General features: G+C 39.7%; 1 protein-coding gene across 7 annotated transcripts; it reads right to left on the bottom strand.

Annotated features, from left to right (window-relative positions):
- Positions 1 to 16,148: 16,148 nt before the first annotated feature.
- On the bottom strand, positions 16,149 to 60,331 carry LRRC3B (leucine rich repeat containing 3B). Of its 7 annotated transcripts, none has more exons than XM_052692271.1 (2): positions 60,235 to 60,331; positions 16,149 to 17,393 (listed from the first exon to the last, which is right to left on the bottom strand). In XM_052692271.1, exon 2 carries the CDS (start codon positions 17,228 to 17,230, stop codon positions 16,451 to 16,453), a length of 780 nt encoding a protein of 259 aa, XP_052548231.1. In that variant the 5' UTR covers positions 17,231 to 17,393; positions 60,235 to 60,331; the 3' UTR covers positions 16,149 to 16,450. The 7 variants fall into 7 exon arrangements, with proteins under 7 accessions (XP_052548231.1, XP_052548228.1, XP_052548227.1 ...); XM_052692268.1 differs by having other exon boundaries at positions 60,145 to 60,259; XM_052692267.1 differs by lacking the exon at positions 60,235 to 60,331 and adding an exon at positions 59,635 to 59,745.
- Positions 60,332 to 72,089: the final 11,758 nt, after the last annotated feature.

Raw genomic sequence — 72,089 nt, 5'->3', positions numbered from 1 at the left:
TGTGCAATTCAACTTAACTGTTCTGAGTGACTGAAGGAGTAACTTCATTCTTGGAGACCTGAGACTGGGCTGTTTCCTTATGATGCTGTTATGTTTCAGGAAGCCAAGCTCAACATTACCCTTGCTGTTACAGAGAGGGAGATGCCCTTGTTGTTGCAAATCACTGTAGTGCAGTGAACTTTCCCAGTGCTGCACAGATTTCACCCCCCTGTGACTACGAGTCCCACTTAAGCAGTCTCGTTTGATTGCTGAGACTCCATGCCTCATGAGGATAAATGCATCCAGAAGTGGTTTTATCCCAGAGTAGCTAAATGCAAAATGCTGTAGCAGACTCAATTCCTCAGGTGCCTTTCTGGGTCATTGCATCCATTTTGCACATTCAAAGGTGAGCATCCTTCTATGAACCATTTCAGAATGGCATACTTTAACACAATGGAGGAATGATAAATGGTAGAAACTGCTCTGTTTTCTGTTACAATAATTCTGTCCAAGCTAACTTGATAGCACAAAAATCACACAGTTTAATCCAAACTTTTAATAGTTTTGAAAACGTCTACTCACAAAACAGAATTTCAGCTTTCCTGAAGACAAATGAAAGCTGTATGGGTGTATTATTTCTAAAGGATTAGCTTAGCCAGAAAGCGTTATGGAAGCATTATGGTTAACTGGCTTTAAATGGAAGCCAGCAAATTTTTAAACCAATTAAACCAACAGCTTTGATTCATTATTTGCAGTTGAATAGACTAAAGTGAAATAAAACTGACATGCATGCCTTTAGGTTATAAGATAATTTATCAAAAGAGTAGAGGAGTAACATACATACTGTTTTCTACAAGCAGAAGGAAAAAAAAAAAAAAAAAAAGCAAATTTCAGAACTGGTCAGAACTATCTGGAACATAAGCTTCTTCAGAAAAAGAAAATGCAGATATATATTTTTTTCCACATCATTTTGAATGAGCTCTCCTCAAGTGCCTGGAAATCTCTATTAAGAGCCAAGTGGAAACTTGACACTATATTGATTTTTTTGCTGCATCATAGCGAAACACCACTTAAGAGGATAATACAATAATAACGTTTCTTGTAATATTTCTCCTTTGGTTGGTCTTGTCCAGAAATGTCCTAAGGATTTTTAAAATGTTTTCTATTTTACCTGAAATACTCTACTGACCCTATCTGTAACCCAACTAATTGTCATCCACCAAATGTGTATCAGCTGTCACTGCAAATCTCACAGGATGGTGCCAAGTCAAGAGAAAAGTCTGATGTGCAGCAAAAATATATTGATGCTTTGATTATTTGTATTTAAGCGTTTTATGCATTTCTGAAACCACTAAGCTAGACACATGTTTTGTCACCACAGTTTCTTGTACTAGATCCTATTAATATAGCACTTTGTTCAACTCTTGTCTAAAATGAGAGTACGTACATGCATGAGTATAGTCTGCCTTCTTTTCACAAGAATCTTCTTGCTTCTTGACGGAAATCATAAAATAATAAAGCTTGGAAAAGACCTCTAAGATCATCTCGTTCATCACCACCATACCCCTAAATTATGTCCCTCAGTTCCACACCTAGACATTTCTTGAAGACCTTCAGGGGCAGAGACTCTACTACCTCCCTGGGCAGCCTCCCTGCCCAGGGGAACTACCTCCCTGGCAGTTCCAATGCCTCACCACTTTTCTGAGAAGAAATGTTTCATAACAGCCAATCTGAACCTCCTGTGATGCAACTTGAGGCCATTCCCTCCCATCCCATCACTGTTCCCTGGAAGAAGTGGCCAAACCCCACCTCACCACAACCTCCTATCAGGCAGTTGTAGAGAGCGATCAGGTCACCCCTGAGCCTCCTCCAGATTGAACAATCTCAGTTCACTTACTTGCTCCCTTTAAGACTTGTGCTCCAGATCCTTCACAGCTTTGTTGCAGCCAGGGGACCAAAACACAGCAGTTGAGATGTGGCCTCACTAGTGCCAAGTACAAACTGTGAATACAAAGTACAAACACTTTTAACTTTGTAAGCATATGGGGGATGGGCTGAAGATCAAATAGAGGCATAGAAATGCTAGGGAAGCCTCACAGTAGTGTGTTTGTTTCTCTCCTGGTAGAGGCAGGTGCATTTAAGACTCTGCAGTATCAAGATTGCAGAGCAAGTCTGCGGCAGTGCACCATCTATCAGCAAATCTGTGCAAACATGCTTGGTTAATAAAGGGAAAAATTTTTCTGACCATTTTGTGAAAAAAAGTCGCAATCAGATTGTTTGAAGTCCCACTTATTTCATATTTATCAGTCTGTGTGTTCTCCATTTTGACAGAAAATACTGTCTTCAATATTGACACTGGACTACAACAAGGTTACCTGGCAAAGAGTTAGTGTTGCTTTGAGATGTTTTAAAACAAGAACTTGATTAGTTAACAGTGCTCCACACTGCCGATATCATTGCTGAGATCATGATGAATACTATTATTTGCTCTCAAAAGCTGAAAACACTGCATTTTTTTAAACAACTATAGCATTGTTTCAGATGTGATGATATAAGGCCTGTGGCAAGGTACGTGGGAGGAGCTGACATATTTTTGTAGGGTAGCTGACATAATTGGGAGACAAACAAACAACAATTTCTGCTGCTTTTGCAGTTTGCAAAAGCTTGTCTGTCTGCTGTTTTTTTTTCCCTATTTTTTTTTCTTCTCAGTTATATCCCCAAGTTTAAGAAATGACAGTACCTTCCCACCTCTAGAATAGGCACGCTAACAAGGGAGAGAAAGTGTGAACCTACTTGAAGACTCAGAAAAGTGAAAGATTTTGACAACTTAATTCAAAACCAATGAACTAAATGGAAATGTTTGCATTAACTTAAGTGCATGGGAGATGATCAAGGACATATTGCATTCTCTTTTATGTAAAAGTTTGCACTTGCTTTGCTCAGATGAACACCTGTTGCCAGCAGTGGAGTACCTTCATAGATGTTCCCAATATTCATAGGTTTGATCTGAGGGAAAAGAGTTTAGATAAGGGATTACATTAGAGGACTATGTAAACATAGTTCGTCTTAAGATTCTGTTGGGGGAAAACAAAAGAAAGCCTATACTCCAATCTTTTTTTTCCATGATAACTGCAAACACAAGAGGAAGGTGAAATAGGAGAATCATACAGCGTACACCAACAAGCCTCAGAAGGTTTGTCTAAGAAAAAACAAGCCATTTTGTCATTAGCTGCTTTTGAAGAGCTTGCAGATAGACAAATTTATCTTCATGACGAATGTGATATGCAAAATGGAAGCACTTCGGTATGTGACATATTTCTAAAGCTAAATATTCCTTGCCAGCTGGTTAATTCAGACTCCATTAAGTTATGATCTGACACCAAGACCTGTGGTTGCAATGAGCGGCCAAGTATCCAAATACTCTGAACCTTTAACCCTTGTTGAGACATTCAAGCAAATGTAGAGACAGGCTGGAGACAGTCCTTGAAAATACAATCAAAAAGCAGTGTCCTCTCCTTAAAAGTGAACGTTAACAAGCTGCCTACCTTTTAGAGGGTAGGTCTTGTTAGGTCTTGTTCTCACAATGTTGCAGCTTCTTTTAATCACATGCATAGAAGATGTATTTACCACATCTCATTTAGAAAACAACATCCTCATTGTGGATTTGAATGAATAGATGAAGAAGACCATTCTGCAGAGCTTGGATTTGCACATATCTTCAGAGCACTCCCAACACCTCAGCCCCTGCTGGGTCTTGTCATTGCTCTGTACTCTACCTACAAGATCCAATCTTGCTTTCAGCAACTCAGGAAAAAACAAACTGAAGTGAAAAGGGAAGAAGTAAATGTTTGACACAAACACCCTGGCACTGGTGATCCAAGAGAATAAATACTTGAGCACTGTACCAGCCCCATGCATGATAGGGGTCCAGACAGTGAGGCAGAAGCAACATGTGCTCTTGCTGATGACCAGGTTGATGACCCACCACATTGGCTGGCAGACTGCCTTTGTGTGGCCCTGCACATTGCCTTTGCCCCACTTGCAGCTAGAAAGAGCGGCTCTTAGCTGCTCAATTCCTGTCCACTGACAGGAATATCTCCATAAAGTTCACTCAGTAACTGTGACTGCTGTAGCTCCCGGGTGCAGCGCCCATAGAAAGTACCCTGGGGTTGGCTTCACTCTTCCAGGCTATTCCGCACTTTTGAAATGAAGACTTGCTTTTATTATTTAAAAGAATGCTGCTTTGGTTTCTGTCTTTTACTTTCTTCATTAACAGACATGTCTAAATTTAGGATCATTATTACAAAGATACTAAAGCAACATTTCTCAAGACAAGTTGTTAATCCCACTGACTTCCAGAACAATCTGAATAATCCAGCTCTGAGTCTCCTCATTAAGGCCAGATTTATAAAATCTTAATCAAATTCTTGCTTGAGACTTTGTAAATCTGGTCTTAATTCAGATACTTAGAGCTGGAACACAGATCCACTCGGAACTTTGGGAAATTAAAAAAAAATTAAAGCAGCAGATGAAGCCTGTGCACCAAATATTTCTTCCACTGTAGCTGATATGAGAGAACATATGTATTATGTATGGATGGAGCTTGTCTCCCTCATCTATTTGGTGGATAAATTACGGCTGTTGTATAGAGAATGGATGAATTGTATAAAGCTAAAATCTTCCTTCTTTTATCTTACTTTTAGCTTAGACTTACCTGAAACATCTTGAGTGTAGTCTTTCAGTCTTTCCCATCCCTCATAAAGGATATTTATTTTGAGTTCTTCCATCTCCCTGAAGAAGCACAATTGTTATTAAAAACTTTAAGATCCCTTTTATCTGATGTTAATTAGTCACTGAGAAGAATTACGTGCTATCACAGTTTGAATTAAAAACCTTTTCCAGTCTCTTATATAACATCATCTCAGTTGGCTGTGGCAATTTACCACTTCACTATTTCTCCAGACACTGTAAACTTTTGCAGTTCTTCAATTTCAAGAGTGAAAAACAGGCAAGGGAGAAGGAAAATAAAACTGAGCCATCTGTTTCCTGAACACCTCTCCAGGCATCCTTCATACATCTTTTCCTTTGTGGGTGACCTTTACCAAGGTACATTTGTCTAAAAGTTGAGCAACAGTCCTGTATTTCATCTAGATATTCACAGTCCTTGTTAACATCACACACCCTAGCAGACAGCTATCACATCCACAACCCCATTTAAGAATGATAAGGTCCAGGGAGAGGCAGGCAGCTGGTGACAATGGCATATATTTACAGTCCTTGATTATATTTCATGGAATTATAGTGATAACAGCCCTGGAGAAATTCTCATTTCCTTGACAATGATAAGGATCATGGGTAGAGTTGATAACTGTAACTTAAAGAAGTTATGTATGCCTGCAAAACAAGGTCAGTTTCAAATGCAGAATGATTGCTTGTAAACTGTTCCTCTGTAAATTCCTCATAGGAGCAAAAGACATAATATAGGGGTTGTAATCGCTGGTGATAATTCACCTCTGGTTCAGAAGTACAGTTTTTAAGTTAAGCCAAAGCCTGATACTTACATTTTAAAGTTGTGTAATTCTTTTAAATCATATTAGATTAGTAAGGCACTATTAGAAGGCTAGGGAGGTATGTCCTCAGTCAACCGAAAAACATTTGCCTTTTAGCATGAAAGGCACAGTATACAAATTTTAGAAGCTTGCTAATCAGACCCTGTTTACTAACAATTAACATGAATTGTAAAACATTTTCAGGGAAGATTTAGCTGTAACATGCTAGGAATGGGTGAGAGAGTAAGAAACTGGGAGAAAAATATCAGAAAATACAGTTCAGTACAAGTCATTTTGCATTAATAAGATACCATTCACCCTGCCAAGTACAAAACTATTCACGCATATGCAAACATATATGTATATATACTCAGGTAGATTAATTATTCCACTGCCAGATTTCCAAAGGGGAAATAAATAGCAAAACTACTATGGTCATAATAGACCATACTAATAGGCATATTACTATATACATAATATAATAATACATAATACTAATAGACTTCTCACTGTGCCTCTGTCTTTGCAGTATGCAATCATGCTTTTACAAGAAGGAGTAGAGACTTGGGACTTTTATTTGTCCCTAGTACTTTCTAGTTAGATTATAACTAACTCATACTAACCTTGCTTAATTGGCCTTGCAGTGCAAATGACGGTTTTAATATTGTAATGATTCCTCTAGGGGAAAAAAAAAAAACAACTTACAAAATTCCTGTTGGCCTCCATAGCCTTTGGACTACAATGCAGGAGCACTGCTGCCTTTAAGTTGGGAAAAGACTTCATATAGGTGCTCCTTATCCTTCTAATGACTGATGAAATTCTAAGACTTTTCAGTATTCACTGGAGATCATAATTATAATGAGATTCTCTTTGTTATCTACCAAGCCTTGAAGCTCTCATCATTTGAGGGGAAGCACATGTCTCTATTCTTTTTCTATTTAGCTGATTGTTAAAGTTTATGCCGAAAGAAGCTTGTGCCAACTCAAGCTCTAGTATCAGTATCTTTTCCTCTAACAAGAATTCATAAGTACAACTGAAGTAGGAACAAAAGCTTCAAATTCCCCCCAGATTACCTCAGCCTTCTTTCCTTCATGCTTGGTGAAGATGCTAGCAATTAGAAATATGTCCTTTACGAGGACTTTCCCCATGATAAATGAGAATAGCACCTTTGATTTTAGTGGAAATACATTAAAATTCTGTACATAAGAATCTGACCCTCTACTCTTTGTACTTACATCCAAAAAAGCAGCACAGTAAGGACAGGTAGTCTCCCTTTTTAAAAGAAAAGCTAAAGAAGGGAGAAGCATGAAAGGGATGATTTGATTTGTATAGTCTGTTCCCTCCTTCACTACATCTTCTCTGTATTTCCAAAGACAGGTATAGCTGGTTTAAATGCCCTTATGTGGGAGAGCAGAGCAGGGACATTATTTACAATTTACTGCCTGGAAAGAGAAATATCTCTCTTCTTCAGAGTAGATGTGGGTCAGGCAGGAAAGAGCCAAGTCTCAGTCAAGTGGCCGCGGTGGCAATGTGGCTTTGTTTAACTGACCTAGCAGCCACCACGGAGGCTAGCACATCATCCCCACCAGTCTGCTTATTGGGATCCAGCCTTGCAGTGGCTGTAAGCAGGTCTGGCAGAGGGATATATCCTTCTGACCCAGGTTCCCATTCCAAGGAGGCCCCAGAGCCTGCCGCAGAAGAGAAAGTTCTTAGCTAGGACAGGTGAGACTGGGCAACTAATCTCTTCCATGGGGAGCATGAGCATCCTGGTATCCCTCCCTACCCAGCACAAACAGAAACAATGGCAGTGGTGTTATGGAAAGTAGAAAACAAGCCACAGCATCAGCAACGCTCTCTGAATGAAAAATTCTCACACAGAGCTTCCTTACCAGGTATTCCTTCCCTCTCTGCAGACAGCTGGACTTCTCCTGTTTGCACACTATTGGGTTACAGAGCTGTCCTGACTTTTCCAGAAATTCTCCTAACCTCTTCCATCTATTCAGATCCTTCATCCATACCAGCTGCTCCTCCCTCCCAAGCACAGGGATCACATTCCCATCACTCCTGACCCTGCCCACTGCTTGACCACTCCATTCTCATAGAAGATGAAGTCTATGCATGGAAACACAATGTCTGACAAACAAGCAGATAGGTTGCCATGCCCACTTTGCCATTAAAGTGGCAAAGTGCAACTGTCAGACATACTAAGTTGCTCAGAGGCAGGTGCCCCAGCTTTGGGCATGGAGGACATGGCTGACTCCTTGCCCAGAGGAAGTGGCCCCAAGCAAAAGCAGCTTGGCAGGCTCAGACATGACACAGAACATGCAGCAATTAAGTGTGTCTTTGCTATGAAAGTGATAAGTAATCATTTAATTACTGTGCTTTCATTTTTACAGAAAAAATTCCAGTGTTAGGCCACTAAGAAAACAGAAGACTTTTAAAATAATCAGGAACCTTTTGCATCGATACTGGAGTAGCACAGTCATGGTGAACACACTGTCCCTCTCCCCATCCACACCTACACGCTTGTGGATAGCTTCCCTGGGACACTGCTACCACCCAGGCTGCATACAACTAATTCAAATGCAAGGCATTTTGATTCCCACTCTCCTCCCAGCAGCAACCAGCTGAGTCAGATGATGCTGTGCCCATCCAAGCACACACACGTGTCAGACAGGAGGCTGGAAGAGCTGAAGTACATAGTCTTGATCCAAAGCAGTTCTGCACAATCCGGCTAAAGAGCTGGTGTTTCAAACCAACTCCATCACAAACAGCTTCACCAGGCTTGCAGTGACAGGTGCCACTGGCCCACTCTCCCATTCCTCAGCTAGATCATGCCACATCTTTCATGGGCACGTTTTCAGTTCATACTTAAAAGCTTCTTCTTTATTATGCTTCATTCAACATCTGCAGCAGAAAATGCATGCTGCCAGACACCTAGTGCTCACAGAACATGTGCTCAGTCACCACCCATATACACCTCAATCAGCTACAGCAGAATGCCACACAATGGTATGTTATAAAAAAATCTACTGGCATCAGAAGGGAAAGCACTACAGCACTGTATAAAGACTTACCTGCAGGATTTTCCAAATGTAGAGTGTATTTAATCATTGCATCTCTGTGGGTTTTCAGCATAGCTCAGCTATGAAAGACTCACTTTTCTCAGCCCAAATGATCCGTTCTCTCTGTTAAGCCTGGCCTCTATTTACTGAGGCTGTCAGAGGTCAGAAATGAAATGCATGTCCGGTCTCCTCAGGCCCACAATTATGTACTACTGTGTTTCTAATTGAGGTAATTTCCATGAAAGACCTTTCTTCCATGCCCTCAGGAGAGCCAGAAAATTCAGAGCTTGTTTCTTCCAAGATAACTTTCCGCTCACCTCCATAATGCTGTTCATGGAGAACACAATGGTGCAGAACAGCAGTAATTGAGGAAAAATACTGGAATACAAGCATTTAACCAATAATGGTAGTTATTTTCCAGAAGCGTGCTGACTCTAGCGATTTTGCTAAAAAGTAACTTTGTGACTGATGCTGACTGAACACATTACTGGAAGCCAATAACCTGCAGCCAACCTGCTTTAATACCATCAATTTTTTACAGGCTGAAAAGGACCATTACCGTATCCATTCACTTCCAGATTCCAGAGAGGCCTACATACAGCCAGGTACAAAATGGTACAGTCTGTATTTTATCACACAAGCGATACAAAGCAAAGAAAACTGACTTTGCTATTGACCACCAGCTTAAGGTGGTCCCTCATTGTCACTACAAAGTCTGAAGGTGCATCACTGCAAAATGGCGTGATACCATTATTTAGAGGTAAATCCACATTAACACCTGAAGTATAATCACTCCTTGCGCTATCAATGAACATTTATTGGAGAAATACTGATCCCACTGAAGGCAATGTCAAAACTGCTAACTTACAATCCAGAGTGTGTTCCTAGATTTGGGAAAGAAGTCTGCAGATAAAGAAAACTCTATATCAAGTTAGGCTGGGAATGTAAATTTATATGTAAAGATTTATGAAAGGTACTTTAAAACATTATACAGTAACAACAGCTGTACTAAACAACAGTGACTGCACCTGGATAAGGGTAGGAGGTTTTGTATTCTGTAACAGCAAACAAGTCTGCCTGTAGCTCCTGAAATAAGGTAGCAAAAAGATGTGTGGGTTGCCCCTCACACACCCACATTAAGGATACAAACAGTATCTACCTGACAACCTGAAATCTCTCCAGAAGAATCTTAATTCAGCAGTTCTTTTCTTTGGCCACTAAATTTAATTAACAGGGCACAGAAGTATCATCTAGAGCTTGTTACACTCACAGTTCTTCCTTCAGCCAATGTGATATGCTTCCATCTTCTCTGTTGCTGACAGCTCCATTTGTAAGAGTCTTTGCAGAAAGCAAATGTTAATCTGGCTAAGGTAGAGAAATGAAAAATTGGTAAACCATGAAATGCAGTGTTGAGAACAAAGCTAATCCCCAGAGGAAGAAACGAGAATGGGTGTTAGTTTATTTGCTTTTCTTTTTAACTTCGTTGAGCTTTGATTTATGGAGAGGATTTGAAAATTCTGGAGGGTTTTTTTTTTTTTCATTCCTAGATGTCTCTTTGCTTCTTTATATTAAAAACTTTCAGAGTCATCTAAAAAAGAGCAAAGTTTCATGGTCATACCTATGTAAGGAAAATTATAATTTTACATATTATAATGTTTCATAAATTTCTATGAACAGAAACATACAAAAATACAAATAGTGAAGACAAAATTTAACTAATGTTAAAATTCCTTTGCCTTTTTAATACTGATAGATTAGGTTTGCATTTGAAGATCTATTTTTTTGTAAATGAAGAGGGAGCCTTAAAAAAGCTAGTGATTATGATTATGAGACAAAGACTAATAATTACAAGGGATATAGATATTTAAACAGATTGTTTAACATATGGATTTTTTTTTCTACCTCAATGGCCAGTTTAATCTGCCACTAACAGACTTTGGAAATTGCTCTCTCTTTATAAATTCTGCAAGCAAACTGCCCCACAGAACCAGCAAGATAATCAAAATGGATGTTTGAAACCTAAAGCAGCACTAAGAATGATACAGATGTTTGAATTCACAAATAACTGTCTCTTTCTCAAGTTTCCCTCCAGTAGTGAAAGCTTAAAACGATCCATTTCTCATTCCCGAGATTATGCTGGCTTTAGCAGCTGTATTCAACTTCACAGCCATCTAAAGAAAACTCCTTCAAGGGGCGTAGATATCTCCTAGGAGAAAAACATGGCCAAACACACTGCAGTGCCAAAAACCTACTCATTAATAAGTGCAGAAGGGAGAACAGATCCAGGGATATTAGTCATGTTTCCACTCTCCAGCCTTTACGAACAGGACTGAGCTAAAAGTCATTACATCATTCACCTATCCATTTTTATTTCTAGAAAATTGTATCACTTTCTGTGAGCCAGAAAGAAAAAAAGATTGTTCACAAAGGTTGGTAGTAGCTCTATATGATAACAGATGGGTTCAACTAAGGATTTAGAAAGAGAGGAGGATGATGAGCCATGCCACTCATCCCGTTTTCTTTCTTGTACTCTGCAGCTGGTGTTGGGACTACAGGAGGCTCAGAAGCAGTACCAATCACATCTCCAATCAACAAAGCAACCTGCTTCGTGGAAATAGGGCAATGAAAACATCCAAAAGACTTCATATTTTATCTACATGTGTAAACAAGGAAACATGAAAGAATTTGAGAGGCATATGGATGAACTGCACGCATGCATACTCACATTATATTTCACATTCACAGAACACATACTTCGTATGTTAACATGGAATGGCATCTGCGGTCTAAATTTGATGCTTATTAGTTGTTTTCACTCTTCAAATTAACTGACTTGTGCATTAATCAATACTAAAGATGCCCAGGTATTTCTCCATCACTTTGAAGAAATCACGCTTTCCACAATCCCCTCTTTGAATATTTGTTTCTTTTCACTGCAGTGTCCTGTGTTTTGTCACTTAAATGCACATGCTGTAACAAAATACGTGTTTTTTAAAAAACACCTTAATCTTTAACTGCTGTAATTTCTGTTGCAAGAAACAGAGATAAATCCTTCTGAAATTATTTTTTGTGTTCTATTCCAGGTTGATGGTTGGACTAGATAGATTTATTGCTCTTTCCAACCTTAATAATTCTGTGATTCTACCATCCCATCCTCTCTCATCTGACTCCATGTTGTAGAGACTCTGACTGTTTTTGACCTCTCCTCCTGTGGAAACCACCTCATATTCTTGATGATCTTACTGCCTTTTTCTTCTGTAGTTCTAGATGACAGATTTATGGAAATGAGAAGAACTTGAAATGAAAGCAGTGCTCCAAATGTGGATTTCTCACAGATTTTATGCAGTGGTTTGTAGCGCTTTTCGACTATGCTGCTGGGTGGTCTATTTCTCTTGTAGCAATTTCTGGTGTTTATCGTTGAAAATCTCCTTCCATAACATTTGTCCAAGCTACCCAAACTGCTCCTTCAATAACCAGATCAGTTCTTGGCCCTTACTAAGACATGATTCCTATTTCTGGTGTGCTTGGAAAAAAAAAGTAGTTTATTGTTTTGTTTGTTACCTTGCCTTTATATCTAACTGTACCACAATTTACACTTCACTTCTACCTTCCTCCTACAGATTTCACTCCTACAATTTAATGACTATGTTTTTAATTCCCAAGAGTCTCATTTACTCCTGTTCAGCAGTGCTAGCTTCTTTTTCCAAGTGTAGAAGTAGAATGACACTCTTTAATTGATTTAGATTTATGTTGTTACTAAGCATCACACAGAAACATGCTGCGAGATTCCATGATACCATTAAGCATTTTAGTCTACAACTAATCCTTTTACTTAACCTTTCAAATTGAGAAACACTGTAGTGGATATTCTGCATGGCATCTCTTTATTAGAACAGAACTCTTGCATATCCTCACTGGTCTTCCCATCACTGTATGCTGCATGTGTACTTGCAGTGCCTCAGTAGCACTATAATACTACGTAATTAGTTTGCCCTTTCAGAGAGGATCACGAGGACCAACACTGAATGTATAATAAAACTGTATAAGTATCAGAGCTGCATACTCACAACAATGTACGTAGAAAAGAGATGCTGCAACTGAAAATCACTCCCTCCTCAGCAATGCGTATTAAAAGATCTTCTGCCTGTCAGGAAACTGTTTCTCCTCAAAAGAACTGGTCAATATGTCCACCCACTACTAATGCTGTCTGTTTCCTCCTTCCTGCTTTGGACTCATCCAGACATACTTGGAATAAAATCTATCCCTTGATGAGATTTCCATGGCAGCACTGAACTCAGTGGAAACTGCTGCAGGGATGGCAGCCCCTGAAAGTTATGAGAATGCTGATGCAAAATGTTGCTACTGAAGAATCATAAAGGTTGGAAAAGACCTCAAAGATCATCTAGTCCAACCATCAGCTTGGCACTGAACATAAGAAATAACTTTGGAAGTTATAACCACCATGCCACTAAACCATGTCCCTCAGTGCTGCATCTACACATTTTTTGAACATTTCCAGGAACTCTGCCATTTCCCTGAGCAGACTGTTCCAACACTCCATCACTCTTTCTGAGAATAAATTTTTCTTAATATCCAACCTGAACCTCCCCTTGTGTGACTAAAGGTCATCTCTCGTCCTTTTGCTGTTACCTCACAGAAGCCACTTAAAACATAATGTATTTTAATGGTGAAGGTATTTTTATCTAATTCCACATAAAACTGAGAACAGAATTAAGACAAAGATTGAGTAAATATATACAACATATAGAATAAAATATGAGTCTAAATAATGCAGCCAAAATGCACCATTGTTCTTCACCCACAGAACATAGTACAAAATTAGCAGAGAAAAATCAGAATTCATTTTAAGGAGAAAAAGCAAGCTGAGAGACATACCTTTAACCATTTAGAAACAAAAAACAGGACTTTTTTTTTTTTTTATTTTAAGTCAACTGAAGTCAGTCACATTTAAGCTGTTGAGCTCTAGCCCTGCTTTTTCTATCAGTCACTGTGTTATGCATTTCCCTCTTTATCTTCTGTCATATACAATCTCCTGTGACTATGGAAACATCCAGTTCCTATCATCTGTATTTATGTGCTAAGATATCACAGCTAGAAACATACTGACTTACTCAATTTTGAGTGAAACTATTTTGGAAAATAACCCCTTAAAATGTCACACCAAAAAAAGCTTAAAAAGTTTTTGCCATTGACTTCAAAGAGCACACAGAAATTATGGGCAGAAAGTGTGCCATAAGCATGATAAAAATAAATTTCTTAGTCTAAAAATTTCTACTCTTTTGCTGCTTCTTTTCATTGAAATAAACAAATGTAACTCAAATACTTGCGTTGTCATGAATACCAGCACTACTGAGTCCACATACCTGAGGCACAGTGATTTAATTCTTTTCCATCATCAGCTAAATTTAGCTTGAGGAGTTTGCATCTACTGGCTGTCAAAGCACTACGTCGATTCTTAGATTTTTAACAGAGATTTCACTACTGGCTTTAAAAGAAAAGAGAAAAATATGTGAAGAGATGTTTGATGGGGAATCTACTACAGAAAAATCAATACACCCAGAGAACTAATATGAAACCAGCCTTTATGAGCCATTCTACAGAGTACAGCTGAACTGGGTTTAAATTGGTTTCAGTCAGGATTTATAACTCCTGGAGTCATTAGCTCAACTGGTGTAAAACAGTGCTGTCCAGAACTGTCATCATGGAACATGTAAAAGGGTGGAAAAAATTGGAAAAACTAAAATATTTTGCTGTCTCAGGCAGTCTGGGGGAAGAGTCCTGTATGTTGACATTTTAAATAAACCCTGCTTGAAAACAAATTTCAAAATCTACAAGTGGCAGACTCTCAAGAATTTTGTAAATATTGCTATCGAAGTCACTTCGTCCAAATTTTCTGGAGGAATTCCTGTACTTAGTTGTGAGCAAAGAGCACTGAGTTTCAGAGTATGTTAGCACCTCCTGTGTATTCTCTTCCTTTAGCTAGTTCCCCTGCCTTTTCCAGAATGAGTACACCCAAAATAACACTTGAGCAGCCCAAACATAGAAACGACACAAATTTTACCCTGAAGGCGATCTTACAGAAAATAAGAGAATTATATCAAGGAATGAACTTGGCTCCACCTATACAGAGGGCTCACAGGTGTGTGTGTGTCCTTGCATAGAGATGTCCTATTGGGCAAGGTTTAGTATACTGCCTGTACAACATCTTATCTGACCCTTTCAGATTCACATTTGTATTTACCCCAACTGCTTTTGGCTCCTGCAAGAGGTCACGCAGAGCTGGATGCACTTCTGCAACAGTGGAAAATTTGCTAAGATAGAACCTGAAAAATGGATCATATAAAATGCAAACTTAACAAGATACATAACCAGCAGCTTGCTTTCTCAGGAAAAAAAAAAAAAAAAATTAAAAAGGAGAAAAAAAAAGTCCCTATTGTCTCAATGCTTTGTAACAAATTTTAAAAGTGCTATTTTTTTAATACTGCTCCTAGAAGAAAAAAGATAAACAAGAATGTGGCCTCTAAAATCTAAAAGATTATGGTTTTAACAGAAACAATCTACATATAGGTAATCTAATGGGAGATACTACGTTGGATTTTAAAAAATAAATAAATTTAAGGCTGTCCTTTAAAACTTGTTTTTCCAAAGCAATATTTTTTACATTTTTTAATCCACACTGCTACAGTCCATATTTCAGTGTAACTTGGGCTGGATCTAAAGGGACTGTGAAATAAACATCATTTCATTATGCTGATAAAGAACAATAGAAATGTTGCGAATTTGCTCCTTTCATTTGCGAAAAAAAGAAAACTATCATATTCCTGAAGACAGCAGGGCTACAAAATAACCATTTTATACTCAAGGCTGAGTTAACATCATTAGTTTGCTACTTTGCTAAGCATTAATCCATAGGATAATATAAAAATATTTTTCTAACATGCAACAGAACATGCTCAGCCTACATCTTCATTTCCTTTGTTCAGTCTCTTAAAAAGATGATGCCACTTAGAATTGTGAGGCCATATACAGATTTTAAAAAATAATTTTATTTATTTTTTTCCCATCACTGTCAGTTGTTCAGTTTGAACAGTATGACTAAATTTGCTTTTGCCATCCTGCTGTCTTCTCCAGTCCTCAGGACACCCACTTGAAGCTCGTGGGTGTATGATGAAAACTGTCCACATTTCCCCACTTACCTCTTATTGGTATCCTCAAATGTTGCTCCTTCATCTCGGTTTCTCCCCAGCACTTCCAAAACACCCTCCAGGTTCCTACACAATTTTCCATGCCTTTCTCCTGAACTCAGAGCACTTTGCTATCCCCATATTGTGTTCCTCTCCTATCCAAAAAATAAGCTGCCATTCACCAGCTCTTCATGGGGGGAGAAGTGCCTTTTGGGAACTCTCTACTGTTGTACCTCTCATAGCACATTTTATCATGGCTCTCATTCTCCACCTCACAAGCACTGATCATTTCCCAAAGTGCCCTGGCACCAGACAGGCTTCTGATCAATAAATAACTCTGTTTTACATGGTTCAAATTTACGCTTTTATTTATCTTTTTTAAATTAAAAAAATAAATTTCATTATTAAATAGTGGAATGGGTCTAAACTAAGGTTTACATATTAATTCACTTGCTTTAGAATACCAGAGAAACAATTAGAGTATACCGCCCAGACAAAACTCTCTGTTAGAAAGCTCAACATGGCGTAATTCAGTTAAACGGGGAAAAAAAAAAAGTCTTAATGTTTACAATGAATGTTAGAAGTAAACCTCTGGTGTTGGTGTCATCCGAATCCGTTTTCCATCGCAAAGGCAGTCATTGTATTCGGAATACTATACCACAGTGCTAATGTCATCGGCTTCATCTGGTTTCTTTTGCCTGCTTGGCAGGGATTTCAAGTATTCAAGGTGCCTCCTTGCATCCTCCTGATTTTGCCGGACGTAATAAACCACGTATGAGATCACCATGGTGAACCAGCCAAACATAGTGACCAGCATGGCGTAATCGGTAGTCTTTTTGGGAAGGTTACAGAGGTCAGCATCATTGGCAGCATTGAGGAATGGCCTCCCAGCATGTTCATCCAGCACAGAGGTCTTGCAGATGACATTGTTGGCCGTCTCATGGTTGACGGCCATACTCCTCAATACCTGCTGCAGTGTGCAGTCGCAGTGCCATGGGTTGTTTGCAATCCTGGCTCTGGCCTTTAAGTTGTTGAAAGCGTTTTTGTGCACACTTTGAATCCTGTTGTCGGACAAATCCAGAGTCTGCAAAGTTTCTGCCACCCCTTTAAAGGCATGTTCATCTATAAATTCAATCCCGTTTTTTGATAAATTGAGGACTCTCAGTTGGTGCAAATCCTTAAAAATTTCATTGGGGATAGATGTTATCTGATTGGAGTCCAAATAAAGTAAGACTGTTTCTGGTGGAAGATCTCTGGGTATCTCCTTGAGGTTTGCATTGCTACAGCTGACATTTAAACCTCCAGAGTGAGAACAGAGGCAGCCTTTTGGGCACATACTGGCAGAATGAAAGCACAGTATCATGAGGACAAAACTTTGTAAGAGTAGACACATGGAGAGGGAACGAGTTAACCACAGGTCTACCAAATGCATGCTGGGGTGTCAGCATAATCACACGACCATTTCTCATTCAGCCAAAAGTGGTGGGAAAAGGATCGGTGAAGCTGAAGTGTGGCTTCATTTTCTTCAGTGGGATTAGTAAAAATTCACTAACATGTGGACTTCCTCATGGTCATTACTCTTCTTAAAAACACACCTGCAAAGAGGAAAAAAAGTTCCTTATACCATAAACTCCAACTCCAACTTTTTTTTTTTTTAAAGAAATAAAATTAAGTGAAAGTGAAAGACAATACCACACCACAAAATAAATGATCTATTGTCCTACCACTGCAACAGAGTATTTATTCAAGTACCTCCTATTAGCATTAAAATGAGTTTAGTACATAAATCCCTGGGACGTTTTTAGGACGATAGACTAAACTCAGTCCAAATTGCACCAGCTTAGGCTTTAATACTTATTAAAGAAGGCACTGTTTTTGTTTGTTGTTGTTGTTGTTGTTGTTGTTGTTTTTAAAGCAGACTTTTCTAAAATATCCATAAAAGTAAATCACATTTTCCCTCGCTAATGTAGAAGGTGCATTAGCAGAAGTTAGGATTTGGATCTCCAGAAATAGTGACAGGCAAGTGAGGCAATAGTGGTGGTTAATGTGAACTTATCTCAAAACAATTTATGTTATTTTTGGTCCAAATCAAAGTATCACAGCAGGGAAATATTTAAACTATATCCGTAACAATATCATCGATAAATTAGTAAACTAAATAATATTGGAAGTCACCACAAACATTTATCATCTCCCTGCTGTCTGCCCATTTCTTTCTTGCTGCATTCTCATTTCCTGTACCTCTCAGTATTTTGTGAGCTACTGTTGAGACTCACAGAAATCACTTACACCACTAGTTTCTTGAAAATTTTCTTTACATTTAAGATAGAGAGAAAGAAATAAATGTAGCAGTTGCCAAAGCCTTGCCAAGCCTCCCTTGCCAAGCCTCCCCACATTAAATAAACCTCACACAAAACTATGTGCAAGCCAAACAAAAAAAGTTATTCATGGCATGTAATTTGCTAATAGAACACATGAAAAATATTGTTTCTTCTCCCCTTGCAAGCTGGCTTAAAAATAGTAAATATCCAGAAGCTTTTCCATTTTCTTCTTTAATTGGAACACAAATACAGAAGTCTGAAATGCTGACCTATAAGGTTGGAAAGACAACCTCATTTATTTTTTCCCCTATTATGGCAAACTACAAATTTCTAACCACAACAGGTCCATTTGTTTTCACGCACATGCCCCCTCTGTCTTTGTAGCAGCTTGGATATTTGCAGCCTTCAGGTTGTATTTACATATAAATGAATTTTTTTTTTCCAGCACACAGTGTAGTCTGCTGAACAACAAAATCCCTGCAGGAAGGATGTGTGCAATTCTATGGGAAAAAGAAGAAATTGTATTGCACTCATAGCAGAATTCACATACTAACTGCAGTTCTGGCACATCACATACGGATTAAATGTGTCACAGAGTACTTCAAACCTACAGTTCAATTTTTATTTATCCCTTCTTGATGACTGTCAGAATGTCAGTAACCCTACAGGAAAAAACATCTTATAAGTATGTATGTTATGCGTGGCTGCTTCATTTCTACGGCTTGGAAATGGAAAAAGAACATGTTTCATTGCAACTTCCTGTATCACTACTTGTCAGCTTATTTACTGATCAAGAGAGAGATTGCCCAAGAAGATAAACAGAAAGCTTATGCTTGGGCTCTGTAGCATGAAGGGCCCCTACCCTGAAATTTCTTTCTTTTCTTAAATAGAAAGGGAATTAGCAATTTCTATTGCAGAGTTAACCCTATCAATGTAAAAGCATTACAAAACCAAGTAAGCTGAACATGAAGCAGAAAGGGAGGTGATGCAGCATCTCCACAGACAGCAGAGAGGAGCCCTTAGGAAAGAGGTGTCACGAGAAAGACGACCATTGCACTAGGTGCCATTTCTCCCTGTGGCTCTTTGGTCACAAATTCAGATCAGACGGAAATCTGCTACTGAAGGAGACAAGCTACAGAAGTTGTTTCTTCCCAGCCTGCCCAAAAGTGCTAAGTACTTGCCAAAATGTGCAGCCCATTTAGAGGCCAAGCTGGAGGCGGTGGCAGCTCGCTCTGGCAACTCAGTGCTGGCAATCTGCTTCACCCTCCCACAGCCTGGGCTGCTGCAGTAAAAAGGGCTGTCCCAGGGAACACAGCCACCTATTTTCTTTTTCTTCCGTGTTTATGGGTCTCACTACCATGCTGCACCAAGAGAGTAAAAGACTGGTTCAACTCACCATCACAAAAGTAGTAGGCATCATCTCATTACCTACTACTTGTACACAATGGCTTTCCACCAGTGATATTGGAGTCCTACTGCCAGTATAGACTGAGGTAAAAGAGCAAAGAGACGCAGTTATCTTAGACATTTAATTCTGCAAAGGCATAAAAATCCTGCTGTTTTCACCAAACTGTGAGGATTACTACTTTTCTGAAAGAGTGGTCAGGCACTGGAATGGGCTGCCCAGGGAGGTGGTGGAGTCACCAACCCTGGAAGTGTTCAAGGAACGTTTGGATTTTCTGTTGAGGGATATAGTTAAGTGAGAACTTTTGGTGATAGGTGGATGGTTGGACTGGATGATCTTGTAGGTCTTTTCCAACCTTGGTGATTCTGTGATTCTGTGATTATGCATCATATTTGCTTTCTTACAGGCTAAAATGAAGACTACCAGAACCCCAATGAAAAAAAAAATCACCCAAAAGATGGTGTTTTAGCACTTTGCATCTCTCTATATCTACACCAGCACCAGCATAAGACAGTATCAATGACGTAGTAATAAATATATCAGAATTAGCTTTATGAACTCTGAAGACTTTGATTACTATTAGTCCCTGGATAGCCACTCATGAGAAATGTGACACTAACATCTCTGCTAATGCCACCAGATTTCAGCTTTTCTCCATAAGAGTATTCATTAATATTATACAAGTGTGGGAAAACATTCATGAACCAACCTAAATTACACCACAGATCCTGAGACCTCCACAGCAATTGTAATGTGTCAAAGATCCCTTACCCACCAAAGAAAACGTATGATGTCTTCAGCCCAATGAAGACAAGTGAAGCTCTTTTTCTTTAACATATTAATGTGTTCAGAGTGGAAGGAGTAGGATCATTACAGATTGAGCAGGAAAATGTTTAATGAAGCAATGCCTCTTCATAAGAGAGTACTGACTAAATGGATAAAGAGGGAGAAAAACTCCCACTGTTCTAAGTTGTTAAAAGAGCAAATACAAGTTTAAACCCGTAATTAACAATCTAGTCAACAAAAACTTCGCTGAGCAAGAATAAAGCTCAGAGAATTCACAGTAAATTAACTGGAAACAATCCAATGTGACTGAGCATCAGTCAAGGAAAGCAGAGCTTTCAAAACTTCCATAATCAGAATATCTTATGCCATATCTGAGGTTTGAGATCCACTAACAAATCCATATCAAACACATCCTTTATTTTCAGGCATCCTACCAACTGCAACAAGAGAAAAGAGAACTAGGATCTGAACTTTAGCAGTGCCAAAAGGAAGATTTTTGACTTCTGGAGCATCTATCAGATTTTCTCAGCCTAGAATGCATTAAATAAAGAAGAAGGTAATGGAGATTTGAATAAAGACAGAGACACGCAGCAGACAGGAAAATTAAAGACTACAGAAAAAGAGATGGAAGGCATAGAATTACGACAACCATATAAGTTAGTTGGAAATCTGTAAATAAAAAAAAAACCACTGAAAAATAAATTATCAAGTAAATAAAGGCATAGGAAAAATGATAGCAATGCTCAAGGACAGATAACAGCATGGCACAGAAAGATATTTTGTGTACACTTCTAAAATACAAGCAGACACGCAGAAAACCTAACATATAAGTCAAATACTGCAGGGCAATAAAACTTTAGAGTGCAGACAACACAAATGAACTTTTTACAGCCTGCCATTTTAACTGTGTTTTTTTTTTTTTTTTGTGCTCCCCCATGACCATTCTGTACAAGCACCCAGCAACGTGAGAAAATGTGCTTTCCTTGAGGATTTCAAGATGTGTACATTTGATTTTAATACACAGTGAGTGTTCAACCAAAGCTCCAGGTGTCAGGCTCTTGCAGATGTCTGCCTTTCAGACAAGCGAAGTGTATAAACATATCTTGGCATCTGAGTGCTTAGCATCTACAATATTACTAATTCAAGTATTTAATTAATAACTTCTCCCTACATAAAATTCAGCAAGGTAAAGAAGCATTAGTGCTGCTAGCTATCCATCTGGAAATAAGGGCCTGAAAACTTAGCCAAATCATACAGAAAGACCATGACAAGATTACTTTAAATATAATTTATGCCACTGTGTCTTCAGAGCAAGATTTAGGAAATCCTATAAACATCACAGAGAACAGCATAAAAGTGACACTGAAACAGACTAAGAGTTTTTTGTTTACGACAGTAATAAGACAACAAAAGGCACAATAAGACATCATTTATATTGCTTAAAGATGGCTCATCACATCTATTTGACTGATAACTGACTGGGACAGTTAGCTGCCCCTTGAAGTCATAACCCAAGAACAAAAGTGCAGCCCTGCCAATGGGCAAATACCATACAACAGGTTTTTATCCTCTGGGTGCAATCTCTCCAGAGACTGCACATGATTACAAAGGTATGACAGGACAAGGGTATGACACAAAATGAGTTACAAAAGAAGAACAAAAGGCAGAAGCACGTAAAGTGCCTCGTGTGAGAAAAGGGACTGCAATGCTGTCCCAAAAACATGAGTGATGCTAAGGTCAGCTACCACAGCACTGGGTTCTGTGGGAAGATGGGGAGGCCAAAGGAGCAAGGAAAACTTGTGGAGTCAACTCTGGGAGCATAGTATGAAAAGTAGAGCATAGTTTTTTATGCTCGCATTTTTTTTATGTGGCTTCTGGGATCAAAAAGTCTGGCTACAAATGCTTTTCACTGCTGATCTCTTACGCCAAGAGAGAGCTCCATCTCAGGCATGATTATCTGTGTGTATTCCATAAACTAAATTATGCCTTCTTTGGCATTTGAGCAATTTGCACCATCTTAGTTGTGTGCCAAGAAGGTTAAATGGCACACGTCTGAAGGAAATTCAGTGAAAGCATTTTCTTTATTAGTAATATGCTAGACTAATCTCTCCTCTTGTCTTCAAAACTGGATTCCCTGATGAAAAATATTGCATCTCTCATCTCAGCAATGTCACTCTCAGGTCAGTGCTAACGAGATATGCTCAGCATCTGGGGCTAGCTTGTAGTTGTTACTACTGAAGGTGACATGATTATAGAGGAATTTCTTGCAGGTGGTGTTTACATGCTTAAACCAGCAAGTAAGAATGGGAAGAGGAAAAAGACAGAAGCCAGCTGACCAACCCTAGGGGGTGGCCTGTCAGCTGCATAATGATTGCATTCAATCTGTTTGATCAGTCACTTCTGAGCTCCAGAAAGAACTGATTGGAAGAATTATGAACTAGACAAGACTTTTCTACAGACCTCTTTTCTTAGTTATCCATTAAAGTAAACTAGAACTTTGAATAAATATTAAAATTTTACAACTAAAAATCCATTAAAAGGGAACACTGTAACAAGATCACTGTTTTATCTGACTTCCAATCCATTACTGAGATATTTTATAGGTTTGAAATATCTGACACTATTATTACAATTTTCTTGAAGACACTGTCTTGGTATTCAGAAAAGACATGCTCATTGATAAATCTAGTCTCTTACTTCTCTATTAAAATGGGACTTTGCCATATCAACTACCTTTGCTTTAAATCAGTTCATCAAACTACCTTTTGACGAAACAAATTCTCTTTTTAATGAATTATTTTCCTTCAATTCATCTTCCTGTGACACCAGTGTATTTGTTACAGCACATGCACAAGCCAGCCTTACTGTCCACAGCTAAAGATAGCTATATTTCATGTCTTTTTATTCCTTTTTTGCCAATTAATATAGACATACGCTAGCTTGTATCTAAAAATATTATCTTGCAATTAGTATTAACAAGACAGCCATAAGCTGGAGGCTGCAGGTTAATATTCAGAAGTAATTCCCCCATTCAAGCAGTCTAGTTTGCAGAAGAACTTAGGACCCAATTTACCTGGTTTTACTGAAACCAAAGATATTTACCACCAGGGTTTGTGCACATTGAGGGACAATCCTGCCCGGCTACTCTAAGTACAGAGCTGGAAAGCAAGGATAACTGTATACTGGAGCTGAGCAGAAGCCACAGGACATCAGCAAACCAGAGAGGTGCCAAGAGCTGCCTGTAAGGTGCCAGGCGACCTAAATTCCCCAAAGAACGTCTCTGGCAGGGGAAGACTTTCAGGATCTCAGAGGATGCCACAATGAAATCCTAAAGCAGTAATAAAAAAATGAACAGAAGCCAACAGCAAATGAGGTGGGGAAAGGGGGTGCAAAAGATCATCGATTCAGTGAATAATTGAAATGTCACGATTAATCAGTGTGAGCCTGAACTTCAATTACATAATGGATTCATTATCTAATGAAACACCAAATGTACTCAAACTATAATATTCTCCCTCAAGACATTGCTTGGAATGCACATCAATATTTTGTTCCCCAAAATCTTCCATAACAGACATCTTTCTAACAGCTGCTCATGGCAAGATGTTTCTAGTGGCAGGAGCAAATAGCATAGGTGCAAGTTTATAGATCTTACAGCTCTGAATACTTTCTCTTAACAATTACAGAATGATAAAATGGTTAAGGTAAGCCAAAAGAACATTTTAAGCTATAATTACTTTCTGATTGTGAGATCACCAAATCTATTACTCTTTATTATAGATTAACAGCTTACTTAATTATACTGTGTGGGCAAATGAATCAGCACTTTAAGATTGATGGGTTGTGTTCATGGTAAAAATATATTTGACTTTTCTCCCTTTTCATCTCAAGTCAAAAATTATTTTATAACTCTCTGACGATAAATAATGATGTGAAGCTTAACAGATATAAGAACAGATCAGTGGCAGAAGAAAAATATTAGCAATTATCTTCTATGTTCCCTATGATGCTTTTCTTCTGAAAGTTTTCTGAGGCAACATATTCCTGGAATTGAATTTGATATGCTTGACGGAAATTAAAGGAACAGCTATCAGGGATGTTCTTAGCCTAACAAAGACTGAACACAGTTTTACACTTCCGCTGTCACCATCACCATCCCTTGCTTTAATGCTTAATGCTGCCCACTTTCTTCAGTTTTCACCTGCATCGTCATCAGACGATTTTGACTACAAAAACTCTCATCCTTTCCCTGAGCAATACACTGCTAGGATGTGTGAACAACATTCTGACTGCATATCTGTGCCATTTGAAAAAGGAACCAAAACATCACATACGCTCCCAGTGCATATGAGTGCAACACGAAGTGAGAGAAAAATAAAAAGTAGAAAACATAAACTGAATATCATCAACTGTTGAACATCATTCATCTTTGTATTTGCAAGAAATCAGCTTGATAACAAAAAGAGTGAACAGCAGATACAAAAGAGTGAACAGAGGCTAAAGATAGGCCACTCACTCTTCAGTAAACACTTCTGCAGAATGGATTTGTTTTACCACTACATCAGTACATGAGGAACAGTATTACAGATGATTAACAGAAATGCTCCAACACAGACAAATAATTGTCTGATATGTTCTCCAAAGCCATATAAGTTGTTTCTAGATTAATTATTCTTGTGCATTATATTCAAAACCACTGTTTAGCATTTAAGATCATATTCTATCCACTTTTAGTCACATTTTCTGTGACATCATTAAAACTATTATATTCTAGCAAAACAATATGTTCCAAAAGTAAGCCAGCCAAAACTCCAGATGATTTAAACTATGAAAAAATATTTGGAAGGGTTAAAATAACATGAAATATAAATGTTTTATCTTCTTCAGGTAAGAAGACTCAGAATAAAGGCTGTTCTAAAGCATGGGTATGAACTAAATGGACAGGTGCTTTTCATAGACAGGCAGTGAAGGAGGCTTTCAACAAAACTGATAGAATCCAATGGAAAATGTTTTCAAAACAGACGGTCAGTTTCACAGTATTTGCTGATCTATTTTATTCCATCTTATAAAAGAACATGATCCAAAAGGAAAAGAAAAGTGCCATGTTCTGACCTTACCCAGTAGCTCATGATGGATGCTTCTTCAACTCAATTCCACAGTACCATATCAGAGAAAATGTCTTGATCTCATGATAATTACACTGATCACCTCAATGATTATCAGCATAATCAGTGACAACTCTTGCAATTTAATCTTGATAACTGCATCTGGTGACTGCAGATGGTGTCCTTGTCCAAATGAAAATCTCATTCTTATTTTGCACAGCATAACAAAGAAGTGTTATCAGAAACTTACAGGCCTTCAAGGTATCATCTTGCAAAGATGAGCAAGATTTAGACTGTCTAGAGACTCTTCTTTTACTTTGAAGTGTGCTTATTTGTTTTCTGTAAACTGTTATCCTCAGGTTCATTTAGAGGTTCATCCAAACATTCGTGTAGCTTACCAGACAATGAGAAGAGAGGAGCTGTAATTAGGCTGGGGAAACTGGGCTGATAATAAAGTCAGCAAGGCAGAAATAAGCCTGCAAACCTGAAGGGACCATTCAGCAAGGAACACGCTAGCAGCTCTGTAAAGTTGACAACGGTTGCACGAAGCAGCCAGCAAGACAGCTGCTGGCTTGCTGATACCCAAGCACTGGGGAGCTCTAGAAGAAATAAGATGTTACAGACTTCAAAATAAGACTGCGAAGGGAGGAGGAGAACGAAGCACACCATGACTAAAAGTTGCTTCTCTTTGCCATAGAACAGGCTTCTGGGAACTGCTAAGGGTCACTGCAGATGGAACCACATTTAGGGTAAGGCAGCTCAAAAAGAAATAGAGATGTGAGCAGAGACAGTGCCACAGAGATAGATCAGCATCCACTTTCACGTATTTTTATTGCTAGCATCTATGTTACCTTAATGTGTTAAATCACAGGAAACGAAAGCTATTTCTTTCCATGCACAACTGCCCTGTGTCAAAAATACAGAGCAACAATCCATGGCACTAGGAATTTGGAAGGAAAGAAACCAGGACAGTAGAAGCTACTACTAAAATGAAGCAATATGATTAACATCCCTGAGATGAGGCTACAAATAAAAGAAATAAAAGAAACATACTTCCAGAGCAATTATTCTGGAAGAAAATAATCTGGAAGCAGGGGTAAGAAACCACAAACTAAAATTACTGTAGGGGACAGCAGCTTTTTATTCAGCTCCTTGTGGTTTGAAATAGGCTGGGTGTATAATAACAGGACCTCTATGAGGCATTCAAAAGTAGATAATCTCATAAAAAAAAAAAAAAAAAATAGAAGTGTAGCAGTTTTTATATTGAGAAATCCTATAGTTTGAAATTCCCAATTGTAAATTCTACAAGTGAAGCTTAAATAGTGCAATACCACAACGTCTTACCATCAAAAGTAAAGTAGTTAAGTTCAATGAATTTCAGAAAATTGTGAAAGAGAGTGTAAGTATGAAATAATTATTATCAATAAACAATTAGGCAGCTTTCAGATGGCATTGAAATGACCTTCTGGAATCAAATGACATGCTGAGTTAACTACAAGCCATTTGGGCTTGCTGAAGAAACAGTTTGATCAGTGATGCTGGTTTTGCTGGGTCAGTGATTATTCAGCTGGCACACTACTGACTTGCAAAGATGGGAGAGCAATGAGCACATCTGCAGCAATGCACAAATATACACTTCATGTTTCTGCACTGAAGATATCAAGCAAAGTATCATAAACCTCTGCCATATCAAACCACCCACCACCAAAACCACATCCTCACTTTTAGTAGTTTAATCCACTAACAGCTTCAAATAACTATCATTTCTTTTTCATCAGCTTGCCAGAGAAGCATATCTATTTTCTTTCAACGTATGCAATAGTACCAGGCTAATAATAGATTCCTATATTTAGCTATCATTACAGTTGTACAAGCTGAACATGCAACAGTCTGAAAGAATTAGAAATGGAGCTTTTGCATTTCTGTGAAAGCAAGGTTAGCAGCTTCTCATCAGGACCCAGAGCTTTTAGCTCTGCTGCTCAGCATTAGAGCCCTAGGAAAAGGCCAGCTCACGCACAACCTCCACGGCTGCATTTCAGCTAAGGATCTCCCAGGCAAGTAAAATCTAGCAGTGAAAAGCTTCAACGCCATTTGTGCTGGCAGCATTTCCCTAATTAAGAGTTTAAGGCCAGATGGAGCCATTAGATCATCTAATCTGACCCCCTGCCTATCTTATGACGTGCTGTTTTACCAGTAAACTCCATATTGAGCCCAGTAATTTAGGTCAGACCTGAGCATGATCAAACTGAGGAGACTGCCATGTGCACGAGGCAGTACCTCTTGCACCAAGTGTACTTGTACCATCCCACACTAGGTGGTAACAGCATGCCTTCAAAGAGACCTCACCCAGAAAACTCACTTCCACCAGCACTCACTGTAATAGCTAAATACACTTTTCCATCAAGAAATTCATCTAGCTGATATGTCTGCTCCACTAAGACCTAGGTGATAAGCAAGAATTAGAAAGATTAAAAAAACAAACAAACTATGATTCTGTTATGCTGCTCATCAGAAACACATGATTGCTAACACTTGTCTCCAGATGAGAATAAGAACACTGGTTATTTTTGTAACGTGCTGCTGAGTTACCTTAGAGACTCAGCTGCCACTAAAGGACTCCACAGATTACATGTGTTCACCTAAGCAACAATCAGAATGTCTTCCATCCAAAATGACTGCCCCAAGGGTTCCCAAGAAGTCAGGTAGAATTCTTTTATTTTTTAAAACCATGTAATATTTTTTTGAAGTCATAAAAAATTTGCAGTCTATGTTTCTCGTCTGAGGATGTACGATGATAAGAAGTTGATATTACAGCTTGACACAGGAGGCTGAAATTCTCTAAGGGTTCTCTGACCCTTACTTGGCAAAGTATTGAGCCTGGCTGCAACCCAGCAGCTTGGTGAGAGGCGAGCCTTCAGTGTTCAGGGGGCTGAAATAAAAGTTGTTTATCAACAATTGCTAAATAATAGGAACAGCTCTAAAGAGAAAATGGATTGGCATTTCTCAGTGGAAATAAACACCAGCCTTTATCAGATTTTATCTAACTGCTAAGAAACAAAACCAAGACACAGCTGCTCAATAGTGAGTGAGCAGAGATTTGCCACTCAGTCATTCTTCCCAAGGAAAAAAGAAAAGAAAGGAAGAGTGAGAAGAAAGCATTGCAATGGCTGCCTCCAAGATGAGAACAAGGCACAGAAGTCACTTATTTTCTAAGGGAGGAAAGGTCTTTATTAGCAGTTACTAGAGCACGACAGGAAGAGAGTCAAACTCAGTTCAATAAAACTCTTATTTTAAAGACAAGAATTTATCAACTTTCTGTGCGTCCCCACAGAGTTTATACAGCCAAGCTGACTTTGGCAAAGCTAGCTGATACAAAAAGCAAGGGTTGTGAAGAAAAAAAATCCTGATTAGCTGGGCAATGATCCAGTGAGCAAGACACTGGGGGCTGCAAGTTCACAGGTGAAGAAACTCAGGGAGAAATAATTTATAGTAAATTAAGTTAGGTCGTGATAATGAAATTTAAAGACATACAGGGCACGATTTATTTTCCTAAGGCTTTTTAAAAAGTGAAAAACAAGTAGAGGCAATGGTAGGGAAAATTTAACTCTAGTTACAGTTGGTACTGGCACTGAGATAAAAATGATGTATTTAGAGTAGGAAAAAGAATTCAGGAATTGGGTGTCATAAAAACAAACATGGCCCCTCTCCAGCAAGCTCAAAGCCCTACCACAACACAAATGAGGAAGAACTACCTCAGCACAGGTACTGCATATCTACATCTGCACTGCCAAGCCTTTTCCTACCAGCACAGACCAAGGATGGAAAACCCAAATGGGAGAAGCCCATATAATAGCAGCAGTCCTATCACAGGTCACGCTGTGTCTTGGTGTCTCATCCCTGAGGGCTCTGCATGGTTCCCCAGCAGGTGATAGCTGGCAGCAGCATGGGATTCCAGGTGGGAAGGGCTGCAATGCTGTTATGTCTTCAACTGTACCTCCTGCCACCCACTTGCCTTTCCCTCCTCATGCTGTGAGAAATGGCAGGAGAGGAGAAAAAAATGTGAGCCACTTTATAATGGATGAATGCAGCAGTTTCCAGGAGGGAAAAAGAGAGAGTAATGAAAAAGCGTTAATATTAAAGTAATAAAGCTTATGGCCATTTTTCAGCCTGAAATGTGTAACACCATAAAACAATGCTTAAAGGCACTCACTTCTGTTCCAAACCACCTGCACGATAAGGCACCCTGCTATTAGCACAGAAGTTGTTTATTACCATTCTCATTTCAGTCTGATTCCAGGAGAGTCATAAAACTGCATTTTTTCACTCACTACAAGAATCCAGGTGGCCCCAGGTTTTCTTTGCTATGCCAACTCTTGCCGTGTCACCTGCAATCCCTGCCCAGTTGCTAATCCATTCATTTCTAACAAGACATATAAAAATCACATTGGATGAAATGAATCTGTCCCCAGCACTTGGCACATGTATTCCATTCTTCTCTCATTCCTAAAACAGCAGCAACTCTTGGTGAGGTGTGTTTAGCATAATTAGAAGAACGGCTTTGTCTGCCAGTACATGTCCCATGCATCCACACTCCCTCAAAATATTCTGGCTCGTGATAAGTAAAACAAGATCACTTGTTTCTCTCCCAGAACAACTTCTAATATATATATATTTATTGGAGAAACAAATGTAATGGCAGAGCAGATAAATAATGGACATTCTTTTGAAGTTGAGAATTATTTTTACCTTTTTCCCCCAGATGAAATAATACAAATTCAAAGCCACTCTCCAGCTTTTTCTGTCAGAAACACGTATCGGGACTTAGGGGCACAACTGAGCAACAAAGAGGACTTTGTTTTGCTGATAGAACTACAAGGACAAAAAGATGGGGGACAGAAGAGCAGGGATATGCAGAGGAGTTCAAGGCTGACAGAAACACCTGTGCAATTGCAGGAATAGCAAAAAAGGAAAAAACTGCTGTCATAGCTGTGCTCACACTGTGGAGTGAGGAAGTTCCACACTTCACAGTCACTGCCCGAGAGGCCATCACAGCTCATGAGACTGCAGGAGACCCTCTTACAACCTGAAGTCCAGGGAAATTTGTGACTATAATGTGTACTACAAAAAACACCAATTTTCTGGGAGCTAGCAAAAAAGACATGAATCAATTCACCATTAGCAGCAGCATCTTCCCCTTGACTAATTTGGCAGAGATTGTCTCTATAGCCTTATTTAAAATTTACTTATGTTTGGCAAGAGAGGGGTATTGCTAACTGATCTACTTTCCTTTTGGTTAATAATCAATGAACTGCAAAGGCACCTTTACTTCTTTTATGCATTCAACCAGACATCTGAACACAAATCAACAGCTGAGGACCCTCAAACAAGTACAAATTGGCAATGCAACCACATTATAAAATCCACATCTGCATACTATGAAAAGTGGTAAAACAAACTGAAGAATGGCACATCTAAATTCTTCTTTATGCTCTCCATCACAGGAAGCACTACACTGCTCATTCCCCTACCTTTGAGTCATCATTGATGTAGTACCACAATGTTCCACCAATGTTGGTCCTTTCTCCAGAGTCTGGCTCCTATCTGAGCACCTCCTGCACTTCTGACTCCCTCCCTTCTTGCTTTCAGTTCCACACTGCCTCTCCTTACTGATGGTGAGGATAATAGACCAGTTCATATACAATAAAACAATTTCACAATGCTGTGGTGCTACGCATGCTTCCAGTGCTAGTCAGGATGTGGTTCAGGAAGAGTTTGTCTGTGTTCCACAAGAATGCTTACAGAAGATGTTAGATTTTACATCTCTCACAGCTGCACAGAGAAGCCTGTCCTTGCAAACCATAATTTCAAACCTTGCAACCTTTGCTAGCCTGAGGAACAGTCCACTATTAAGCTTCAGTTAACACAGTGTTGACAACCAATTTTAAAGCTGATTCATGATAGATGCACTGAATTTGAAGACAGCCAGTGTCTAACAGACAACAGCTATGTTACAGCACCCCTGGGGCTCTCATGGTACTCTGAGCTCCAAAGTACCTTCCTGGAGCACAGAAGGGAGACGTGTAGCCACTGTACAGGTAATTCACTGCGCAGTCTAAATGTTTGGATGCACACTCTCATCAACAGTATTCCTTCAGACCTCAGTTCATTCATGTGCTGTACTCCTCAATCTTTGGCTTCTTGGTATCAGCTACCCTGCCCCCTCCAAAACAGTCAAACACCTCTCCCAAACGTATTGTCTCTAGATAAAGGAAAAATAAACTATGTTTGCAAAAAATAAAACAGCAGTTGTAGTTCTTGTAAAGAACAAGCAAAAGGATATGTCTCTTCAGCATGAAAGCTGCACAGACCCAGCTCGGGTGGGAGTATTCCTCTGTACGGAAATCTCTGGAGTTAAAACAATTTATCCCTGTGATCAACACAGCACTTGAAAAAAAGAAAGCTAGGATGAATGACATGTGGTACACTGAATAGGAAGAAACAAATTGAGGTGGTTTCCTGATGTTCACAGCCATCAGGAGGTGAAGGATGAAGAGGCCACGCTAGCAGCCATGGCACAACTGTCAGAAAACTGCATGCTGGCAAGCAAGTGGTTCCTTAGGGTATGAGCCTTGACAAGTCCTACAAGCAAATATGTTTGCTCACTTCATCTGCTTCCCTTCTCATTGAGACACACAAATTCCCTCTGCACCAAAAAAAAAAAAGTATTCATGCAAGCAACCCTTCTAAAATTCTTCAAAGTGCAACACTGAAATGGTCTTTTGCAGATGTAAACGCCTCACATGAAACTGGGAAAAATAGGTAAGTCAACAATCAGCCCCAAAGGTGTTTTGCACCTTCAACTAAAACATTAACCCGCAAGATCACTACTTCATACTACCGAGTTACTGTTATGGTAGCACAAACAACTTAATGAGTGATTAGTTCTCCATCAATTATTTTAACAGCTGTCTTAATAGTGCAATCATTTATTTATATATAAAAAAAAGAAATACTAGCCTTCTCTTAGAACCAATGTTAGTGGTAAAATGAGAGAAAAAATGTTCTATTTAAAACCTCTTGGTAATTATTTTATTTAAGGTTAGTAAAATACTCCCCAGGCAAAATTATACACTCCACATTTACTCATTAACATGTGCAACTGGCTCAAAACTTGAGCTGGATGAAGCGAAAAAAAGAATTTCACAGCCTTCCCTTTACAGTGACACATTTTCACCTAAGTCATTTCTTAGTTCTGCTGCATTTTTCATAATGTTTGTATCAAAGGTGTTACTGATATCGTAATGGATTTTTCAGTGTTACTGATATCGCAATGGATTTTTCAGTGTTACTGGAATACATTTTCTCATAAAACTGAATTACATGTAAGTTACATGTAATTACATTACATTCTTATTGAGACAACTTCAAAAAAAAAAAAAAAGCTTTAAAAAAGTTCAGAACATGAGAGATAAACCAATCTCTCTAAAATGCCATAAAAATGCAAAATTTCAACCAAAATGCAAAATTTCAGTCTCATCCACATTTTTCTCACTCTCTACAAAGACTACTTTTTCAAAAGTCTTTCCATTTGCAGCTTTCAGCCAGCCCTCTCCAAAACAAAAGGAAATTGCTTCTTCTGTGCACTGGAGGTCACAACCCCTCATGTAGGAGGGGAACAAAGTGGCCCTGTTGACTGCTGCTTGCCTGGACTTGGGCTCAGGATCTTAGCGTGATCAGAAGCTGAACTTTGGATGGGTGGTGAGGAGGAGACAGGATACGTCTGTAAGATGAGATGTTCAATACAGGTTATATTCTGAATATCCTAACATGAAACAAACACACATTGCAACCTTGACTCAACAAGTTGCCTTAACAAGATATGCTGAGGAAAGTAAATGAACTTCTCCACATAGCACTGCCAGCAGAAAGCAGCCCAGAAGTTAGCAGAGCTTCTCTTGGTTCTGATTACCACAACACCCATGATCTCCCACTAGTTTTGAGGCAGAGCCATGGCTCCCACTCAGAGCCATCCCTCTGCATGCAGGAACAGGAGCAGAACTGGTAGGCCATGCCAGGCTAAGTTCTCATTCTTGTTCAACCCACTGAGAGCTGTCAGCTTTTTAAGGAACCCTGAGAAACTGAAGAGATTTTAAAAGTTATTATTAATCTAAAGCTGATGGAGCCATGCTGGAAGAGTAGAGGAAATTTCCCAAAGATGGGCAGCCTCTCAGCTCTGACTCCACTCAGTTGGGATGTTCAGTTTCTTCTGGAGGACAGGGCTGACTAACCAAACCTAACCTAATGCTTCCTGCTGGCAGCACATGCTCAGCAGGAGAGGGATGATCTGTGCCATCCGCCCCCATAAACAGCAGGACTGACAAGTTGCTGGAACTTGTCAGAAGTGGGGAGCCCAAAATCTGCAGAAACAGGTCAGGGTCCTGCTGAGCTGGAAACAGCATCTTCACGTGTTTTTTTGTTTGTTTGTTTTGTTCTTTTTTTGCTTTTTTGCTTTTTTTTTTTTTTTTCCGTTTGACACTGAAATACATGCAGACTGGAACTCTAATAGCTGTGCTAGCTTAAATAACCCTGCTCAGGTACAGATGACAGCTCTCAACTGCAACAGGAACATGACTACAGACTAATCCACCTCGCTGTTCTGACACATTCAAACTAGCTCTGAAATCCCTGTGCTGCCTGTACTTGCTACATTACATGCCTCTATGCAGCCTAGCTTGCACATAGCCAGGCCAAGTGCAGAAGAGGGCAGAAGTACACACAAAAATTCATGCAGTGAAGACTCCTTTATCCCTATCTGAGGAGGAAAAAGCTCAGGAATATTTAGTCACATTGGACATGCACAAACCCACAGGCCCTGATGGGATGCCTGGCCCATCTCATGGAGTCAAGAGAGAAGTGAATGTTATTTATGCTGACTTGATGGAACTGAGGACTTGCAAAGGTTGCAGTAAGCAGCACAAAGTCCAGCTGGAATCCAGCCACAAGTGAGTACGCCAGGGGTCAGTAATAGGGATAGCACCATTTAGTGTTCTTGTGAATGATTTAGACAACGGGACAGAGCTCTTTTGCAAGTTTGCTGGTGATACAGTACTGGAAGAAGCAGTTGATAGACCAGGTGGATTCTAAAAGACAACGTGCATAAACTGAAATACAGGGAATACTACCTGAATAGAAGAAAATAATGTTTTTCTTTTACCGTGAATGATTAAACTTGGAACAGATTTTGCAGAGATGATGTAGAATCTCCATCTCTTGACTTATTCAAAACCCTGCTTGTCCTGAGCAACCTGCTGCACATGCCACTTCTTTGATCAGATAGGTTGAGCAGAGCAATAATCAGAGGTGCCTTCCAATCTGAGACACACTGTGATTACTTTCCCTTACATCTGTAAGAACAAAATTGCAAGGAAAAAAATCTGAAGCAGTATAACTTTCCACCGAGATAATTCCAGGTTATGCAGCACAACATTTAAATCCTAACGAAATGTTTTTATATCCTGTTTATGTTATACATAGTCGTACAGTCTGCATCTTTACAGAAGAGATGCACTTCACAGGGTGCCTTTGCTTGAAAGAGGGAATTATAAGTGCAAACCCTAAAAATAGAAATTGGATGTATGTGTTTTATATTACTTGTCTGGGCTTACAAAATATCTAACCATTGAGCACAGTTTTCACTTTGACTTGTGTGGGTAAAAAAGACCAATTAAAGCTGTTCTGCTTTTAAAATATTAATTGTAAGGCACGTGGTGGAAAACATTAATTAAAATTGTGCTGGTTTCCACAACAGTGCTCCTTAAGAAATGGATATATTACCAAACAAATGGTGAAGGTACAGAATTATTGCTTGGTGACATTATACTGTAGAGCAAATTAGTGGTCCTCTTTTTAGCTTACACCAGCATCTAAAAGCTAAGGACCAAATCTGTAAATATTTATTCATTTATGTCACAAAAATTGTAATCAGCAAATTGAGTAAGAACTAATGAGTTGACAATATGGTAATAGCCCTTAGTAAGTGAGAATACACACACAAAAAAGAAAAAACTGATCTGCAATGCCTTAAAAAGAGATTTTAGAAATGACAGCAAGTCACACATGGCCAAACTTTTGGTAAACAAATTCTTAAGAACCTAATGAACCAATTAACTGACTTCCATGCATTAAAAACACTAATTTGAATGCCTACTTTCATACAATCTGTTTGAATAATGTTGCCAAAGGAAGAAAGAAAGGAGAGAGAAAGAAGAGAGAAAGGAGAGAGAAAGGAGAGAGAAAGAAGAGAGAAAGAAGAGAGAAAGAAGAAGAGAGGGGAAGAGAAAGAGAGAGAGAAAGGAGGAAGGAAGAAAAGGAATGGAAAAGAAAGTATAAGCCTTTTTTACAAAGCTTTTTGGCAACAAAATGACACTTAAACTGACCAGAAAGTAAGCAGATTTTAATTCCATTTTCTGCACCCAATTTACAGAACAAAATTTCATCCAGTTTAATTAATTGTTATTAACTTTAAAAAGTCAGCCAAATGAATTGTAACAGGAAATGCATTTTTCTATTCCTTCATTTATAATCCTGTCATGGAAAATTTAAGGCCAACTTGTGTTCTTCTACAGAAATAGATGCAATATGTGTCAAGGGAAAAGAAGAACTCCACAGGAACAAGCCATTGAGGTTTTCCCTGAATTCTCCTGGTGGGTTTTGTAGCCTTAAAAGGAATAAAAAAAAAAAGGCTTTATATCCTGCTGGTCTTTAGCTTGCCAAACTGAAAATCACTGGGTCTGACTTGTTATCTTGTTACTATGTTCACTGAAGGATTCTCTGTGGTTTTCTCTTGCTATCTTCCAGTGAAGCCAATGTAATTAGTCTCATCTCCTGGTATCAGTTACATTTTCCACCAGGACATTTGCTTAAACTAGCAATCCTAGTGGCTCCCAGAACACCAGATTCTGAAGGTGTTCAGGTGCTCCAAGCCATTGGAGAAGTAAGTGCTCCATACCTCCGCTCTGTACTTCTGCAGGTCTAGATGACCTGCAGCTGGGAAGGGGAGTGCCACTACTGAACAAACCAGGGAGAAACTCATGCAAGGGAATAACCTCTGCACGAAGGCAAAGGAGCTACATGATGGTACCATGTAGTTCATGTCTTGGAAAAAAGCATCATCTTAATTTTCAAGTTTGCAGTAACAAAAATACATTTAAAATTAACCAAAGACTGACAGCAGAGAAATTCCTTTTAAATACTTTAAACAATTTTGGTTTACATTCCAAGGCAACAGGTTTAATTTCCACTTTTTGTGGATGCTGAGTAGGTGCTCCCTTAGGCACAAAGCCTAAAAAAGGCATCTTTGCCTGCAGTCATTACCTTGAATTGCTAGCAACCACTGCCTGCTGCTGCTCGTGGTGGGAAAGAGGTGATAGCAAGGAAGCAATTAAATACACAATTCCAGGCAATCATCATGTGGCAAGATGAGGCTGCCCCTTACCTATCACACAGTAGTTTGAAAGCAGTTCAACAGAGCTGACGCAGATTGGTACAAGAGCACCAGTGAGGTTTTATTTCTGTTTTATTTGAGAGAGTTCTTTCTAATCATAAGGCTAGAATGTTTAAAAGTAGCTATTTGTAAATTTTTCCCTAGGGCTTCATATTTTTTTCTTAATATTTCTTTCCCCACAAAAATGCTCATTCTCTTCTGTTTAGCCTCATTACTTTCACCAACTGGATTATGTCCACTTGAAAGCCTATTTCCTGGACAAACGTTCTACGTTTCTGAATGCTAACCTGCTCATCTATTTATTTCACTTTACAGTATCGTCATTTCATTTGATAGATGAAAAAAAATAATTGCACATGGAACAAATAATGCAGAAAATAACCCCGTAGGAAACAATTCTAGCAAGATACAAAAGCAGAGGGAACATATGTATTTATGTAAAGGAAAAATTAAATTGAATTATCTATGAGAAGAAGCAAATAACGAGTTGCTCTGATCTTTCAATTTAATTTCATCTGAATTTATTTTTTCAAGCAGTCTTTTTTAATTCATAGGTCAGTTCATAAGAAATTCAGATAACTCATAAAAATACTACTTAGTATAGCACATTCATGCATGACTACAAAAGGTAAGCAAGATTCAATACTACAGTACGGAGAAAAAACGAAATGTAAAAATATTTTCCCTTACAACACCAAATGGGTCACATTAATTTAAGTAAATATTTTGCTGTCTTCAAAGAAGTGCAATTCACGCTTTTTCAAAGGCATGCTTTAGGTTCTGCTTGCAAGCTACCCTGCTTTTTTTATTATTTGTCTTTATAAAAAAATTACACAAAAAGTTTGTGTTCATAGAACACTATCAGTGAAATGTCGTTTGCTTTTCATGGGTTGTTTGCAACTGACATTTTTTCTCTCTCAAAAAAGTGAAAAAATACCATCAGCCAACATCTTTGTCCATGCCCTGTTGGGATGATTGTTCTTGGGAGAAACAAATTTCACTAATTGTAGTAAGCAAGCAGTAGTGCCATGTGGTAAAGCTATGATACACACCAAAATCTTACAGACCTCTTCTAGTGACCTTACTGTCACTAGTAAGATACAACAGAATTTGCTCCCTGAAAACTACTGATTTCCCAAGAAGCATTTGGATGGCTTCTCTTTTTGAACTTGATGCTTCACATTCAATCCATGCTCACCATTTTCTCTAATTTTTCCTAAATTCTAAACATTTTTCCTACAGTTACTTCTTCTGCAATTCAGTAGTGACAGTTTCTTCCTTACACTCCTACATAAATTTTGCACAAGCTGTTAAACAGAACTAGTCCATGTTCTTCTTCCATGCCAGTCTCAGTTGGCCAAAAATTTCTCAGCAGAATATCACTCAACTGACTTCACTGCTGGAAAAGCTCAATGTCAGTCAGACTATGAAACACAACGGAGAAGGAAAGTGATTTTAAGTGATACTCCAGCTGAGAGTTGGAGGGAAGGCTGTCTTCCCCATGCCCTGAAGGAAACTAGTAACTACACTTTGAGAAACTCCAGCTCTGAATCTTGTCACTCTACTGCTAACTTCTGCAAATACAGCTCTGCAGCCAGGATGAAGAAAGATTTTGCAAACTGTGGTGATACATGCCCTCCAAATGGCCACAAGAAGTGTTTACGAGGTGAAGACTGATCGCATGTGGTTATCAGAGAAGTGGTATGAATGCACCATTTGGAAAGCAAGCTGAGAGCCCTCAGTGTTAACTCTATGTTACTTTTAAAGGCACCATAAAGGCACCACTTACAAGCAGATAAGAACAAAACTATTGCCTCGTATAGCTTGCTTGCAGTCCACACAATACAGTGATCCAGGTCAGCTCAAAATGACCCTGTCAGCTAGGTCACTGTCTGAGACCTTTATATAAATAAAAAGAGATTCCTTATTTACCCTGAGCATAAAGGCACTCTTCAAATTCCATGATAGCTCCTCTCTGCAAATTCCTCCTTACAATTTGAAGCTAGAAGATGAATATCTGAAAAGTGAACAAGCTAGAATTGCCTAGATAAATTAAAGCCTGTGGTCTACACAGACCTAGCAAAGCAAAAAACATTAATATAGGCAAATAATCCCATTTTAAAAAAAAAAAATCTACAAAAAGGCAGAATTATCATAGAATCATAGAATGGCCTGGGTTGAAAAGGACCACAACGATCATCTAGTTTCAATCCCTCTGCTATGTGCAGGGTTGGCAACCACCAGACCACGCTTTCTGGAGGCCTTGAATGCCTCCAGGGATGGGACATCCACAACCTACTTGGGCAACCTGTTCCAGTGTGTCACCACCCTCTATGTGAAAAACTTCCTCCTAATATCTAACTTCCCCTGTCTCAGTTTAAAAACATTGCCCCTTGTCCTATCCTAACAGTCCTTTCATCTGTAGTCCTCCATGACATTTTTAATAGTGAACAGTATCAATCAGTTTTAAGACAACAATCTGAACCCTAAATGCTGCTTTTAAAAGTTAAATAAAAATACTAGAAGCAATACCAAGAAGAAAAAAGTGACATTAGAAAACTGACAGATTCTGAGAGATGAAATAATTTAGGTCTGAATGTCCTTCCTCCACCATGTGGTAGGACCACATGGGAAGTGAAGAAAATCAACACGTGCAGACTCTGAAAACCAAATCAAAGAACAGAAAAAACTTCTGGATAATAAAGAAATAGTCCATTATGCGAGTGATGATTTATATCTAATTCTGGAGGCACAATATTCCTTACTGTAGAGTTCTCTCTTACAGGATTCATGCGAAGAATATCTTAATTTCCAGTAAAGATGGAGTGAGAGGAACCTATCTGGGACATACTTAATGCTGTCCTCCACACTGAGGGTGCAATTCCAGGAACAAAGAGTTGGTCACCATGTCTCCCTCCACCACTGATTTATTTATTCATCTCTCACTTCTCTTCTTTATCTTACTTTTTGGAGACGTTCACACCAGCAGGATTCTGCTAAGTCACCTGGGGACATTCCATGTAGAAAACTGTCCTTCTACAAGAAACTCTGCAAATACACCAGACATTCCACTAGGATTACTTTCTTTACATGGATTTCCATAGACTATGAGATGTCTCCTGTGGTTTCACTATATCCTGCTCTTGAATATAACCACTTCTGTACTGTACAAGCTGACTTTTCTCATGCCTACTAGAAATGAACAGAGAACATCTTCTTACCTCCACTGTACGAAGCCCAAAAGAGGCATAATTAAATAATCTATAAACAACTTTTTAGCCACAACCAACCTTTTTGTCTTTTTCAGTAAAAAAACAATATATATCAGTCAAATTAGTGAATGCTGTAAGCACTTCTTGCTAGCTTTCCACAAAAACTAATCTAAGAATGGGATAAGATCAAGTGCAACTACTCAGTGAAGGAAGGGAATGAGTCATCATTCTGCAACCTGAACAACAGACCGAACTGTAGATTCAGAGCAAGGCAAGCATAATAATGAATGAAGTACCAGCTTCTAAATTACACCTCTGGAGAAAGCAGTCTAGGACAGCAACTCATAAACACACCTACTTGGCCTCGCATTAAAAAACATAGAGGGAAGCCAGTGGACCACTGAGAGCAAACCTCCATGGCATTCAAAGGAGAAAACATCTCCCTGCAAAACATTCAAATCAGCTGAAGAAATCCGATTACAGCAATATACACCTCCGTAACTAACTTGGCAAAGTACTGTGTCCTATGTTTTTACAGGTGTCATAAGTATTAAAGATTAGGAAAATGGCATTCTCTAATAAACAAATTATTTTTAATTAATGTATCGAAAACTCTATTAGTTTTACTTCTACAAGGATTAGCACATTAGTTCTTTCTCCATGAAAGAAAAAAAGACAACAGCGCAAATTGTCTCATTTTATATTCAAGTAGTATCTTCTTTGATTAAACAAAGACAGCAGGCTCTCACAAAATGAGAGTACTTCTCTCCACACTGATAAAATTGTTCACATTCTCTTTGCAGTATTGCTGGTCTATATGCAAATAATCTAATCTAGTTAATAATTGTAGATTTCCAACGAAACAACTGAAAGCAAAACACATCCCAAGAGATGTATATCCTGATTACCAAAGATAAATTGAGATAGCACAGCCCCAGCTGCTCAAAATCACACAGAGAAGGAGGTGAGCAGGTTCACAAAAAGCTGCACTTGTTGGTTTCTCTTCTATTCACAATTTACACCTGTTGTTTCACTCAGCAACTGTCTCCTCACCAAGGTACGAAATGCCAGTTGTTTAGAAATAAGTTTTCAATATTCAGCTACAGCCATCACAAATTAGTAAGTAGATTAACAAAATGCCACCACTCCACACAATAACTTCCAAACATAACCCAAGCCAAAAGTACCTTCAGATGCTTCACTGTTCCCTCCAACTCCTCTGCCCTGCTGCTACTGAATCAACCACAGCACCTGCACCAAGCAGCAACCACAGCTCTCGCTCCTTCCCCAAGGCAGCATGCTCCTCCCTGAGGATCCTGTACTTGTACTGCTTTTAGCACTGCATCAAAATTCATTGCATGAATTACCCCTTCAGTTACTGCATGCTACACAGGCCATGCTTATCACTCTCCATGAACCTTATTTGTAGCCAGCAGAATGTTGCCTGATTAGCTTAGTCCTCAGAGACACATGGAAAGAGAATGGGGAGAAGGAAAGTGTGCGAATAGGGTCCTTAGCTCTGTTTTTTTTTTGTGAAACTTCCCCATCCAGTGAGTGCTGCCCCAAATACAAGACTGATAAGCTTAATTTTGGTGGCTCTCTCCCTGTTAACACTCTTTGAGCCCAAACATGCCGCAACACATTGAGCACTGACTACATAAGCTTGAGTAAGGGCTGGGAGTAAACAGCTGGGAAAGGTGAGGACGTCACTAAATAAAGAGAAAATAGATGGTGATCAAAATGGAGAAGTAGAGGACAATATGCCATTTAGGGACTTTCATACACCAGCAGGTCCCAAAAAGGGACATTGAACTAGTTGACCTTTAAAAGTTTCTTCCAACTCAAACAATTTTGTGATTTCTGTATCAATTCCTCCAAAACTATACTTCAATAACTTAATAAGAAGATAATTTTGAAGGACATAAACATTATTTCTATCCAATCTGAATCTGCTTCTTCACCTACTGTTTTCTAAGTTAGCTCAGCTTCCATCCCTGTTTCACTGTTTCTAATTAACTTGTTCCTCATTCTACGTATTTGCAGCCTGGAAGCGGAAAAAAAAAAAAAACAACAAAGGGAAGGTGATGAACTGAAGGAACAAAAAGTGTCTGTGCAGGAGGCCGGCTACAGGACCACCTCACCAGAAGGCAGGATAGAAAACAGCTGGGTAACTTTTCCCTCCTGTTCACAAAAAGAAAAGGGGCTGTGAAAGGTCGTTTTCCCACCAGATTGCGGCTTCATCACACCCACATGCAGTGAGCCAGAGCACCCCTGCCACACACACAATTAAATTCTGTCAAGCCACTACTGACCACCCCTTGTGCACAGCACATGGCACACTTTAATTTAGCATTTGCAAGATACCAGTGGCCCCTGGAGTGACTTGGATTTAATTCCATTCCAAAAAATATGTTCACTACTCTAGAAACAAAGCAGCAGCAGTGAAAGATAATTCTTAATTGTCAACTCTTTGAACATTTTCATAACTATACTGACTGCCTTGGAACAGATAGGGAACTCCTCTTCCCCAGAAGGATTACAGAAGCAATGTTCTGAAAAGCAAGACCATTTCAGAATGCCAATGGTAGCTCTATGTTTCCTTTCTAAACTATTCAGATTCTGGAAGCAGAAGAAATAAAATGTTGGTAGGTAAAAATGCAGCTCAAATATTTTCCATAGTGCAGCAAAATCCCCTTGCATACATTCTTGTAAGTTAAAAAACAGATCTGCTGTGAGGCACAGTGTGTACCTCATGGCAACAGAGCAGATTTATGCTTATGTTCTCTGGGAAGTCACCGCTATGGAAAAGGATATGACTGTCTGCACAGGTCAAGGTAAAATCTATTGTCGAAAATGGAAAACAGATCTAGCAGTCTGAACACACAGAGATACCGGAAGGGTCTGAGAGATAGGGCACATCACTGTTGATTTATACAGTTTAAATGGCACAGTCAATTCCTTTCTCTGCATGCTGCTCCAATTGACAACTTCTCTTTTAGCTTTATATTTTCCTTGCTTTTCATCCTTTTGGAAACTCACACACAATGGGAGAAGATGTCACATTTTCCCTGGAACAAAATAGGCCTATGACATACTGTATAATTCCAAAAATACAAAATTTATTAATTTGACACACTCCTGTCATCAAGACTAATTTCTAAAATATTCTTTTCCAGATACAATTAATCTCATTCTCTACCTTAGCCATCTAATTTGTGTCACTCACAGAGCAAGAATTTCTTCCTTCTTGTCCCCAAATCCTTCACATTTGAGGTTCTCCACCCAAAGGGGAAAGTTACCTAAAATTTTACAGAGGATGACAGCAGTGATTCTGTGCAGCGTTCTCTTCCAGGAGTCTGTTTTGGCAATGGCTCAGGATGCTTAAAACCTAAACAGGGTACTTTCTGTAAAACAGATGCTCTTCTGCTACATAAACTTTATGCCCTCATACCTTCTCTAGATTTACAGCAGTTATGCTGTTGATGTAAAAAGACAGGAAAGAGGGAGATGGGCTATCTAGATATACTGAAATGCTGTATAAAGTCTTCTGAGGAAAAACTAACTATAGCCTGTGAATCAGTGAGCTGTAAGAGATCCACCTGCTAACAGGTTCATGAGTTATACACTATCTCAGACAAGCTGCCATTTCATTCTTACAACAGACTTCAATTGGTTAAGTATTACATGTCTTTAGCAGAAAGCAGAATTACTGCCAGAAGCACCATTAAAATGCAACAGACATTTTTTTTTTTTTTTTTTTTTTGCTTCCCATGACACTGAGCTACCCCTGCAGTGACCCAAGATGAGGTGACAGCTGAGTAGGAGGGGACAGACTTGGCACTCTTAACTGTACCACAGGCAGCATTGTCACAATGTGACAGCCCCTCTGTCTTTGCCTTCATGAGATTCCCTCATCACACATCTTTTGCTCACTCTGCATGCCCTAATTATATGTACATACACAAATCAAATAACCTGTTGCTTTTTATTTTTTTTTCTTCAGTGGAACATCCAAAAGTCAAATTCCCCAGTTTGAGAGCATGTTGATGCAAAGAATAATGCAAGATCCTCAAAAAAACAGAAACCCACCCCAAAATATAGCCTGACATTGCTGGCATTAATCTCACCTCTCTAAACCAGCTCTAAATTAAAATATCAAAAGGAAAGGATGCTTCCCAGAGACACAAATACTAATCATTGTTTTTCATAGCCTTCTACACAGCCATTTGCCCTTGTGAAAGATGATTATAAAATATTATTCTCTCTGTATGCCTCATCAAATCAAAATAGTGAATGTAATTCCAAGCTTACTCCCTTTGCACTGCTTCCTATAATCATTTGGAGATACTGGGAAAAACACAAATCAATATTAATAATTTTAAAAATTCTCTTTCCATGTCCTCTTCCATTGGTTTTTGCTTAATCCCATCACAATCTGAAAATCAAAGCACCATTCACTGTCATGAAGCTGCATACTGTACATAGAAAGGAAATTTGGGATCAAATCCTTTATATGGAGAACATCCCCTTGGTGAAAGTAAGATGGTTGCACCATGTAAGAAACTCATAGGATCACAGAATGGCTTGGGTTGGAACGGATCTTAAAGACCAGTGAGCTCCTACCACCCTGCTTTAAGCAGGACTGCCACCCATTAGATCAGGCAGCCCAGAATCGCATCCAATCTGGCTGTGAACATCTCCAGGGATGAGGCATCCACAACTTCTCTGGGCACCAGTGTCAGTGCATCACCACTCTCTGAGTAAAAACTTTTTTTTTTTAAACAAGTAGCCTAAATTTCCCCTCTTCTAGTTTAAATCCATTGCACCTTGTCCTATCACTACCATACTGTGTAAAAAGTCAGTTCCTCTCCTGCTAATAATCTCTCCTCAAGTACTGAAAGCCGGCAATTACATCTTCCCTCAGTCTTCTCCAGATAAATAAGCCCAGCTCCCTCAATCTTTCTTCATAGGAGAGGTGCTCTAGCCATCTGCTCATGTTTTGGCCTTGCTCCAACAGCTCCACATCACTCTTGTGCGGGGGGCTCCAGGCCTAGCCACAGTACTCAAGAGGGGAATTACAAGGGCAAAGCAGAGGAGGAGACTGGGAGGCAGAGCATCATGGAATCACAGAATGAATCATAGAATGGCCTGGGTTGAAAAGGACCATAATCATCAACTAGTTTCTACCCCTCTGCTATGTGCAGGGTTGCCAACCAGTAGGCCAGGTTGCCCAGAGCCTGGAGGCTTTGAATGCCTCCAGGGATGGGGCATCACAACCTCTTTGGGCAACTTGTTCCAATGTGTCACCACCCTCTGTGTGAAAAAATCATATAGCAATCTTATGATTTTTGGGTGCAAGGAGAAGATGAAAGCAAAGGTAGCAGCTGGTAGCTGCTGAGGATGTCTGTGGAGTTACTATGGCACTGCACATATGAGCTGAGGTTGATCCTATATTTCCTTCCCATGTGCCTGGGCAAGCAGCCCAGTTAAATGCACACAGCACTGGCATAGAGCCTTGGTGCTCAATGGGCTGCCCAGGCAGGTGGTGGAATCACCATCCTTGGAGGTGCTCAAGAAATGTTTAGATGCTGTTCTAAGGGACATGGTTTAGTGGGGAAATATTAGTGGTAGGTGGACAGCTGAACTGGATGATCTTGGAGGTCTTTTCCAGCTTTGGTGATTCTATGATTCATTCCAAACGTATCAAACAGTTTTACCAAAAACTCTTTGCTCTGCCCAGTGCTGAAAGAATACATGAAGGACAGCTACTTTGCAAACAGGTCTGAATGGAACAGGAAGGGCTGGAAGATGTGTCTTGAGAGTCAAACACACTCTTGGTTATGTCTTTGCTAACATTTTTCTGCTACCTTTGCATAATCCATTGAACAGCAAATTATGTTTGACATATGAATTTTTTTCAAAAAAGACTGAAAAAAAAAAACCAAAAACATTTTGTGGCTTTGACTAGTAAAGATGCAAAGCCTAAAAGCTTCAGATTATAGATTATACTTTGGTCTACTTCATTACATACCTCATGTGGAAATTCATTACGGTAAAATGTTACCTAATTTAATTTATTATGCTTTGATTTTTTAAAAAACTTATTTAATTAAAAACTTCCCAAATTATGTAATTTATTATGGCATGACCATTGTTAATGAAGCTCACAAAAGGTTCTGTTGGATAAATTCATGCAAAGGAGATGAAGCGGAGCAGAATGAAGGATTATGTTTTCAGAATTCTGAGGCAAAAAAAAGCCTGAAATAAATGCAAGTTGTGAGCGTTTGGAGCAGAGGGTGTTTTCATTGTAATTATTTCAGACTGCACACTGATTACAGAAGATTAACATAAATAGGAATATTTATTGCAGAGGTTTCCATTCTTGTTAGGAAATCCCTTGAATACAGGAAACTCATGAACACGCTGTACCATACCATCATAAATTTTTGTTCTCTTTTTTTTTCTATTCTAGATATACAAAAAAACCCCACCATAACTAAAACAACATTAGGCCTTGAAGGAAAAACACCACTGGTTCTCCAGTAACACGACAAAACAAAGATGCAACCTTGCTGCTCAAGAGTGAGTGTTTTGGCAGATACTTGTTCCTTCCTCCCAGAATTGCCCTTGTAGTACAAGACACAAGGTTATCCTCCAGAGCCTATGGTTCTAGCCACAGACCATGTAGTCAGTGCAGTAAAAATCATTGCAACTAACAGCTTTTAATACCCTTCCCCTCCATTCACAACAGCTAACTGGATACATAAACAATTCACATCTAATTTCGATTCTATCTTACTCCAATTCCACATTAAGCAACGGTGAAGAGTACTACAATCCATTCAGCCTAGGAGAAAAAAAAACATTTCTTTCTGAAAATTTTTCAAAAAAAAATAAGTAGATAAATACATCTGGTGATGGTACTGGAGGTGTGCATAATATATCTCACTGTATCTTCTGCTTCACTCCTTCACTTTCATAATTTGTCTTGTTGTGTCAGTCGGATCACAAGTCAGATACAAACAAACAAGAAGTAAATGGCTCAAGGCAGGGTTTTCTGAATGTATCTTTAATTTGATTAAGCATATTGCTGTAATAACTTTCTAGCTGTTTGGTTCAGTTTTAAGGAGAATGAGAGACAGCTTTTCAAGCTATCTGGCTATTTGTGCACCAGCTGTGTGAAGAACAGTATCACAGAATCACAGAATTGTAGGGGTTGGAAGGCCCCTCTGGAGATCATCCAGTCCAACTCCACTAAATCAGGTTCCTTACAGTAGGTTTCACAGGAAAGCATCCAGATGGGTCTTTACTATCTCAGAGGAGGAGACTCCACACAGAAGGAAATGCATACATTCTATGAGTGCAAGAGGCAAAGATGCTACCTGTTCGAAGGAGTGTGACTACAGTTGTCAGTTTCATATCCCTCTACACGATGAACATTTTTTCCTATTGTTCTGCATTGACCTTTGACACAAAAAGGTCACATGGATCTTTCCATACATCTCCAGGTATGCCACACACTATAGTTGCAAATAGAACAGTGGTCAGCCACACCACCACTGGCCAGATCCTAGCCCTTCACCCAGCTGCCTAGAGACCCAAGGGGCTATGAGTAGCTTTCCTTTACATTCTTCAGTCCTGTGTTTGCCAGGTGGATGGTGCCAGGAGCATGGGTCATAGAATCACAGATTCATTAAGGTTGGAAAGACCACTAAGATCATCTAATCCAACTATCAGCCCATCACTACCATGCCCACTAACCATGACCCTCAGGGCCACTTCTACAAGTTTCTCAAACCCCTCCAGGGACGGTGACTCCACCACTTCCCTGGGCAGCCTGTGCCACTACCTCACCAGGGTGAGACCTAAGCCCTATGTTCCTGGCCCAGGGAGGACCTGGGCTGCCTCAGACCTGCTATGCCACAGAGTCACCACAGATTGGAAGATGGGGTGGGAACCCTGGGTACCGCCACTGCCATCTGTAGCCAGTAGAAGGGTCTGGCCCCTTCCCAAAGGCAACAGAAGGGATCTCACATTGTGACCAGTGGTTTGAACATGGCTGGGAGCCAGAAGTCCATGGAACATGTCCATCTCACACCACAGATGCACACTGCTGTTGTGCCTCGCTAAGGCAGTTTTAGTAGCAAGATCCACTGTCAACAGCACACCTCATACTCCAAATTTGTCTCTCTATTTCAATGCTGTGAAACAGTACCTTTGACTGCAGTTCAGGTATGGCTTTAAAATAAAAAGTACTAGTGAAAAAAACAGCAGCCTTGTCTAACATTTACAGAACAACTCTCCATGAGATTTTTTTAAGTCTTTCCAAGCCAATTGTATAATGCCACAGGTTTTCACAAGCATAGCTAAGGGCAGAGTTCAGGTCATTTCTTCTATTCACTGTCACCTGCAAGGGGTCAAATGCTGACAGCACAGAAGCAATTCCACATAAAAACATTACAGAAAAGGGGAAGATCTGCTGAAGTGGCAGAGGGATTCACCACAAGCAGGATGAAATCACTGGGGTTTCAAAAAGAGGCAATAAGCAAAAAATGAGAGAATTGTTTCTTCCTCAGTTCAGAACAGAAGGGCCGCAACAGAAATTGTACCATACTTGCAGGGGGGAGGGAGAATTTATGGGCACAATTACAAATTCTGCAAATCCTTTCCGAAGGACTGTCCTTGAACGAGTGAAGCAAGATCCCAATCTCCCCAAACTAACTACATAACAGGGCTCGGCAGGAATAAAACACATTGTACAACTGTCACTTTTATCATTTTGAGCAGAATCTTGTTTCAGCAGGCTGTCAGATGACAAGGGTAGATATGAATTCAGTAGATTATACTGAAGTACCAAAAATAGCTGTTTCAAGTATTTTTGTATTGCAAATTAGAAACAATGCTTCACTTTCCATTTGGGTATATAGTATGTCCAAATCAGTAAGATTAATATTCATTCTTAAGGTGTATTCATTATGATTTTTCATACAAGTAATAAAACTGAGACTGCATGCACATTACGGTCTTAAATCTGTTATGTTTTACACCGACTGTAATCAAAGCAACCTCAGTGAGCTCAGATTTATGCAGGAATACTTCTAATCACTAAATGCAATTGATTCTCAAGGAAGAAAAGCAATACTGAGGTTTCCAAAACAAATAGCTATCGAATCACAAATGAGAACACCTCTGAACAACTCCTAGTCTTGTATCTGAACCTACAAACTTTCCCATGGCTCCTCTCCCCATAAGAAATTTCAGAAGAGGATACCTTTAGTATGGCTTTCGAAAAACAGCAGCAATAAAAACACAGTAAGATAAAAATAAAATAGTAAAAAGGTCATGGACTGTAAACATTCTCATCAGTACACAAATATTTGCGAGGAAAATTGCACAAAGTTTACTTTTGATTAACCAAGTACATTGATATGCTATAATAGAACATTTCTGCAGCACCGACTGGGAAATGCAGAGGTGCTGCACTTGGTTAAGACTATTCTAAACTATCACTTTAGAATTTATTTTCTTGTCCAGAATGACCATTTTCCCTTAAGAAATGGAAGACATACGTTTGTAATCTCCAAAGGTGACCTGCATCTTCTAGAAACATTTCTCTTGGTTGTGTCAATATCTCTAATGGACTTTGTTCTTTAAACATGACTTAGATTCAGAGATAAATTAAAGCAAAGATTCACAAGTTGGAGGAGGGGGAGAACTACAAAAAAAAAAAAAAAAAAGTAATACCAGGAACGCTAGAGATTATAGACCCACGCTGCACAGCAGTCACATGGGACTCCCCCGCTCCCAGAAACATTGAAAGCTCACCAACCCACACTCCCACAGCCACGCTACTAAGAGAAAAGAACTGAGCACTTCTTTTCACTGAGGTTTTGGAGGAGCACTGAATCAGAACCTTGAAGGCCTTGTGTAAACCACACAGTTTAAAACATCTTTGACTCACACTGCTGATTCTGGTCAATAACTCAAATGCAGGCATGTTAGAGCGCAGTACACATAGCCAAGCTTCGCACCAGCAGGTACTGAAAAGTGGTCATAGTTCCTTTTATACTTAGGACTGGTTCCATAACAAAACTCACTGTTTATAGAAAAGACCAGGCTTGAACTTGAACAGACTTTTAAGATGCCAGCTTCTCAGGGAAGCCCACTGCTGTTCATGGCCCTCAGCCCTTCGTGCAGACACAGAGCTCTTCATCAAGAAGCTTTCCCGGGATTACAGATTCCACAAGCTGTTTCTTGTAGCAGGGTCCTTGTCTCAGCCCTGACAAATACCCACACCCCATGCACATCCATAATGCCAGCTTTCCCTGGGCAAGGAATACACCTCCAACTAGCCCACCAAGAGAGCATCTGTGAGCTTAGCAAGGAAATGCATTAGCAGGATGTTTTATCATTTATGTCTTGCCAAAGAATTGCAAACTTAATAGAAAATGCTTCAGCATGCTTTGATATTTCTGCCCTCCTTTTCTTCAGCAAGGTCTTCTTAGACAGATGTTTGGCCTGATACATCCCTCTCAGCTCTTCGTAGACAGCACTGTCCTCTCATATCACACCAAGCCTGAAAAATTCAAGACCAAACTGAAGAACAACAACCCCTTCACATGTGGTAAGTTATAGCTGTCAGAGGCTGGCTTTTATGTTTTGCTGGCTGTGAGTTTGTTGGTGATTGTGTTGTAGTTTTTATTCTGGACAGGCAAAGAAAACAAGTTCCCTATTCAAATGCATCCATATCTCTTTAGAGATCAAACACTCAACTAACAGCAAAAGCTTTCACCAGCAAGAGGAACTACAGCACAGCCTCAAAGACCCAAGGTGAATTTTCCAAAATCAAAAAGATCCCCTAAAGCAAAGAGGTGTCCTTCCAAGTAGTGTTCTGGCATATTCATAGGTGCATCATTACTCTTGTGACAACAGGGCTCATTCCCCTTTGCAACACTGAAATCAAGGCTCCAAAACCACTCCTGCCGCAGAGCAGTAGGTTATTTGACTTTCAGTCCCATGTTTCACTGGTTATCACAGCGGTTGAATAGTAATTTTCTTCTGATCACATTTGAGGAATACATGTTTCTCTATAATTGGAAAAAGCAAAGGCTATGGCACAAGAAAACAGATTTCAAAAGGCTTATGCATAGGAGTTTTTCTTTTCTTTCCATTCAGGTGTGAAAATGATTAGAAAAGAATATAATTAGCACATTTTCCCATCAATTTTGTTTTGGAAGTAAAGACAAGGAGTACTTAATTTCCTTTTTTTTTTTTTTTTTTTTTTTTTCCCAGATTCATTCTTTATTTACTAAGAACTATAAAAATCCTTTGAGAAAGTAATACATTCAATTCTAATAAAATCTAAGCAAAATATTTTCAAAGGCAGCTTAGGTACAATTATTAAGCTGTCAAATAAAAGCAGCTGGCCTAAGTTATATTGGAGAAGGGATAAAGTTTAGAGCCTATTTCTCAGGATGAAACAGAACTATTTCCAGGAGCAAGCCTTCTATCCAAAAGTGCCAGGAGGGAACTCTGTGAACAGCAAAGGGTGTGGGTGACAACACTACAGATAACTGCTGGTAGCAAGAAGTCCCCCCTTCCCCAGTCTCTGATTTCCACTACCGCAAACCTTTCACCTCAGTAGTCAGCCAAAATTGATTCATACCAACCGACCACATCATGCTCATTATCTGCAATTAAAAACAAACATTTTTTTTTTTTTCCCTAGGCTGAAATATTGAATTGTGCTTCGCTAATAGCTGATCCTTAGCAATTAAATCTCTGTCAGCTGTGGTATTTAAGTCACTGAGAAGTTATGCTGTCAGTGTCCTTTACCTGCAACTGAGTGCTCCAAAATGAAGAAAGGTACTACTAATACATATACATAAGTGAGGAAACTGCAGATACATAGGAAATTGAGAGGGCCTTGGTACAGGAGCCAAGTGAATGGAAGGGCAAATGCTCACAGAATCAGCCTCGTTTCCCCCTCGCTAGTACTGGAGTGACTGATGCTGCATGGAGCAAGTGGAAAGTATTGTTCTACAAGCCTGAGTATTTGTATTCATTTGCATGAGCCCAAGTGATCAGGTAGGATTCAAAGCTGCAATGCACAGCTTTTAGAAGCAGAATTAAAAACAAGACACTTTAGTAAATGTGATTAAATCTGCTCTATTAAAACATCAAACATCCAAGACACAATAACCACAGTCAGCAAGACTGTTTTTGGGAACCTATGCAAACCACTGATTACCTGCTCTGCATCTATATGGCAGGAGGAAAATAAAGGAGCTGAGCAACCTGCAGCCTCCTCATTCACCTCATGGTTTTCTAATGATTGCTCAACCTAACTCAAACAGCCATAAACTTTTTAAAGCAATTTACTTATCTCCAAAGCATTGCTTGGCAAGTCATGCATGTCACAGTAAAAACACGGAGTAGAAAATACACAGAGATGACACTGCATGGAGAGAATTTCTCTACATTCTTTGAAGAAAGTGCAGAGTCAGTAGAAGTACGTTTGTATGCAGTGACACAGCTACACAAACATTCTAAATGTGAACAGTGTTTTCACACAAACTCACACACACATATTTTGCAAATTTATGCAAAAAAAAAAAAAAAAATCTTTGATTGTATCCAATATGCAGTCTCATTCCATAACAAGAAAGGCACCAAGCAGAGGAGCTTTTTGTCTGGAAAAAAAATAAATACGCATCTGTGAGCTGAAGTCAGCAGTGAAGGTGTAACAGCAAATATCCCTATTACTTACAAGAAAGAAGCATTCTTGGGCAGCACAGGCAGAAGGCAAAGAAGTGTATCAGTTACTGCTATGCAAACCGGATCAAAAGAGCAGTGCATAGCTGATACATCCACAGTTCTTCATGCAGCATGACAATGAGAGGGGCTGAGATGATAGTAAATGATGCAACAGCATGGATTCAATCTTTAACAGATTCATGTAAGTGTTTTTGTTTTTTTTTGCTCACCACCAAGGGAAGCTGCAATGATACTGACACTGCACAGTTGACGGTTGTTGTTCAATGTGTTAAAAAAGAAAAACAAAAAAAACAAAAAAACACTACACAACTGCTATAATTAAGGGAATTGCTTGGCCTCTGTCCATTTTGTTCCACACTGCTGCCTCACACTTGTTTAAAGAACTGAGAAAATTTGTTGAGAATGTGGCAGATAGTGGGAAAAAAAATGTTAAGCTTGACTGGTTCAAATTAGGCAGTATTTGTACAGATGGAGCACCTGCCGTGACTGGCAAGAAGAACAGTCGTGTCGCTTTGCAAGAAAAGTTTTTGGATAGAAAGTTATTGATATACCATTTGTATCCATCACAATTTTTTTTTTTTCCGAGCCAAAGACCATTTTCTTACACACTTAAATCCTGTTGTCTCCTACTCTAGCAAAATAAGTATTTATGCATGAGAGCTACCAATAAACATAACGTGTAATTGATGAAAATGATGAGCATAATACATATACAGTGATGTCTGTCAAAGAGCAAAAACTGCAAAAGATTCTGGAAACAGTAAGTAACCGATAGAATCTCTTAACAGAAATCATTAACTCTTCAATGACAACGCTTAAAACAAGAATGGGAGAAGGAATCTAGTCTGCACAGACAAAGCAACTCCGCTCAGCTGCCTCAATCTGCACCCACAGGGGAAAGATTGCTCACTGAGTGCATGCTTTCATCCTTGCACTGCTTTTAAATCAAAGGTGAGATGTTCTTACTCAATTTGAACTGGTGTGCTTTAGTCATCTGTGGTGTTTGAGAGGTGACAAGTGAAGTTCTAAGGTATGCTGTGTTCTAAGGCACTCCCCTGTGTGTGGGGAGTTGTTCCACTCTTAATTTGAAGATTCTAGAAAAGAATAATTTTCCTCTCACATTCCTCTTTACAAAGTCACGTAGACCATTTTCTTTGAAACAGATTGGAATTTCTCAGCTTTAACAAGGAGGAGATATTCTTGCAGAACAGACCGAAGATCTATATACCATTATCTTCTGAACAACACCAGACATATCCAGGGTACAGCAAAATCCAAAAATGAGTACTTGAAAGCAGATATCCTCTGATACACGCCTTCCCTTCTAGTGCATCTGCAGCTTGGCAATGATGAGTATTCAAGACCAGTAATATTCTATTACAAACTTTGTTAAAAAGAGACTGTTTAAAAGCAACCCATTTTCATCACAAGGACTCGGTGTCAACAACATTGGAAAGGCAAAACGGATGGTTAGAAACTCTGTCAGACTACATGAAGGTTGCAGTGGCAATTGCACTCTGTTCACTTCAGGAAAAAGGAACTAAGGGTCATTCTCTCTTTTGACACTAATAAGGATAAATTATGTTTAATAATCACAATAAATTTTAAAGACCATTTGCAGCATCTCTAGGAAAAAAAACCAACAAACAACAACAGCAGCAAACCCTGGGCCACTCATGCTGATAAGACAGAGAGAGCCCTAGATTTATTGACCCCTGGCCCTCTGAGTAGCCTTTGCCTGTGAGTTTTTTCTTTCTTCTGGACCTCTTAAATTTGCACAGATTTATTCATTTTTTTTCTTCTTGGCAAACACCATTTTTGCCTGGACAGAGATAAATAGAAGATATTAATTAAAAAAAACAAAACAAAACAAAACAAAAAACAAACAAAACAAACAAACAAACAAACAAACAAAAAAAACAGAACAACTTCAGACTCTTTTCAGGAGCACATGAAAAGTCTGGGGTTTCATAAGGCTAACATGGTACTTAAATACTGCTGTATGAAGAATTTAAAAAAAACACAATGCAAATGGAAGTCTGAATGGATCCATTGTCATTATCCAACACGAACTACAAATGGGCTATAAGTTCAGTAATTTGAACATCTGTATCTTAAACTTTTGTTTGTTCTTTTTAATATCCATAAGCTGGAGTATCATCAACCAGACATACAACCACCACTGCCCACTAAATAGCACGCAGTGTAGTGAGAAACTTCACGGAAGATTTTGTTGCAGTTATTTTGCTCAGTATTGTTACAAATTCTGTTCTTTAGGAAGGAAGATCACTGGCAAGAATCAAAGGTTGCACACCCAGCAACCTTTTGTTTATTTTTAATTAAGATGTCTTCTGCAACAGTAAACAGCATCAATTCATCTGAATGTCCAGAAGTTTCATCCTTTTGCTGCCTATTTTTCACGTGCACATAGAAGTTAATACTTTTTAACTACTGCAAAAGTATTTCTCACAAAGTATACCAACTTCCAACCCAAGGAATACACATTTTCAATCCAGATGAAAGAAAATAAGAAACACTTGCTTTCATTGCGTCCTATTAACTCCCAGCACAAACCCTAGAAGTAGTCCTTCAAGTAGCCTATCGAAACAGCGAATACCCCCAGTATTTACATACAAAACAACTTTAGTAAGTATAGTTGCAGAAGTAAGCAGCCTAATTTTGGTAAGCTGCAAAACAAACAAGCAAACAAACAAAAACTTGTCTTTAAAATCAATTTTGTTACTTGCTGGAGAAAGGAGGAGAGGTAACTTCCAGAGCAACACTGACAGAAGAGAAAATGATGACACCATTAAAAGAGCATCTACATAGTATACCTCTTAGGATGGTCTATCACCAAGACGTGCACCTTAAAGCATGTGCCCTATTAGTTGCAGTTGAGCATCCAAAGGAAAAACAGTAACATGAGGCGACCCCCAAGAGAAGAACATGCTGCATGAGACTCTCACCATTTGAGGAGAAGTCAAGCTGCTATGGAAGCACTGCAATACACTGATCGATACAGATTACATTTTCCCAGTGAAAACCTGCCCCTGTCCACTTGATCCCTGCTCATCCATCTTCTACTTTTCTTATGCCTTATTTCCTTCTCTCAAATTTCTACTTACTGTTTGTCTCCCCTTTTACTGCATAACCAGACTTTTTGTTTATTGTTACTTAAATAATTAAATAGTCTCCATTTGCTTTCCTACTTCCAAGGTAGAGCAGCAACCCATCTCTGTGCTATCACTCACTCCTGTCACCTCTCCCTTTCTCTTGTTACTGTACTTTTACAGCACTATTCAGCAGGCAGAGTTCAACTTTCTGCTTCTTTTCAAAGGACAAGTTAGCAAAATTACAAAATTGCTATTAAGGTAGACAAATGTATTTTAAAGACACACAAAGTAGTAGGAGTGATCCAGAAAAGCAAAGGTAAACCACAGTCAAGTGCATCAAGATCTGTAGTGCTAATTTTCATCTCCGTTTAAGTAAAAATTCCAATTACTCAGTTGAATGTCTCTCTGAAAAGGCCCTTTTCCAGCACCATTTACTCAAGAGGCACTTTTATCTCATCTGTCTGTGGAGCTGAAGCACAGAAAGCTCAGCCCATTCCCTCAGCAAGTCTCCTACTCAATGAAAACAAGTAAATCTGCCCAACCACAGTGTCTTCCCCAAAGTCTCTGGGCGAGCCCCAGCACAGCAGCAAGCCAAACCAAAGGGCTGTGCTACAGCCACACCAAATGCTTCATCCTTCAGAAAGGCTCAACTCCTCCATTCACCCAGAGCTTTTTTCCTTGCTGTCTCTTCCTTTTGCTTTTCTCCTATTTCTAAGGCATCTGGCCTACTTTGTCTGTTCCCATTTTTCTCTTTCTCTTTCTTTTCATCCTTAAGATGTTCACCAGAGAGAACAAAAACCAAACAAACAAAGAAAACAAACATCCTCAAGCACATTAATTCAGCTACCATCACCATTTCCTTGCTGATGAGAAGCAGGAATCGGGGGCTCCAGCAAACCACATGGCAACAGGCTTTCCCCACACACAGTGCTGAAGTCAGCACAGAAAGAAACTATCTTAAAAACAAACCTGCTTGCTGAAGGAACTTGATAGAGCATTTAAATATCTGGGGGACAGGAATAAAAATTATTTCTCGGTTGGCAGCAGTAAGCATTGTGTTGTTCCAAGTTCAGCCTAGGTCCCTGCATAACACATGGCAGCACAGGCTACAAACACAGCCTCATCAATAGAGTTCATACCAGTGCTGAAGTATCCAACCCAGTCTGCCCTTTCAGGAGATGACTTTTAGTAAATAAGCTAATATTTAAAAAGAGTTGGTCAAACAGGCCAAGGTAAATGCTATGCATTCCATGAACTCCAATAATTTATTCTTGGCTCAAACACTATTTTTTTAAATAAGGTTCTCTTTGCATTATAAGTGTCTGGTTTTCAGAGCTTTGTAAGAGATTTCCTCATATGTACTAAAAAAATTCACTGGATGAAGCAAAACCACAAAACTGATTTTGCTGGGCACAGAACACTGATTTAATTCACATTCTCAAGTCAGGACTGATCCAAAGAACTTGCATGCAAATGACAAGGATGGTAGCTACATGTAAATCCTGCAAGTGATCAAAACTGCAATATTCTACACGGAGAAAAGCTCCTTCCTTCATCCATCTCATCAACTGAAACAATAACAACAAATATTTCTATACATTTTTCCGCTTCTTAAATTTTTCATTTCATCAAAAATTTTGAACCCTTCCTGACTGAGATAATCCCTTGTATGATGCATATAAATATTGGGAATGACATAACATGAAACCCCTTAAAAGCGAGATTTAGAAGTGCCTTATTATTGAAAGTGAGCATCTACAGGTGAGTTTGTAGTAGAGCAACACATTTTCTCAGGGGTTTGACACCCAAGTCTGCACTGTAAGAGAAAACAGGTCCATAAACTCCAGTTCTACTGCTAGGAGATTATTTCCTGAGCTGTCCTATGATGTGGTTGTTCTGAAGGTAGCCAGGTTCTAACGTAGCTTCAGCACAAGAAGGAAAAGATTCCTCTCTTCCAAAAGACTTTAAATAGAACCCTGTGAAGCACATGGCAGAGGCAAACCACAACACCTTGCTATTCTTTTCATGTTGTAGCAAACCTCCCAAGGACTTCACCAGGACAGGAATGGATCCAGAGCACAAGCCTCTATAGCTATTAAAAAGATGTTTCGTTTTTACTAATTAATTTGATTAATTTGAGTCAAAACACGCTGATTCTTGACAGCTGCAGATCTGATCCTCCTCCTCGATCACTCTGGTCCTGTTCTCCGAGATGCTGAGCAGCTTCAGCTCGCCCCAAGTCAATGGAAAGCCACCATGAGCTACAGGAGCTCACCCTGCTCACATCAAAAGCAGTGCTCCTCTACAGCAGACCTCAAGGTGGTAACCCCAGCAGCAACAGCTGAATAAATGCAAGAGACTCCGACTCAAACCCAAGCTGCTCCCCACCACAGCCACAGACCTCCCATAGGGCCAAGAGGCACATTCCCTCAGCACGCTGTGTGCGGGACCGTATGACAATGGGGCCAATTCTGCTGCCTTGAGTCATCGGAGTATTACCTGTAGGAGTGATCCCATAGAAACCCATAGCAACTCACACAAGTGAGGGCTGCAGAATCAGCTCAGCAATCACACCGCTAGCATTAATTCCAAGCAAGATACAGAAACTCAACTAGAAAACTAGACTCTGAACATAGTAAAGGTTTTGCCAATTAGTTTACTTTACAGCTTAATCGCTTTCTTCTTTCCTTCTAAATCAAACGGGAAGCCCATTGTGTGTCTGTCCTTTCTAATTAAATTGCTAAGAAAAATACCAACACGTAAGCCAATGGAACACAGTAGTTCCCTGTATCAAAGCCTTCCAGTTACTGCTTTGTATGACACACACACCTTGCAATTTAAATGCACAAATTGTTAGATAGATTACCACGAGAAGAAATTATTCCCTGCTACTGTTCGGCACTCAGAAGAGGCCATCCTAGGAAGAGTTTGAGGCTCTAAAAACACTTATTTTTCTTTCCTTGCCAAATTTATAACATTTTGTCAGGATTATTATTTTTAAACAATTACAATCTTCTCAAGTTGCTTATTTTGTCATTTCCATATGTATGGAAATACCTCTGGGCTCATTTCTTTAAGACAAATGCTATACATTGGTTGCTTGATTTTCATTCTGACTCTGTGAGGAGTTGGCTCCTCTGTGCTTCTCAAGTTATCCGACTGCTCTTGCTCCATAATCACACCATTTCTGCTCTCTAGGGACACTCAGCAAGATCGGGTGATAACCATCAGCCTGAAGGGCTCAGCGATTTTCTGACCGATTCTCTAAAATCTTCTCATTTTTAAGGGAAAGAGCCAAGAAGGAAAAGAAAAATTCCCGCTGGCATATCCAAGACTATGTCCTAAATTTTTAGGGAGGGGAAATTCTGGATGCACAGATTCCCAGAAAGGCGAGGGCACAGCTTGCTGCTACCCGCACAGCACCAGGCACACACGCTCTGCCGGCCGCCTGACATTTCCGTGCCGCCCTAAGGTCGCGGCCGTGCCCCGCCGGGTTCTCCACCGCCCACAGCCCCACGCCGCGCACACGGAGCACCCGGGGGCTGAGGCTGCGCCCGGAGACCGCAGCGCCCCCCGCGCCGCTGCCCTACGGGGCTGCGGGCGGTGCAGCTCACCTGGCCGCGGCCAGCTCCGCCGCCGCCCCCGCTGCCATTTGTTGCTCGCGTTCGAAGGGAGCTGCTCTCCTCCCCATCGCCGCCGCCTGCTCCGTAGCAACTGGTCCAGGTAGGTCTCAAAGTGGAAAAACCCCACGGCGACACCAACGGCGTCTTCCCCCCGCTCCGCGCCCCGGCCGCCGCCCGCATGCGGATCGGCGCGACCTCGGCGGCGAACGGGCGCCTTGGAAACCCGGGCACGGCGGCGGGCGCTATTCCCTTTGCTTTTCGGGATCGGGGAGGGGAACCTCCCCTCCTCGTTTCCCCCGGGCTGCGGGTGGCAGCCCCCCTCCCGGCAGCCTCCGCCCCTTAATTCCACCTTCCCCCGCTGCCTCGGCTGATCCCCAGCCCCGGCACAGTACGGCAGCACCCGGGCAGCGGCAGCAGCGCCGTTCGCCTCCCTCCGTCCCCGTCCACTTTTCTCGTGGTGCCGCCTCCCCCAAACCGTGCCCGCAGGACCCCGCAACTCACATCGCAGAGCGGCGGTGCCTCCCGCAAAACTTCGCGGCGCGACTCAGCTCGGCGCGATTCGGCTCGGCGCAACAGGCAGCGCAGCCTCACCTGGCGCGGAGCCGCCGCGCCATGGGAGCGCCGGGCGGAGCCTGCCGGCGGCACGGCCGGGGCCGGGGCGGCGGGGCCGGGGAGCAGCCACCGCCCGCCCTCCTGCCTCCGCCGGGCCGGGCGGCTCTGCCTGCCGCCGCCGCTCCCTCCTGCCCTGCGCTGCGGCTGCAGGCAGCGGGAGGGAGGAGAGAGCAGAGGGGGAGGCAGGGAGGGAAGGAGGAGACTCCCCTCGCGCTCCCGCAAGCACGGCGGGAGATGTTCCCCCGGAGCGCTGATGCCGGCGGGATGCCGCTCCCCTCCAGGCCGGGATGCTCGGGGCTCTCCTCGCAGGTTCCGGGGCAGGTGTGCGGGGGGTTCCCGGGGTGCCCCAGCTCTCGCCCCGATGCCCTCACGGCTCCTCTGCAGATCCTGAATAAGGGTTGTTGCGTATCCAATGTGAATGAAAGAATAAAAAATTAAACTCTTACTGCCAGCTGATAATACTCGATTTGGCCAACTTGCTGCCTCACCGTTTTGGCTGCAATAGATGAGCCTGCTCTGCACCCAACCCAACCAACCCTTTGCCATGGTCATGTGTAAAATGCTTTGATTTTACCAGGGTGGGCTTCTCCTCTAACCTACAAGGGTGCTTCTGTGAAATAGACCTTCAGATTAGGCTTGAAGGAACATCACCAGTGGTTTTCTCTCACTCAAACAGACTTCATTTGGCACCTCTCTACACAAGCTATGCAAAGTGAACTTCCTATTTACCTTGGGGAGGAAGGGTCCCTGTGGTCTGCCTCCCACTGACAGTGCCTGTGGAAAGAGGATTTGGGAAAGATTCACCTTCTATGCGTATCTTATTTATTTCCTTTAGGTGAAAGTCTTCTTCAATGCACTACAGAGCAGAAAAGGAATCGGCTTGAATTTCCTCAGTAATGTTTTTGCCTCTAACTAAACAAACCTGTGCTATCTTCGTGTAGGCCATTTTAAAGAGAAACTGCTGGGTCAGAAGGACAATACTTATGGCCATGGATAGATGGCCTATTTCAGGAGTAAGAAGGAAAAATACACTATAAATAAGCTGCTAAATGCCATTCTCCATCATTAAGACTCAATCCTGAGAACCTCTAACCAAGTAAACACTCCCCTGAATAATTTGTCTGAATCATATTGACAAGATAAAGTAGGACCAGACCTTTGCACTGTACCAAACTCTGCCTTCTTTGCTCTTAGGAATATTTGCAAATTGGCTCATAAACATTCTTATACATGACCGTCATTTTACAATCTTACTGGTATAAGAGAAAATAGAAAATATGACAGAAGTTGATAAAAATCACTTCTGTCAGTTTATTACGTGTTCCTCTCATTCTCTGACTGACTCAACTCAGCTTTGAGGACACAATCACACAAAAAACAAAAACTCAGTACATGAGCCCACATTCCTGCTGACAGTGGGTTGGGTGGTGCCCCAAAGCAGCACTATAAGGAACCATGACCAGGCTGCCAGCCCTGTATTATTTACAAAGGGACATGCAGTAAGATTCTCAGTGGGACACAATGAGATTGTCAGGCTCCGAGGTTTTTGTTCCTTTGACTGAAGCTGACTTAGATTCATTTTAAGACATTCATATGGACAATTGCTGAGAAACCCAAATCTATAATGCAGGAGCCTTTTTTTTTTTTTCTTCCAAATTCAACTGTGTTTATATTATTACTGTTGAGAATATAGGTGTCAGACAACAGGGTACGGCATCCACGGTGGATGCACTTGATAGTCCATACCCACAGTACAGCATTCATATCAGAGACACTAAAAATCTCCTTGGAGTGACTTGCTGCAGAAGTATTTTTTAAATGAGAAAGATTGGCTGATCTTTTCATTTGGGTAAACAGCAAAAAGTAATTCTTTGATTAGATAAAAATCCCATCTCTCCGTTGTGGTAAATTCCCTTTAAAATTGAATCTCAAGAAGCATTTTGCGGACTGAATCATTTATATAATTATTGTAACAGTATAAGGGAAGATGGATCCCAGCTTGCATGACTTTACTTGCCACATTACCCATGGTGTTATTCATCCTGTAGACTTGTGCATGATTCCTTATACTAAGAAAAAAGAACATCCCGAAGTACAGAAATATTTATTCTTGTTGATGAAATCTCAGTTCTGCAGTTCTTAAAACAAGTTTTCTGACCAGCTGCATGCAAGTAACTGGTTTGCAGGTTTGTATTCAAAGACTCTCTCCTTAGAGCAGCTAAGCATCTGTAACTTCAGCTGGAATTAATGGCCGTTTAGTGTATCTTTGCAAAGGAAAAGAAAGTAATTTTTTTTTTCTGGGAAAGATTACTGTAAAGTGATGCATTGGCTGTTAAAAATGTCAGAGATTTGTAAGAACTGAAATACAGCTGATGTCATGCTACCCCGCAGTTGGCTGTGTGTGTAGTAGGAAGAATGTGCTATTATTCTTGGTGGAAGAAACTTCACTCTCAAGAACACGCCTCATGAGCAGCCCCACTAGTGGATTTCTCATAGGCTTATTGTCTCACACATTCATTTCATATGATAAATAAAAGTCAAAGGAGTAATCCTCTCTTAGGAAGGAATATAAGTCTAACGGAGAAGGTCATTTGGCTGCCCTCAGATAAGAAAGGAATTGCTAATACTTGCTGACTTCTACGCATAGCTATTGAAATTAAGCAGCATGAAATGATAGGCGATGCCAGATGGTTGTTAAGTTTACCTCATAAAACAATTTTGATCAGAGTTCATAAATATTAGAGGACCCAGTACTACCATCCTGATTATTTTTTTCTGATGCAAATGAACCACTGTAATTCACTGACACTGTTTGTGAATAAGGCTTATTCATGCAAATATGATTTCACAGAATCAGATCCTTAAAAAAATTATGAACATTAACAAAATATTTAAATGGCTAAATCAAAGGATGATCTGGTATTATCAGTCCTTAAAGCTTTCCAGATATTCACAGCCTTGTGCAAAACCAACTCTTCTTCCAGTGCTTAAATAAACTGAGTGACCTCCTTCTTATCCATTAACTAATATTCCTTTTTACTAGAGGGTTCATTCTTTTCATAGCCAACAGCATATGAAATCCACATGCTAAAAGTAGATACATCCAAGAACTAAATCATCTAATTGCCTTATCTTAAGGCTTAAGTATGTGTATGAGAGTTTAGAGGGAATATTTTTTTTGTTCATGGGTCATTGTAAATTTTTGTAGAGGACAATGCAAATACATACGTTAGGGGGACGTTCTCCTTGACATGACTGTGCTCAATAGGAAGACACAGACAGGGCCCAGAGCAATAATCTGCACCGAGCCATAACAGCAGCAAAAAGCGTGAAATGATGCATCGTGGGAATTCTAAAAGCAACACCAACTCCAGTGTTCACACTATAGCCATGTTCCTAAATTGGGTATCTGCTTCTACTGTCTCTGTAGGTCAGTGATGTCAACAAACTTCATGCTCCTCTCAGCCCACGGGCACCACCACTGCATTTATAGATGCCAAGGTTTTGTCCCAAGAAGAATAATGGAGAGAAGTGATCTTTGCAGAGAGCCACCACAAATCCTTTGCATACTGCAATTTCTATTGGTACCTCTGGTAAAATATGCATTGTTCTGGAGTCCATCTTGCTTCCTGATGCTGCGCTTACAAGGATTGGAGGACTGGACCTGAAATAATTTCTTCAAGATGTACCAATAGTTCCTGATTTTGTGTATTTGACAAGTTCTGTCATATCGAATGATCTTGCCAGCTTCGCACATACTCCCCTTTCTATGTAGTGAGGAGCTGCTCTGTATTAAAGAATAGAGCTTCTGGTTTATATAACAGAAAATCCTAGATTGTCAATATTCATTAGCTCTGAAAGAGAAACAGCAGCTGTAAATAAGCTCAACTTGTACAGCTCATACTCCACCTAGCTCTGATTTAGAGAAAAATATAAGTGGTGAAGAACCGTGTTCTGCCATGCACCATCCAAAGCCTGAAATTGGTACTTGAGCTGCTCACAAGATAGTATGCATTTCTGGGATGCTTAAATATTAAAGAAAGAACTGGAAAATAGATATATTTCATGCTAATCAAACTGAGTTAGTAGGGGGTTAGATCTTGTCAGACATTCCAGTGGAGTTTTTGGTTATTTAGGAGATTTATATAAAAGTAGTCGTATGGTTAGGACAGACTTGGATTTCTGCAAGGCACTTGGCTTAATACTACATGACATTTTGATTTCCAGTCTTGCATTACACAGAATTAGCAACTCACACATTATGGGGATTAAGAAGTGTCTCACTGACAAATTTTAAAATGTAGCCTTTTAATGGGGAGGTTTCATTCAATGTGGGGAGCTTTCCCAGCAGAGCCAGAAACAGCCTTTATCTAATACAATTTTATATTGTTTTCAGCAGCACAGACCAAGATAAAATCTGTGCTTTTAAGACTTGTATATGACACAGTGTATTTTAGCACAGTAAATAAAGAAGATATATTACTTCTGCAGTGATCTGATTTGGCTAAATGATCACTGTCCAGCAGGCTGCACACTAAATTCATTTTAATGCATTCAAATGCAAATTAATACCTCTGGGGATCAAAAGCTTGTAGGAATGGGTACTGTCTCAAAAAGCAGAGACTTGAGGAATGACAAAAAAGTGATTACCCTGGATAATCACTCCTAACACAAGATCTCAGTGCAAAGCTATGGCAAGGACTCAGCACAGTCCTTGCATGTTCCTAAAATAACAAGCACAGTTCTGGTGCTTGCACTTTAAAGAAGGTGAGAAAATATTGGAGAAAATCCAAGTAGTTTGCATGTCAAGCACATGTCTTGTGATGGGAGGCTTAAAAAGCTGGGCATATTCCACTTACCCAAGAAAAAGTTGAGAGGATACGTGGAAAAGACAACAGGCAGTGGTGAGCTTTTTCACTCTTGCTGACAAAAGCACAACTAAATCCACTGACTAGAAGTTTAAGGTTAGATGTAATCAACCTTGAAATCAAATGCAATTTCCTAGCAGTAAAGGTAATTAAACTCCGTAAGAGCTTATAAAGGGAGGTGGTGCACTCACCATTTCTTGATACTGTCCTAAAAACTTTCTTTCTTAAATATTGGCTTTACCTCAGCTTCTGGGAGAACTAATGGCCAAGGGAGCCTCAAACAAGGAGGAAAGGAGGGTCATGTCAGGCAAGATTCCCTGGTGATCCCTTGAGCCCTACATCCATTAGAATGTTGCATCTGTGCAGCTTCTTCCATTATGGCTGAAACAAGATGGCTTGAATTACACCCTTCCCTTTCAGAGATTTGCAGGTTGGCATTAAGGTAATGAGTATAATCAAATTCTGTACTCAAGGGCTCCAGTTGGCTGTCTACAGAGGTGAGGAAGAATCCCTTCCCATTCCTCCCAGAGGATATTTGGCCTGATATATTCTGCAGTATGTTTTTCCCTTCCCTTGAAGCATGGATTATTCATTTTGCTGTAGCCAGGAACAGAGTAAACTAATGCAGAAAATAATCTTAGACATCTGATGCCTGGGTCTGAATTCAGTCAAGTCCAAGAGGAGTAGAGAATTTTCTTGCTCAAATTGGCAAGGATGGTGATTTTTTGCAGAGATTGTCTCTGTGATTATCTGGGCATATAAGGACTAATCAGTTCTCGGGAATTGCAGGAGTCTCAGATACTGCTTCAGGCACACAGCAGTTTGGCTTCTCATGGAATAAAACACCATGGGCTAATGAAAGTAACTGTCTCAGCCTTGAGGTACATCTGCAGCATCTAATAGCCACTGGAACACAGGGCATCAGACTAGGCAATATAATAATCTCTCTTGGCCCTAAACTGTGGGGAAATATAGAGCTTGTACATAACAGCTCCAATTTTCCCAGTGCCCCTGGGAATGTGAGGAAGCAGGTGTTCACATTGTGAGTCACAAATGCCAAGCAGTCTCCAGAACCACTGGTCAGGAACAAACAGACCCACAGAGAATTCAAAAACAAAGCAATACTTGCCAAAATTTAAATTTAAGAAAAAAAAAGAAAAAAAGAAACATAAAATATGGCTTTTTGCTTGAAGGTCTTTGCCTTGGCAAGCTTGGAAAGAATGCTTCAGAGATGTGTCTGCCTTTAGCAGCAGAGAGCTGGCCTACGACTTCCACCATCTGTATTACCCCCCTGCCTACACCAACAGGACAGCTAGACAACATGGTTGTGAAGAAGCCCCATTCAAAGCAGCTTTTTTTTTTTTTTTTTAAGATTTCCAGCCCTAAGCTGAGAAGTGGTTCATTTTCATAGCATGTGAGTATGCTCAGCATCTCTGAGTGAGAAATCAGATATCTAACACCTTGTCTGACAAAGCATTCATAGAGGCACTGTGGTGTTCTACTATAGCTTCATATGGAAAACTGAATACACAGAAAGTAGCTGCTCCTGTATGTAAACTAACATAGCTGGCAGTAACTTGTTTCAAAACGCTTACCCAGGCAGTCATAGAAAGGACTGAAAGAAAGCCAACTCATATTGGTGAAACAGGACAGAAAGCACGAATGTATTTATCATGCCAGTAGAGATACGCATCTCCTCAACTTACTGCCTCTCAATTGCATGCTTATAAAATGAGAATGTTGTACTAATCACTAGTGTAATTAATAGTGGGACACTGCAAATTACCCATTATCAAAATGAGTGACAGTCTGTAATGTTCCAAAGTGTTTACACCTGGCAACATGCAGCAGCACAGTAAGTATAGCTTCATGTAATGCTCACTGTCACAAGACCGTGGATACCTTTTTCTGCTGGAGCACGAGAGGCAAGGATGCTTTATTAGCCTCAACTCATAAAAATATTTTTCTTGGTTTAGATTTATCACAGGTTCCTCCAAAACTACAGATGTATTTAAGAAATGGGCTCGTCTTCTTGAATATATGTGCAGACTATGAATGAGGTTTCCCAAACAAATCCTCTGTTGCATAATTCTGCCTGTCATTTTTAATAGGTAGATGGAAAAAAATAGCATTAAGAATCATTGGTTACAATGGGACATACAAGGAGCAACCAGCAGTATCTCATAATCTATTTGTATGACATCTGGGCAGCAAATGGGAAACTTTGGTGGATTTATCATGTTACTGAAACAGAAGAAAAAGAGATGTAAGGAAAAGGTAATCCAGAAACGACTAGCTGCAGCATGTAAGGTTTTCATCCTAGACTTGAACATCTGAGACATTGTTCAAAGGATAGTGAAGATATTTCTTAATTTATGTACAACATGATTTAGAAAAATGTCACTGCTCTGGAAAACAGTCATGGTACCCAGGATATGTTATGCTGAGTCTTAAAATAATCAACTTGATGTTTTGGGCTGAGTGTTTAAATTATGTCTATTATTTTTAATTATGTTTATTATTTTTATGTAGAAAACTGTTAGCTGAACTTCTTGAGATATTGTATGTATTTTCAGAACATACATATTTCATCTGACATCTATAAAATATTTTACATTACTAAAATCAGAAATATGGTATTCCCCAGAGAAACTGCCAACATAAGATCCTGATCTTGGAGATATTTCTACATCTGCTCTATATTATGCACTAAAAATAATGCTATTGACTTCAAGTAAGCTTTTTAAAGGAATTAAGTTCATAGTGTGTCTTTCATTGACTAACATTTTTAACAACATAAATGCACACACAGGTTGAACAAAGTATGTAAATTAAACAATCCCTCATGCTTAATCACTCCATCATCTAGATAAAATGGGAAGGTATACGCAATTTCAAATTAATTCTTGCTCATAAGATGAAAACTGCTTAAGAAAAGTTGCTATTAGTATCAGATCACTTTCTTTTTTTTCCAACCAGTTTGTTAAAAATGCTTTTCTCTTCCATGAAATTATTTTCATTTATTCAAAATTAAGTAATAATACAATGGGGGTATATGTTATGGTGCAATAACAGGCATGACAGAGGAGATGACCTGGCAATACCATGTGCATATCCCACATGTGAAGATTTCCTTCACTTCACATATGTCAGATATCAGCTGTCAGCTATTCCTTAGTACTACTGTTCTTCAGCCCTGGATATCAGGAAAGATGACTGAAACACTAAGAAGACGTGAATTTTTCCCCACTTGTAAGCTAAACTCTGAGGAAAAGCTGTCAGAGATTTAACATAGTATTGTAAATATTCTTCAACATCCTCCAATGTAGGAGCATACTACCAAAGTATGGGGGTCGGACTCGATGATCTCTGGAGGTCCCTTCCAACCCCTATGGGAACCTCCCATTGAGTTAAGCTTTGCCAGTGCAACCTGGGTGGAGCAGCACCATGAACACACCAGAGGTCCTGGGAAAATGAGAAGCATGATCACCATCACTATGCCTTTAGAAAGGGAGACAAGCATGACTTTATCCCTAAGGATGCTCAGAAAGTGATTTTTTGTTAGCAGGCACTGACCTCAGGCTAATTGCCAATGCTGATGTTACTGGTTCTCAATAGTGATCTACAAGACAACTGTAAAAGAAAACAAAAGAAGAAAGAGGATCAAGTAAACAGAAACATTTTAAATGTAATTGCCTCCTTTTTTCCTGTCAATAAAATCAGACTTTTTGCTCTTGTTTAACTAGTTGAGTGCACAAATTATGGCTAGATGTCTCATTAACCGTTGTGCTGAATGGCACTAACAGCTGCCATCCAAAGAGTGTTTAATCTGAATCCACGTTAGACCCACTTAAAATCAGTGGTCTGCCAAGAACTCTTTCAGGCTCAGTGGAGTATCCAAACCTGTTAGTTAGAACTGGCCACTGATCACAGGAGAGTAATTGCCTCAGATGCCCAACAGGCCAAAGCAAATACATCACGGATGCATGATTTTTCCGGTTGAGGGGTTTGTTACTAGAGGTACCAATGATCTGCCATCTCCCTCTCTGAAAAAACAGCTGGAGCTTAGAACTTCTCTGTTTCAATATATATTATGAAAATCAATTATCCTGTGATATATTCATTTAAATTAATTTAAATTATAAATAAGTAAACAGGATTTGGCCTGACTATTGCTAGCTTGGAGGAACCAATGAGACAAGGTCTCAAAATAACACTGCCTCCAGTACTGGTTCACCAAGAGGATAGTCTTGTAATAATAGTCATATCAGAAATGCCTAAAATCATCTGAATTAATTTTAAAATGGTCTCTGGGAAGCAGCTGAGCAGGGACTTAGAGGAAGAGAATGAGAGAGAGAAAAGTGAGGACATTAAAATGGACTGATTAATAAAATACAAATACAGACAAAGCTGTGCAGCTGGGGTTTTACACCAGCATTTAAAAATAGCAACACATTATTCTGCTTCTGGACCTATATCACTTTAAATCTTTCAGAAACATATTAAAATTACTCAAAGAGAATTTTGTTGAAAAGCTCCCTAGAGTTACACATGATAATTAAAAAGAGGCTCATTGTAAATCCTTCTGTCTAGTTCAACAGTATTATCTGCTTACAGACAGCCCTCAGAGGGCAAAGTCGCAGCCTTGGTCTGGCAAAATTATTGCCCAGTGATGATGCTTTCTTTGTGCTTACAGTAACTCAGCCTGAGCACAGTAACAAAGGATTTTAAATATGGCTGCTACAGAATCAGGAGAAAAAACATCAAGAACATCACTGTTTATAGTAATGAGACATTTCTGAAATAGCATTATTTGTCTAAAACAGAGGACAGATCAGCTTTAGAAGTCAAGGAGAGCCGGTAAGAAGCTTGGAGAATCAGTTGTAGTTCAATCTTCCATCTGAGCAAAATACTACCATTCTCTAGATCACATAGAGACATTATGAAATTAATCTTAAAAATGAACTTGAGAGAGCTGAGTGATTGAAATCCAGTTATCTGAATGGTAAGATCATAGTGTCCATGTGTTGAGCAGATCATCGTCTTAGGAATATGATTCAGTAAAAAACAGCAGAAAGAAATATTGTAATTAATCTGGAACTTTGTACTGAAGGAAAAGGAGAACTGAATTTCAAGCTCTTGTTAGTCATCACTGAGGCAAGACATATCTAAATCTGATCTACAAAGAAGCAGATTTTTGAAGCAGTGTACCACCAGACCCCATTGGGCATGCAGAATTACACTGCATTTTGGAAAAGCATCTACTCTAAAGCAGAAGACTAGCACAGACCTGTGCAACTGTCTTTCATTTAAGTCTTCAAGACAGAACTGATGTCTTGACCTCTTCTTAACCCTAATGTCAAGGAGCGATTTTCATCCTATTCCTATTTTCCTGGTTCTTTATATTCACAAGTAAGGAGGGCTTGAGCAGCACTTCTTAAATGTGCTGAGAATTCTCATAGTGGGTCTTTGCGTGCAAATCTTGTGCATGCTTTTGAGAGTGAGTAAAGATGTGGCCTCTTATGATGGAACTATAATGGAACAACTTATTTGCTTCCATGAGAGCTACACAGGCACCTCCTTGTTTCTTACAGTTTAGTTTGAATTGTTGCTTTCATTATGAACCTATTAGTTCAGGGCTTTAACAGAGCCAAGCAGCTCTGCTTCAGGCTACTATTTGGCTCACACCACCACCAGTACAAGAGTAATGGTTTGTTTGGACAATTTAATAAAATTAAATATCTCAGCAGTCTCCAGGCTCAAAGACAAGCAAAAATGCATGTGCACGATTTCAGATTTCACAACCTGTATTCAGATTTCAGAAGACATCTTAGAGGAAAAATAATAAAAAAAGTTCCTTAATTGAAGGTAATTGCCTTGTCAAATTAAGCAAAAACTCCGCTAAAATATTGGCTGGCATCCTAATGGGTAAAAATAATGTTCAAAGACAGCACAGTAACCAATAGAAATTCCATGGGATTTATCCTTAAAAGTCTAGTGATGATTAAATTACCACAATGTGAGTCATCTGAAGCGGCAAGGTGTGACAATGAACTGCACGCTTCCATCCTTTGTAAAGTTCTGAGGTGCGTTAAAGAGCACTTCGCACCTGATTGTTTGTGTAATTGTCACTGATTGAGAAAGATGTAGTTCAGTAACAAGCTAAGCAACTTTCGTCATTAGGAATCAACAAAGAACTCATATTCCAAAGCATTTATTAAAGCTAAAATCATTACAGAAGAGAGGAGTTTGAAAGCTGCTGCAATATATGTACAAGAAACACCATACACAGTATACATTTTATTAGAAACATTTTTTTCCCTGAGCCAGTTATTCTCTACATTTTCAAAACTGAGAATGAAGCGTAGTGGGAGTCAGTGTTAAAAGCCTTCAAGTGACAATTTCAGTTTAGAGCCTTTCAGACAAATGAGTGGATGACATAGGAAACTGGTCTGGTCTATACAGTCTTAAACAGGGCCACTCATTAAGAGCCAGTCAGGTTGATCACCCAACTCCTGTAGAGGACTGATGAGCAGCCCTAAGGAACAAGTGTTCTGGGCTATGTGGTCCTGTTTCCATATCGCAAATGAGCTGGCAGGCTGTTGGACAGAAGATGCTAAGACAGAGGAGATATTTGACTGTGTACTCTGCAATAACTTTTGCTGCAAATTGCTGGCATGGCTGTATTGCAGCATGCATAGACAAATGCTCTGCCCTCACATCCCCCTAGACTACATGTGGGATGAAGGAAAAGAAATTTCTCCAGCTCAATTTCCTCAAAATATTGAGGTTCATATCTCTTTGGTATACAGGTTCCTTTACAAATGCCTGGCAGTTACACTCATTTTTGGAGTAACCTAACACACTTGAAGCTGCAAGGAATGCACAAAAAAGCCTGCAGGAATAACATGTGTAAGTCTTCAAAATAAAATACTGTAGTTGCCATATCTTACTGCTTTACTGCTT

The sequence above is a fragment of the Tympanuchus pallidicinctus genome, unplaced genomic scaffold (assembly GCF_026119805.1).
Source record: "Tympanuchus pallidicinctus isolate F22 unplaced genomic scaffold, pur_lepc_1.0 scaffold3, whole genome shotgun sequence".
NCBI lineage: Eukaryota > Metazoa > Chordata > Aves > Galliformes > Phasianidae > Tympanuchus > Tympanuchus pallidicinctus.
The sequence above is the reverse complement of the archived record's forward strand: the minus strand, read 5'-3'. Positions and strand labels throughout refer to the sequence as shown.

What these genes read in the sequence shown, in the direction of transcription:
- LRRC3B (XM_052692271.1), bottom strand. Translation starts at nt 17,230, where the DNA reads ATGCATTTGGTAGACCTGTGGTTAACTCGTTCCCTCTCCATGTGTCTA.